This window comes from Anoplopoma fimbria, chromosome 1 (assembly GCF_027596085.1).
Source record: "Anoplopoma fimbria isolate UVic2021 breed Golden Eagle Sablefish chromosome 1, Afim_UVic_2022, whole genome shotgun sequence".
Classification (NCBI taxonomy): domain Eukaryota; kingdom Metazoa; phylum Chordata; class Actinopteri; order Perciformes; family Anoplopomatidae; genus Anoplopoma; species Anoplopoma fimbria.
The window spans coordinates 23,739,790-23,810,753 of NC_072449.1; the positions used below are offsets into that span (position 1 = coordinate 23,739,790).

A 70,964-nucleotide genomic window follows, 5' to 3' on the forward strand; every position below is an offset into this window, starting at 1 on the left:
AGCCAAGCTGACGCTGTCACCGACACCCTTGCATGCTTCAAAGGAGCTTGCTCAGACACTAAAGAGTTGAGTCTCTAAGTTTACATTTGAAGATGTCTCCTTGGGGAGGCTGTTCCAACACCTTGAAGCACAAAATCCAAAACGATTTCATGTTAAAACCCTTGTTTTACTTCATTCCAGCTTGTTTTCCAAACCAGCGGATTGAACATTGTGCTCTGAAATAAGAGACCTCTCCAACCAGATGGTCTGTCCTCTCTCTGTGCTGCAGACCACACATGTCTCTTTCAAACGTGAGTGGTATTAAACTGTTTTTTAAGATTAGGCCCTGAGAGAGGTGCATGCTGATGGTAGTGATTTAGGCCTATCTACCTTTTATCTATTTATTTCCCTTTGTACACAAATGCCAGCTGTGTCACACGCCAAAACTTTGATGTGATTCACATTAATAGTGGCAAATCAATCTATCTTTGCATCACTGTGGAATAAACTCAAGCGCCTTTATGTCTGTGTGTGGGGGGTTAAGGTGCAGGAGTGTTTAGTGATAATTCAGCTGTAAATGAATAACAGCAGGAAGAGATGGTGCAGATGATCGGTGAGTTTCCTCCTCTGAATAAAGGGATGATAAGGTTCCACAGAGTTAAGTAGGTTACCACGCAGCCCTTCACAGGCAGCTTCGCCGGTGCTTTCCTGCACACATGATATTACTGGCTGATCACCAACTACCTTTTTTCCAGCAGAAGTTCTGCATGTGTGTCCAAAGAGAAAGCCAGCAAGGTGAAAAGGATGCCAGTTGTACATCTGTGAAATCTATAAGTACCTTGTCTATGAAATATTAACAAGTCATTGTCAGTAAAACGCATTAGCTCGCAGACAGTAGGGCACACCCGGAAAAGACTGAAGGTTTCCAGACTCTTTCTCCAAACTCCACTCCACCTCCACCTTCAGGGAATGACCACTTCAAGTGATTTGATTAGCTGGAAAATGACCACCAGCTCCGTGTTCATATGACTATTTTAGAGACAGATTCGACTCTGTGTCAAGTGTTTGCCCCCCAGTCAGATGCTGCGTGCAGCTTCGGTAATAGACTGAACTTTTTACCTTCCAGAGATACAATCATCCACAGTCAGTACACATTCAGGGCGCAAGACTGGAAGTAATAAGAGCTCTAATCTTGCTTATCATGCCGACAAAACCTTATGAATCTGTGCGGTTCGGAAGCTGATTTCTATGTTTTTTTACAAATATATATTAGGAAAAAAATTGCTTCTCATCTTCTTTTCAATCTGTTTTATTTTACAAAATAACTCAAGAAAAACCTAACAAGGAAGCAGGATGTGATTAACACATTGATACAAATTTCATAAAACCCTTTGAAGGACTTTCAAATGGAGGTTAGAGTGATCCAGGTATCTCACTCATGAATTAAGGGTGTAAGTAAGGGCATTGGCCTTTTACCATGCACAGAAAAATTCAACCCTGCAGCATTTTAAGGGAGTTGTGTGGATGATAAAGCATTTTAAGGGATATTTGTGTTATGCAGTGTGGGCCTTACTGAAGAATCCATCTGCTGTAGTGTGTGTGTGTGTGTGTGTGTGTGTGTGTGAGGTAGAGGGAGAATGAGAGTATGCAACAAATATTTTCTTTGTTGTAAAACACACTTTCACAGGCTGCACAATGTCACTACGGCTGCCAATTTCAAACCAGAGATTCAAAAAGCCGTTACAAACCACACAAAATCAAAATGTGTTGGCAGCAAGAAGTTTTAGATTTTTTTGTCAGCTCATTTCATTCACCGTCATCCTCCTGTGGTCTCGATGACTCAACACTAAAGTTGAACCCCTCTCTCATAAACCGGCTTGAACTGCTGTGCAATGCTGAGCCCCATGCAAAACATCTTTATCTTTCTCACCCACATTTGTTTCTGTTTGCAGTTTTCCTCGCAGGGTGACAAATTGTACTCCGCCAATAAGTCTTGACTGAGGAAGTAAGAAAAACCCCCGCACCGCCTCAAAGTGAATTAGAGGAGCATTATGCCACAAAACAATACCCAGAAGTGAGTGATTTCCCAAACTGCAGGGCATGAGAAGCCGTAGCGAGCTGTCTCGTATACGTGCAGTCTACCAGTGCCCCAGCAGGGACGGGACGGTATGAATGATGCATGTCTTTACCACTTCCCATGGCGCCCTGCTATATGAGGTGGCCGTCTAACTGAACAGACACAGTGCATGGCGACTTGTGAAGACTGTGAAGGAAACAGACTGTGAAGAGGAAAACCGTGAGAGACATGCAAATCTGCAGCAACTCTGATACACAGAAGCCCATTTATTGTTTCAGAAAGCAAAAAGGGAGAAGCGGTTTTACAAACAGCTTTCATACTGTGTGTCTGTGTGTGTGTGTGTGTGTGTGTGTGTGTGTGTGTGTGTGTGTGTGTGTGTGTGTGTGTGTGTGTGTGTGTGTGTGTGTGTGTGTGTGTGTGTGTGTGTGTGTGTGTGTGCGTGTGGACCTGTATACCTATGGGTGTACCAATGGCAGCAAACATGCACCCAAGAAGGCAAAAACATGAGCCTCAGCTGTAGAGGGTGTGTACATCTAACCATAAACCACAGAACACACACACACACACACACACACTTTAAATACCCTTATGCCCTACATACTGTCAGATGATCCAACTCCGTTTCACTCAATGACACCATCATGGGATGCTCTGGGCTGTTTATTTTGGGTTTGGTCCTAAATGTTGCTCACTGCTTGGAAATCCTGGGTAAGTCTGCAGGGTTAATCTGGGTCTAATCTGTCTGTGACTGTCAGCTATTTATGGCCTTATTTTACTAACCCTCAAGGTCTTGTTTAACCTGTGGCATTTGCACTAAACAGTGCTGCTATGGTTTTCTTAAGTGATTAGTCCAATTTATAAATGCATACAGGCAATAAAGCCACATGCTGGATGCATCTTGAATGCACTAAATAATAACTGTTTCTGCAGTATATTGCTGATGATTGGTATTGTCACTCCAGCAGTCAGTTCGTTATTATTGACCAGTGGTGTCACCTAAAACCACATTAGTTTCCTTTACAGCCTTTAAAAGTTAATATATGAGGGCCGTTAAGGTTTTTCTTTGTGTGAGGGAGAAACCCTCTGCAGCCTACAGTTCAGATTTTCTACTGTATGTCTTTTTTGGTTTCAGTCTAAAGTCTTTGTTTCTGCTGTCACTGGGACTTCCAGCTGGAGATGAAAGTTTGAACATGTGAAAAAGCTCTGTCCCTCAAAGTCGAAAGTCTTATTTGTTTACCACATCCCCAGTCTGTAAAGGAAGAGTTGCTGTGCATCACTGGTGAATGGTTGCTGTTTGGTGAGAAAAAGAAGCCCCTGGGGCTCAGGAAATATGGTGCAGCGCATGAATAACTGATTTTTTCCCCCCTTCTCTCAGTTATTACTTAGTTTGTATCCTTAAGGTGTGCCTTTTCCATGCTTGGCTGACATTTATTTTGGCAATAACCTGCAAGGGCAAATCAATTATAAACCCACAAGGCGTAATTGAACTGATGCAGCATATTTATTTCTCTCCCTCTGTGTCCTTTCCTCCTAAAAGGCTTTGGAGGCTCTCTACATTGTTTCCATTTGCTGTGATGTATAGTAAGACCAACAGCGTTTCAGCTTTTACGTTGTTTGATGCAAACAGTTTGGTTTAGACTGCAGCAGCTGGCTGTAAGTTCTGTGGTTTTCCATATTGCAGTGCAGTACCATTATTTTACTCATCATGTATCTAAAGCTGAATACAGGTTCTTGGCTCCAGCTGGCTGATGGGGCAAACTATGTCCTCAGGTGCACTTTGATAAAGTCAGCAGAGGAAGCAGCATTATTGGAACTTTGTATGCATTGGAGCCAGCACACTGTCCTTTCTGCAAGTGTTAAAACCTGTCATTCTCTAATAAATGTCCTTTCCTCTGAAACCTCCCCTAACTGTGGCTGATTTCTGAGCAGTGTGGAGGGAAGTGGTCGTCGGTGTTGGTGGATGGATCAGGGCGTAACTTTTGGACTGTTTTCATTTCATTAACATAATGGAGTCCTCCACTAAATATAAACTGTGGGGACAAGGTTGCATTTGTCAAGTGCCATTGTGTGAACAAAGTCCAATTCCTGTTCTCATCCCTTTGACTATTAGAGGGCTACTCCATCTTTAACCTATACTTTCATATCAGTTTGGGTTGAAGAGCCATGTTTGTAAGCCATTCTAGCAGCACAAATGGCATCATTGGTCTGGCCTGTGGTCAGTGTGACATTTTGTACCGACATTACTGTATCTTACTGAATTTGTCTAAATATGTGCAAAACTAATGATATGCCAATCAGCCTCGGCTGTACTTTATATTAAGGGCTAATCAGTAAACACGCTAAACTAAGAGAGTGAACGTGGTTAACATTACCCGCTAAACATCAGCATGTTAACATTGTCAGTGTGAGCGTGTTAGCATGGCTGTAGACTCTTACTCTTGTTTTTATTGATTAGTCATTGACACATTCTAATAATGATAAAATGACTGAGAGCCACATCACCGCTGAGCCGGTTAGTCATTCTCATCCATCACAGTTTCACTCAGCTAGTGAGAGACAATAGGATGTGCAGAAAGCACTTTCATAAGCACAACAGTGGACATCTGTCAACCTGCTGTCGGTCAGGAACAATCACATTTTGCCCCTCAAACATTTCTGCTTTGCTGCTGTTTGCGGTTTCAGGGCTGTTCAGCTGAATTTATGACATCTTGTTGTTACTGAACATTATGCTGTTTTGTGTCACAGATCCGGCTGGAGAGACGGTTATTGATTTCACTCCCAACATCACAGCATTCCTGGGAGAGGACGTCTACCTGAGCTGTAGATATCAGGGCGAGGACAAAATCGAGAGCGCCGAGTGGAAACGCCAGATCAACAACAAAATGAAATCCAAGCGACTGGCCGGGTTTGTAAATGGCAAAGCCTTTAGCCGCGATAACATCTCACAGCCTGAGTCTCTCTCCAACCTCACAGTTAGGATGAAGGTGTCCAGTGTGGAAGCAGAGGGAGAATACATCTGTGAGTTTAGAACAGAGGATGAACAGTATCTTGGAAGCCTATATCTCACTGTTGTAGGTAAGCAAACCCAATAATATATGATTTTCTTTCTTTCACCACTATGATAAGAAATTTGCCCAATGGGGTTGCCATAATTTAAAATAAATCTAAAAGGTAATAACTGATGCACCACCAATCTGATTTGAATTTAACTTAATGATAATGTATGTTCGACTCAAGTCATGCATATGTCATGTCTAGGAAGATTGACATGTTTACTATCTTTGTTCACAGCTCGGCCTGATGTACAGATGCTGGTGAATGCAGAGACCATAAACGGCTCTCACTACCAGTCGGTTTCATGCTCTGCGGTCGGTGGTAGGCCTAGGCCTCAGATCAGCTGGTTGGTCGCAGGCCGTCCTCCTTCATATGACACTTTTGCTGTGGACGTGAGTGAAACCGTTCACTCAAACGGCACCTCCACCCTGAGCAGCATCCTCCGGTTCCCCACCCACCTGCAGGACGAGGAAAGCGTGACTTGTGTGGTTGTACACCCAACCTTCCCAGACCCCAAACTCACCACAGTCAGGGTGGAAACTTACAGTAAGCTCACACTCACAACTGAGCGTGTCGGTGTTGTTGTATTTGTTCATTTGTGTTACCAGGAGGGGACATATTGTGTTGCACTCACCAGTCTGAGTTTTGTGATCGTGCATCATGACTCAGCATCTCAAAACACAATAACATTTTCTTGCTGATTTTTCATGCTGGCCGTTCCTTCCCACTCTGCTCCACATACACAGTGACAGACCATAAATCACACTGCACAATGCAATGCATTCGTGTGGGGATGCACTCTTTTCACTGACGTCGAGCATTTGGAACGCCACAATGCAGCAACACGCCAGTAAATAATTAATAACAGCAGTGTACAATTTGGTGACTACATTTCTTCTGTTCAAATTTTTTTTTTATCAAAAACTTTTACTCACGAACTGCCTTTATGTAAGTAAAATCATTTGGTTGAGTGGTGAAGCCAATTTCTCCAATCTTCCAACTTTCAACTTCCACAAAGTTCTAATACACTATGAAATGGAAATGTTTATGCAAAGAATCTTGAGTGACAAGGAACTAGAAATCCTGGATACTCACTTCAATTAGTCAACATTTTGTCCAACGTTTAGACTTTTTATGGGGTAAAAAGCAGCTACAATCTATATTCACAAACAAAGTTAACAACCTGCCAAATATTTTCCCTATGTGGTTGGTAGGGACCAAAACAGACAAAATCAGTTTGTCAAGGGAACTTTCAACTGTGCAGATCATCTATTGCAGTCTGCACGATGTAAAGATCCATTAGCACCAGCCATGCCAGCCAGCTCATTTGTCCGTGATACATTCACACCCCGCTGAGAAACTGCAGTTTAGTTAATTTTCCAGCTGCAGTGGTTGAATCCACACTGAACTATAGGTGTCAACAGATGAACATTTTAAAGCCAAAGTGCTTTAACTCACTTTAATCGCTCATACCCTTCCCCAACACCCTGGCTCACTTCTCTTACTCGTTAGGGATGGCTAGATATTGTACGACACCACAACTTTTATGTATTTGATAATAGACTCTGATCTCTGCTGATTCCCTGCATTAAAGCCTGTGGTTCTCTCAGCTTCGGTTGGACAGCAGCTGGGCCAGACATCTGCTCTCAGCTGCAGCCCGGCCAACAGATGGGACAGGTGATAAGCCTAAGTCAGCACTCTCCAAAAACCCGAGCAGCAGCCCCTTACGGCTTGTGTTTAGCTCATCCGGCCCCAGCTTCCTATTCAACAAAAACACCCTGAGCCTCAACTTGATATCTGACTTTTAGATTTGCTGGAAAAAACATCAGACCTCGAGAAAGAATAACTCTTCTCGCCTTTCTTCCTGCTCCTTTAGCGAGGCCAAATGTGAGCATTAAAGCAGAGATGGTACAACGCGGAGGAAGTGAGTTCTGGGTGGTCTCGTGCATTTCATCCGGAGGGAGACCTGACACTGACATCGCCTTGGCTTTGAACAGCAACGAAGAGCTGCAGAGAGAGGACAACACAGACTCAGACATGCAGACAAGCTCAGTCGTCCTCAGTGCAACAGTTTATGAGGGGCACAATGTCACCTGTGTGTTTGATCACCCCAAATTTACACATCAAGTGTCACGAGTCATAACACTGCCGTCTCTTTGTGAGTATTAGCAATGGTTCACCTTTAAAATAACTCTGCTGATGGTCATGGTGTAGAAGTTGCAGAAAACAGAGATGTGCTTTATTATTCTGCAGATTTTTCTGAAGTTCAGTTGTTACTGTACTCGGAGCTTGGAAGCAACAGTGATCACCTCCAAGGCACTGAAACCTTAGAGGTGCAGGAAGGAGAGAGAGACACCGTCATCAGCCTACAGGTGACTGGAAATGTGCCACATTACAACGTCACCTGCAAAAAGTAAGAACAATTAAGTTTAGTAAAAAATCGACTTGAATAAATACAATCTGTAATTGTATTTATTCTTTTGTTTTCTTAATTTAGTGTCTTGTTTTCTTTTCCTCTTGCAAAAAGTTGAAAATATGGGGAAACACATTGACAGAAACAGTTAACATCAATAGTACTGACTGAAACAATACGTACCCTGTGGAGGATGTGGTAAGACGGTTGGTGGCACAAAACCACAAGTGATAGACGGCAGGAACCAGATGTAGACTTGTTTCCTGATTGAAATAACAGTCATATTTTGATAGTGGTTAAAAACATTATAACGCAAACATGGATTCCTCTTTGTATTCCTGCTTGTGTTTCCCTCTAGAGATGACGGGCCCTTGCCTGACGGTGTGGAGCTGGTTGGCAGCAGCCTCTCAGTTCAGGGTCCAGCGGAGAACCATCATGCCGGACTGTATGAATGCTTCTTCTCCTATCACCATCTTAATGCGACGCTGAAGTTTAATGTCACGGTTAAACCTAAAGTTATACAGCCTGGTAGGTGAAGCTCTCTGCATTTACCTCCTAAAAGACTTTCCCGGCTACATTTAGAATTTTCTACATTGTGTGAAACCGTCTCTCCTCTTAGTTCCACCAACAATTCGAGTCGATTTGCAGACCGAAGATGGACACGGGGTGATTGAGTGCTCAGCAGCTGATGCTGTTCCTGCAGCCAACATGTCCTGGCTTCTACCAGAGGGTGTGTCTGGAGTCTCTTGGTTCAATTTCACTTCTCATAATGGAAGCCACTCTGTCAGGGGAGTTTTACTCCTCCCAGCCTGCTCGCCTTGGGAGCTCACTGCAGAGTGTGTGATAAATCACCCTGCGTTTGAGGAGCCAGAGAACAGAAGCATTACCCTCCCTCTTTGCGGTATGTTCTACAAATCAAGCGGTGGATAATTTTATCTGAGTAGCGGACGTTTTTGGCCGTACAAGCGTCATAGATTTTTATATTTTTCTCAAAAGAAACCCCTCGCTTCCTGTAGTTTTTTCATCTTCTCTTTCCCACGCAGCTCGCCCTAAAATCACCATCAACTCCAGCACTGAGTGGAGAGACGGTCACGAGTTCACAAAGGTGGACTGCTCTGTGGACAGCGTTGCCCCTGCAGCAACCATAAGCTGGCATGTTGGAAACGGTGACAGCAGCATCAGTTATCTGTCTGAGACTGAAGTCCAGGCCGATGGTTTGGTATCGGTCCGGAGCTCTGCGCATGTCCTGTCATCTCTGTATTCTGGTCAGAATTTGACCTGCACAGTGGAGCATCCAAGCCTGGAGGCACCAGAGAAAAGGACAATACACATTCTTGTGCACAGTACGTTATTTCTTTCTTTGCAACATTTCTCTCTGTGACTCACACAAACTCACGCAGCTGCTTATCCTCTTCCTGTCACCCCTTGTTTTCTTTCTTCAGAAGCCCCTCTCCTGAGTGTGTCTCTGGTGAGGCAGCAGGATTCTCTTCTCTGGCTGGCAGTGTGTGACTGCAGAGAGAAGGGGGTCGGGACTAACCTCGCCTGGGTCCTTCCCGAAAATGCCAAAGGCCAAACATCCCTGCACTCAGAGTACGAGGGGCGCGTCATTAAAGCCAGGCTGACTTACCAGTTTCCTCTGGCCCTTCATGAGGGACAGGACCTGACCTGTGTGTATCGTTTTGACCATGGAGCCACAGATCAAAAGACCATTCATGTCCCCAGATACCGTGAGTTTAACAGAAACAATACTCAGACGAGCACCTGCACACTTCAGTTGCTCCAAATGCAGTAATTCGCATTAATGCATTCAGCGATCCAAAGATACGAGATTCAGCTTCAACTGATTTTTCTGCAGATATATCCTCTGTGAGAGTCTTAAACCACACGACTCCTCTGCAAAGCCGCTACGGTGGTGAAACCATCACACACAGACTAGCTCTCCAAGAATATCAGCACAACCAGAGAGTACTGCTCCGAGTCGAAGGCAACGTGCCAGAGTACAACCTCATCTGTAAAAGGTGATGTATCCTCCGTTATCTACCACCTAATGAGGATGCACCTGTACAGCACAAGTTAAATGGTCGCCCAATTTAAAGGAGCTATTACACCCAGAGTTAACAATTATCAGCCTGGAAATGTTAAGTTGATTGTTTGCACAACATGGATATCATCCAGCTAACTTTGACATTAAAGTATGAGTTTAGAGAGATTCTATAATCCAATGAACTCATCGTGGGCACTGTAGTTTATTTTAGGTCAACTCCACACATACATCCTGCTGTAAATACTCACTAGAGCACCAAATGTGTGTAAATCCACAGCTGAAGATAGCCACCAACTAATGTGCAAGGACTCCTATTATGTATTTGAGTACTTTTTGCGAAAAACTACAGTGCCCAGCTGAGAGAGGAAATGACTGAGCCTCTTAACAAACAAATTAAACTTCATATTTTGGTGCAATCTTGAACATTTATGTCTCGAGTGTAGGAACAGGTGAGGTGTGAACAGAGTAGAAAGTCAGAAACATTTGAGAGATGGACTAACACATTGTTGGTTTCTGTTTATTTGAGTGACTTGTTCACAATAAGAAAAATGTATAAAAATACTCCTTCAGAGACAAATTCAGTTAAAAGTCATTCGTGTTTCAGGAGTGATGGCTCATTTGTCCAAATGGACGGAGATGCAATGGTCTTCCAATCAGAACTCACAGAGCAGGATGAAGGCCTGTACAGCTGCCGGGCGTCCTTCTATCACCACACAGCCACAGTCAACATTCAAGTGGAGGTCACGAGTGAGAACAAGCTGTTCGGTGAGTATGGACCACATTGTTTTTTTCATCTACAATCAGAGTGGAATGTTTACTCAAGACATTCTGATCATATCAACATGCTGAGATATGTTTACAGTGTGGAGTTTGCTGGGACTTCTTTTTTATATTTGTGGCTTAGACAACTGTGTCCATCCATGTGTTTCAGCACTTGTTGCCATTATCTGCATTTCTTCGGCGTTGGTCATCCTACTCATCCTCATCATCATCCTCTGGGTTTGCTGGTGAGTTAAATGCCTGCACATGTAACCTTGGTTGCAACTCTACAGGTGATGTGTTGACGGGCATGTGAGGGCAACGCTGGCAGTGTAATATGATACGAGACAAACAGGATGCGTGGATTGTTAACCCAACTCACCAAAAACCTCAGTATCATGCTGATATTCATAAACAGGAAGCAGTGTTGTCAGAAGCAGACAGGTGCCTCTGCCACCGCAGCCCTGTTTGCAGACAGGTAGAACATGGGAAATAAACAGATTTATCGTCCAGTTTCCTGCTCTGGCTTTTAGCAGTGTTACTTCTGGCACTCTCTGCAGTAGACTGCTGTTCGTTGGCCTATTATCATCAATGCCACATTGCAAAAGCGAAGGTAAAAGGTTCAAAGTCCACGATTTCTAAAGTTATTAGGGTAATGAAATTCGTGCTGCCATTCACCATGAGAAAAAAATCCACAAATCCATCTCTTAATCTTACTGCAGTTGGAAAAAATTAGCGAGCCACTTGTCATTTACGACTGATGTGGGATATCTGTCACAATCCTAGAACTGTTTAATGGCTTCTGCCTGCAGAACTTTCCACATTTTTCACATTCACTGCCACATCTAACTTCTCTCAAGAATGTTTGTCTGGATCGGATCAGGCCTCGCTGTGACTAAAGCTGCACCGCGCAGCACAACAGCAGTTCAGAAGCAGTATCAATAGGCCCGGCTCTCTGGTCAGAACATTTGGTCAAGGTGCCATTGGTTGACAGAGCCTCAGTCCCATTATCCCCGGCTCCAGTGGGAGGTTCCCGTCAGGCTAATTTGGGAAGGTCAGTCACACAGCGTACAACAAGCGTACACAAGAAAACATGACTCCCCGGGAGAAAAGCTATTTTGGAAACCAGTGTCAACCCCCCTCACACCCTACCCCCCCAGTACCCGGGACACTTCTTGACGGCTGCATGTCTTCATTGCGTTGATGTCTCTGAGGTCATAATGTACAAAGTGAGATGCTTCTTCTGACATGAGAGATCAATTATGAGGACTCAGGTCACCGCTTGCCTTCTCCATTGATACTCCTGTAGCACAATGCATTCACACCTGCAACTTCCCCATTTGAACTGAACTCTGTGTGTCAGATTAAGTCACAGTGCCATCTAGTGGTGATGTTCAGCCCTACAAGAAAAAAACGAGATCATTCACATGATTCACACAATCTTTTTTTTGTTTTACAGCAAAGGAAATAGCAAGGCACAATATAAGGTAAGACAACATTTTGTTAACATACAAGTTCATTTTTCTTTAGAAATCCAGTTTTTCTTTGTGAATCATTATTTTTATTATACAAATCTGAAATCAGTAGAGTCTCTCAACCCGTTTCCTTCTTTTCTCTTGCTCCTGCACTCTCCCTATATATATAATTCAGGAAAAGGAGTCTCTCTCGACTTTAACATCTCTGATGCAAGAGCCCGGGTCTCCTGAGGTGAACAAACCAGCAATGATGGAAAATAACAATAAGGACTACGCTCAGCTGGTCAGTTACTCCATAGTGATTGACATCAAGACTAACGTGTGAAGAAAAAAAGGCTTTGGATTCAAACATTCTGCTTTGCATTGTGCACAAACAAGATGTGAAGGCTTGCTGGAACTGTAGCATTTATTATTTTTGTGCAATTTCATATGAGTTCAGGATTAGAAGTGAAATAATCCTTTGTATGGTCTGAAATGTGAATTATTAAGGTTTTTAATTTTGACTGATTGGCATTAATGATTTAAAAGCATTATCTTTGCACTTCATCATACTTGAATTTTGATTTTTTTTTTAATGTACATTGTTGTCAATAAAATCGTCCAAATAAATTCTTATTTTATAATTTGCTGTTTTTATCAAGTTCCTACCACATGACTGAACTAAAACAAGCGCATATCCAGATATAGCAGAGATAACTTTGACTCCCCACCACCTGCCCTTGTGATATCTTTGGTCGACTAAATCAGTGAGGACCATCTGCTGTGACAACCGGAGTAAACTCTATAAATAAATTCTCATACAGTTCAGGAACCAGATGCAGACACACTCATCCTCATCTCATCTGACCACATTGGGTTGCAGTGCTGTTACACCCTCTTGTGGCAAATGATCACACACACACACACACACACAACTGAGTGAATAAGTTTTAGTCACAACCACTAATTCAATGGTCGCTATGAAATCAAAACTTTGTTTCCTTTTAAGTTTTTGCAAAGGTTCTCTTAGATTTATTATACACTTAATAAATCTAAGAGAACCTTTGCAAAAACTTAAAAGGAAACAAAGTTTTGATTTCATAGCGACCATTGAATTAGTGGTTGAGAGCAATACAAACGTGGCACTTAGAAAAAACAAAACACTCCAATCAGTTCTCCTGCTCTGTAGGTCATAAAGTCACAAGACAGATTCATTTTATTTTTTTAATGTATATTTAATTTTTCCCTTTCCAGAATTGTCAGTATTTTTCAACGGGACAAGCTTAACTTTAAAGTGTTTTCTTGTAAAAAATTACTAAAATGGTGGCCTGTATACAATATGGTGTATTGATGTAGGTTTTCATTCCAACAAAAGAACACTCAGGGTTATTTTACTGATCAGCACATATCTATATTGATGTATTACATGAAAAACCATGTACAATTAATGTAGATAACTCAGCTCTGTTCAAATCTGTGAGTTACAGAGGCTTCAAAATGTAGCAATCAAATACGATACATTTAGATACAAATGTACAACTGCTGCTTTGAAAAACATTAGAACCAAGCTGAACAAACTTTCTGCTTCTGAAACGACAGTATCCCTGTATAACAAAACCATTGTTTGCATAAAGTCCTCCCACATTCATTCATCTTTTCTTGTAGACACAGGGCCTCAACTCGAGTCCAAATTTCTTTATATTTTCTGGAGCATCTCCCGTCTTCATTAATTCAAAGGAGTAGAAATGAGTGCTCTCTGTGTCCTATAGGAAGAAAAAAAAAGAATCAAAATACAAATCACATACATGCAGATGCCATTGTTTGGTTAAAATCTTCAGATTGAACAGTTTAAATGATGTACATCTACCTTTTAATACAGTCTGTTTGTTGCCAACAATAAACCAGTTTACTGAATATATTTTCCTGCCCAGAGCACCACAACCTCGAACTAAAAATTATGAAAGATGCAGCTGCCAGCTACTTACTCCCTCTTTGAGCAAACTGCCTTTTTAAAAAGGAAAAAAAAAATCTGGATACCTGTCATGACAATAAATACTACTGCCTATATTTCTGTTTATGATTAAACACCTGGAAACAAAAGTGTGAAATTAAGGTGTTTACATGCGAGACTGACCGTTTGCGTCATTTGGTTTCTCATAATTAGAGTATGAGCTTACCATTTTATTTAATCTATATATAGAACAAAAACTCCCGCACACTGGCTTCTTCACTTGCGTATAAATGTATTTTAGTCACGACGTTTCGGTGCGTAGACCTTCATCAGGTTATTTTTTTGATCTATATTGTCTACTTAAGGTATTCTCCTACGCACCTGTCGTCCTACTGGAGTGCAAAAGTTTTGCTCTTTTTATTTAATCTATATATAAAAAAATGTGAGAAAGTGGACAAATAAGGCTTTTGTCCGTCCCTGATGTCACCTCGTTTGTTGTCTCACCTTGGACACAATCTTGAAACCCAGACTTGCCAGTGCAGCGATAAAGTTCCGCACGTTCTCGAACCTGCTCGCCACCTCTGCTATCTTCAGGACACCCCTACAATGATTGTGCAAATCAGTTATCCAGACATGTAGTATACATACACAAAAAAAAAATGCTTTGCCTGAACTAAATCAGTGTGACATATTTTACCCCTTCTTTAACACACGGTTGGCCTCGACTAGAAAATCTGCCAGGTTGGTTCCCATGAGAGAAAGGCAGAACACAGCGATGTCCACAGAGCCGTCACGGAGCGGGACCTGCATAGGAGAGAATGAGTTTTATTTTCTAACAATCACAGACTCTAAGTGGATTGGCATGCAGAAAAACACAAACACACTCACGTCGGCCATGTCGCAGACTGTGACAAGTTCGCAGGCAGCTGCCAAGTCGAAGCTGTGCACTTTGTTCTTCACGCTGCGCGCTATCTTACAGTCACCACAACCAAAGTCTGCAACCACCATAGAGGGAGGTCTGAAATAAATGGAACAATTGATGTTTTAACAATAATAGCATATACAATTTAAACTAGTGGCTCACCTTTAAATAAAACAACACAGAACCAATGTAGATCTATAGTTAATAGGACCATAAACAGTTGATCTCCCAAAACTGCTGACATTAACAAAGCCGTCTTCCCACAGCAGCCAAATTAAGCATCAATTCAACACCCACAGTGCAGCATTATCGCCTACATTATTCTTCGCTGACACAACGTCTTCAGCAAAGTAATGGAAGGTATTTACTGTGTGCAGCAGATAAATGATGTAGATAATGGGAGTTTTGGACCCCCAACAAGAAATGTGAAGGATATTAAAATATTTTTACTGTTTTGGCTGCGCAGAGAGATGGCCTTGTTAATGTTTTATGAAAAGGCTGAACTAAAGAGGTGTGTCTGTACCAATGCATTTTATGATGCCGTATTGATCAATGCAAGGATCTAAATTTAGTAAACGTGGTGAACAAAATGAAACACCACACTTACTGTTCAAGATGTGTTAAATGGTGCAGATGTTGAGCTGAAATTATACAGAATCACCTTTCTTTGTAAAGTACTGTGAATTTTTTTATAAATGTATAATCCTTATAATTTTGTTGTGTTAAGTTGTCCAACATACTTCAATTGAAGTGAATTTTCAAGAAAGGGCTGAACTACGATGTAAAATCACAATCGGATATACGTGTTTGCAAGGTGTGAAACAAAATAAGCTCAGCTCATAGGCCCACTTGCAATCTCTTTGTAGCTTCAAGCCGCATCCTATGGTCGTCTTCAGCAAATGGAGCTGGCTCAAGTGTCCCCACGTGAGGAGTGTGAGACTTAAATTGAATTTGTTTAGTAGGAAATGGATCATACTTGTTATCCTGTGACCCAAATTCTACATTTTAGGACGCCTGAGCCAGCTTCAGTTGCTGAAGAAGGCTTCAAGGTGCAGTTGAAAGCAACAAAAAGCTAATAAAAGTACTTTTGATCTTAGGTTATTTTACTATTACACTGTTCTCAAAGGCCAAGAATGAATTTCAATGTGCAAATTACGAAACATTTGTGAACTGAAATGAAGAATTTCAACAAAAAACAAAATGCTGAATTACAGGCAAATTAATACATTGATTTGTAATATCTCACTTATGTCGGATGTAAGAGATGATGGCGTCCACTGGATTGGCGGGCCATCTCTGAACCTGCGCCGTGTATCCTCTGTGGTAGATCCCGAAGGACTGTGGGTCCTGGTTGAACATACGCTTTGCCTCGCCGCTGGACGTGCTGTACAAAACTTCATTGATGTATCGGAAACGAGCCGATTCCAGTCGCTGCTCCATGCGGGACCTCAGGGAGGCAGAGCGGTCCGGTTTCACCTCTTCTTCTGGGACCGCAGGCTCGTCTTTTGTCTCTGCGGGACTCTCCTGTTGGACTGGTTCCTGTCTGTTGAGCAATTTCCTTAGCTTCTCTCTTTTGAAAAGCTGTTCTTTGCTCAGTTCAGGTTTCAGTCTTTTAATGGGTGACTGGTGCGGCTCCCCTGAGATCTCCACTTTAGGTCCATGCGCTTTTTGTTTTGGTCCATCAGCAGAAGATTCAGTTGCACCTTTTTCAACTTTGCCACCAATTTGCTGCTTTTCATCTCTGAGCATCTGTGCGTTTGTTGCACCAGATATGTCTGTGTCCTCTTCTGTCTTTTTCATTTTCTGTGGTTTACGTTGCTTTTCTTTTTTCTTGGCTGGTGTCTGACTGTTGTTGTTGTTGCTATATGAATCTATTTTGACTTCCTCCTTTGGCTCAAGCTGCTCTGCAGATTCTGCTTTATTGATTTCCTTCTCAGGTTTATTCTGACTGAATTTATTTTTACATTTCCTCTTGTTCTTCATTTTGTTTTTCCACTGTTGTCTGTTCAGTAGCTCCGTGTTCTCTGGCTGCGATTTGATAATTTGGGTATCTGGTGTTTTGCCCAAAGGTGTGGTTTTTAGCTTCAGGGCCACTTGAGGGAGGAAAAAAACAAACAATTGGATATTATCATAATACTTGTTTTTTTATTTCATTTTTTATTTTTATCTTGTCTTTCTTTTACTATGTCTCTTGTGTGCACTTTACTCTATGCTGCTGTAAGCCTGCAAATTTCCCCGCTGCGGGACTAAGAAAGGATTATCTTATCTTATCTCATAGTTAAATACTGTGAACATCAACATTGTTGTTTATCAATCCAATGAATACTTCTCAACACTCTAAAATGTAAATACATATATAAAATGTAAGCCTTTAACCAGTTAATTACTCACCAAATTTGTTGTCTTTCTTCCTCTTTTTTGTTGCAAGTTCCTCCTCATTAACAGTCTGATCCAAGTCTCCATTCTCTTGCTGTTCTCCTGTTGTCTCTGCTTGCTTTCGCCTCTTACTCCTTTTCTTCTTTCTCTTGCTTTTTGCTGGGACCACGTCTGCCTCACTGTCACTGTCCTGTTGATGGTCGTCATTCTTCCACTCCGGTACTGACCCCAGGGTCTGCAGGGTCCGCAGCAGGCTCTTCTTTCCAACCACCTTGGACTGATCCAGGAATAAAATCAGATAATATAATTAGTCCTTTAACTGAAACCTGCAGCTTAATGTTGAAGACTGTCCAATATATCTTTGTAACTGTGGAAAATCACAATTTTAAAAAGGCTTCTTCTGCTACCAATTGCATTTCTTTCTTTTTTTTTTTTTTAAAGAAGAGCAAAGAAGTTATATAAAACTTGTATGATGTATTTATGCATTTGTTACTTACAAGCTACTGTGTTTTTGTTAGCTTTTTGTTCAATTTTTCTATCCATTACTTCGTATCCAACATAACTTCAGCATATTAAATGCTTCCCTGCTTGACTGTCTGCCAGAGAACAGGAATCATCATCTTCTGCTATGTATGCTGTACTTGCACAACTCAGGATACTCAATAAAGCCATATATAATTATAGATGGTATGGAATACTGGTTACCCCTCATTTTAATACAACTTGCACATTTACCTTGACATTTGTTCTGCCGTTCGTCTTCTGGGTGTTTCTTGGGACAGGTTTGCTCAGGACCTGAGCGTCTTGTTCGTCGCTCCAGTCTTCATCCTCATTAAACATGTTTCCAGGAGGACTTTAAGAAACACACATACGAATGTAAACCACTGCTGAAGACGAGAAAACGACTCTGCCAATGTCACTGCTTCTCTATCAACGCGGCTAACTCGGCTAATTCAACAACTCACCAGTTTGTCTCAAGGCAGAAGCTATGTTACTTGTCAAACGGCTCGTTTCGTTGATGGCGTTGTTTGTATAAAAAGTATTTCTTAAATAAACATGTACATTTATTGAATAGCTGCAAAAACTTCTTGTCAAAAGCAAAAGCCACGTTGGTTTGTCTCATGTGCGTGAAGGAAGCAAAACAGAAGCACAGGCGCATGTGGATGACGTAAGCACACCAAAGGCTTGTGGGACGTGAAGTTCTTAGAAACCACAACTACAGATGAACCTTCATTTTCTGCTCAAATTCAGGATTTGTAGAATTCAAATTCAACTAGGCTACTTGTATCACTAATACAAATGATTATTATTTTTTTAATAATAATCATCATCATTTTCATCATCATCTCAAGCACTCTGAACTGTAATGAATGAATATATGTGTTTATAAAGTCTTGTTTTATAAAGTCTTGTTTTATATTTAAACATACTTATATATTTACAATTTGTACTATTTACATGCAATTTACTTTGTAAATTTTAGTGCATACTTATAAATATATAATTACTAAATATGAAATTGTTTCATAAGAAATATGAAAAGTTTATGTTTTAAAACAAAATAACTTTACAGCTAAAAAGGGGGCAACTGGAAATGTGCAATTATTCACAGTACAATTTGCCAGTTTTTAAACCTTGGTATTTAAGAAATACTATTTTATTTCAGCTGTTTCTGTTCTATTACAGCCTGAAAGTGAAACTAGAAACATATTTCCAGTCTATGGGGAGATCATTTTGTGTTTGTACATATTCACTTTACAATTCAAAATGATAAGCATCATATCACATCATTGGACATAATACCAAAATAAGAAATATTATTTGTTTGAACATGCACACAAAGTATTGATTTACTTTACCTTACTTTACTTGAGTAAATCCATTTTATGCTATTTTATACAATTCAGAAGGGACATATTGTGCATTTAACTCCACCTCATTATGTTATACCTCTAGTTACTCTGCAGATTCTTCTTCTAACATAACTATGACCCGAGGCTGTGGATAGTGTGGCTCCATGCAGTGCTCCCTGCGGCCTGTAGGGGGCGGGGCGCCGTCTTCCTCCTCTGAACGAAACCCACGTCCGTACGGCGGCGCTGAGGGTGTGGACGTCCCACAGCATTCAATCTACCGGAGACAACATCACGCTGCTAATCACTACTAACCCACCCAATCACTCTGCGACAGGCGTTTATCCACGGTAAGTGTATCGACACATTTAACATCGGGTTGGGCTTTTTGAGCCACCAAATGATGCTGTTTACTGTGCATGAAGTGAAGCCAGCGTGAAATAAGAGGACAGGGCTTCATGATAGTCGGTTAGCTTGTTAGCCAGGTCTCGTTTTGTCAACCAGAGGATGCGTGCTAATGCGTGGAGCTAACCTGTAGTTTGATCCACTGTACTAGAAGTACACGGTGGGAATGACAGGAGCTGGAGGGATAAGCAGCTAACGTGAACGAGCTATTCTTCTACGTGAACGAGCTATTCTTCTACGTGAACGAGCTATTCTTCTACGTGAACTATAGCTCTGCTGTGAGTGGGCTGATAACAGTGAGACTCACTACTGTGACACAAGACTGTAGCTGTGTTTATGTTAACTACATGAACAAATCCCACTAAAACACAAAGCCAACATCAGTGGATTGAAGCCATGTTAAATTGCCCTTCAATACAACGTTAGTAGTAGGAGTCATCTACCATAGATGTAGTTTAAGTTTGAGTGATTGGCTTAATCAACAGTTTTATATGTATTTCTTAATTCATAGTGTTTTTGAATAAAAGTCAAAAATTTTGATAACAATATCAATAATATATACAATATCTTCAGTGATGTCTTTCAATTATGTATTTCATGTAGACAACACATACTTCCATCATAGTCCAGACTGTGGGAAATTTACTTTTTTTTATTGTTATTATAATTTTTTGAATGACATGTTTCCTATTAGAAATTAAGACGGTTCAATCGGACATCTTCAAATAGCTTGTTTTGTCCCCAAAATGGCCCCGAACTCCTAAATTAATTTCAGCTAAGCATGACATTAGAGAGAGAAAAAGCATTAAATCATCAAAACTGAGAAGCTGTAATAAGGTAATGTTTGCCTTATTTTTATTTATTAATGTCTTCAACAACTGATCCATTATCAAAATAGTTGCAGATACACTTTCTGTCGATGAATCAACTTGCCTAACTGATTAATCAAATATTCAAACATTAATACAGTACACAATAGTACAGAATTAAGCATGACACTGGACAACGATATTTGTCTATGCTTGTGTACAGGGTGCTAGTCACAACCAAGTGTTGTGAGTCACTCAGTATTCTGGGCGGATACGATTGCTCAACACTAGATTTCTTGGTTGCTTGTCTTACTTCTTCTTAGGTTTTCACTACAGGGTCATACCAGTGAGGGTTTATCGTCTAGGATAGAGATCAAATAGATGGAAAAATGTGTTAACAAACCAACTTCACTATTTTGTCTCGCCTTTTTAAGGTTTGCTGGAGTGCTGTTCAGCTTCTCTGAAGGTGTCCCTCATTACCCCAGATGAGGGACTGATGCTGGCCAGGACCCTGCTGAACCCCTCGGGTCACCTCTCTCATCTGTCCCAATACAGTTCTGCATCTGCTCCCACGGGTGTACCTTAAGAGAAGGAGAATTCACAAGCCAAAATGGATGATATCTTCACGCAGTGCCGGGAAGGCAATGCAGTGGCAGTTCGCTTATGGTTGGACAATACAGAGAATGACCTCAATCAAGGGTGAGTCAAATTTTTCTTTTGCCTTTACTTGCCAGGGTAAAGGTGAAAGAATTTCACCTCATGTTGCAATTCTTCAACAATCATGTCACAATAACCAGGGCCAAACTTTTCTTTTATTTGAAACAACATATCTATACATGCTGGCCCTAACAGACACTGGCATGTGTTTTGAGATTATTTATCTTCATTTTTAAACCAATGATTACTTTTGCAAGTTGTGCTTAATCTGCATGATACTTGCCACAATATTAATTTGTCATGCTAAATAATGTTAATCAGAATCTCAATTAGTTAGGAGGTGCACTGTAGATTCATTGCTTGTTTAAATGTGTCATTCTCAAACCCAGTTGCCTAGGCAGGCGGAGAGCCCGCCTCTCCAGTCTTTAGAGAGATCTTGGCCTGTGATTGAACCCATTTCCTTGTGGGCACATGTTTATGTCAAGAATGCCAGTGGAGTAATTCAAAAGGGTGATGTTGGACAGGAAACCTGCTGTGATTGTAGAGTTAGACATGCATTCAGTTGCTGCAACTGAATTTAGGCCTTATGGAAATTAAAATAAAGAATGGACTGGAAATAACTGCAAATAATACTGCAGGCTTCTGTAGGATTGCACGTTTATTATACAAAATATCTGTTTGATAGCTACAGATCTGAGCGGCTTCGGTATCCTCCGCTGACTTTGTAAAGAAGAACTTGGCCGAGCTTGCCGGTCAAGTAGTGTTGGCCACCCGGGAAGCTTCCCTTTTTTACTCCTCTGTCCAAGATTTAGACTACTGGTATTTATTTTCGGAGCAAACTGAGTCTATTTATTTTTTATGATTGTTTACTTTGGAGCTTCTCTCTTTTTGTCGGTTGAGCACATTACTAACTAGTTGGGTTCCTTTTTTTTTTATACAGCATTTCATACAAATTACTTTTCAGGACATGGTGTCAACAATCGGTGGCTTCCTAGAAAGCAGTATTTTCATTTTCTTTGAATACTGTCGCAAAGATTACCAAAAAAATTTTGTTGGAGAGAAGTGACTGAAAGCGGCAAGAAGTAAAGTACTTTGTCTGACCTAGTAATTATGTGATTAATAATACGTCAGTGTGTGAAAAGATGGGATTGTTGTGTTGCCTTCTGAGGCACAAAGATGCCTTTATGTTAGAAATAGTAAATTGTTTTTGGTCAGTGTCTTCTTGTTTGAGGCCCTTTTGCTGTTAAGATAAAAGAAGGATTCATACCTTTTTTATTTTAATATTTTAATATTGAAGAATAGTTTTTAAATTATAATAATATGCAAGAAATTAATAAGCAAGTAAGTCAGCATGCGTAAGATGCCAAATACTATTTTTATGTTGCAGCTTTGTGGTGTTTTTTCCTTTTTAAGCTTCATTATTTGTGCAGAAAAAAAGAGAGATTTGTTCTGCGCTGAATTTCTGTCTATTTCAACTTTACCCAAGTTTTCCCATTGTTGTAAGACAGTATGATTGCATCGAGCCAGTGTGGATGCATGATGCATTCCCAACATGTGGCTCGTCCATTAGCTGATTGCATGTCAAGATCCCTTTTCCGGTTGATGTATCTCTCCCTGTGGGGGAAAAACTGTTATTCTTCCCTTTTTTATTTCCCTACAGAACTTGTAGTTCTTCCCCTCCTATATTTCAGTTATCGCACTACATCTCAGCCTAACAGATCCTCACTGTAATATTTGCCATGTTCCTCGATGGTCGTGTGTTTACACTGATGTAACTCCCAGAGAGTCGTAGTGGAATGCTGAATCTCCTTACAAGGAATAACACCCAGGCCTCGAGGGAACCGTCTACCACCTACCAAAACCGGGAGAGAGGGGGAGGAGATTATTGTAGTGGGGCAGGACTGGAGTTATGTGTGACGAGACAGAGGATCTTTGTGTGTGCATGTATGGGGGGGGGGGGGGGGGGTATAGTGAATTTTTCACCAGAGAAATGCACAGTAAGCCATAGCAGGGCACATCACCATCTCCTCCTCCACTCATGTTTCCTGTTTGTCTCCCAGTGGTATTAGATAGCTCCAATCATTTCCTTTCAACATTTCCTCAAAGTTTACAAGAGTTAATTACAAAGTTTAAAACAAATTTGTCTACAGTCTACTCTCTGGTCCACTCTGAATATGTTTTAGACTGCTTCTTTTCTAGTTGGTGCATAATGTTAGTACGGGTCATAACTCTGTGTTGAAATTAACATGTCATTTTTAAATTAAAGTTATATGTAGAGCTGAAACAATAAGTCAGTTAATCGATTAGGCTGCAACTGATTATTATGTTCTTGAATAATTGTGAAATTGTGTTTTATTTTTTTTAATATTTTGTATTATCTGCTGGTGAATTTTCTCACGATCGACTCATCGATTTATTGGCTAGTCGTTTCATCTCTAAATTAATAAATTGGCTGAAAATTCAACTGTTAAACTTAATAGTTTATATTGCCTGTTCCAGCCTCGTAAATGTGCAGACTTGCTGCTCTTCCATGTCCTACTTTATAATAAATTGAATACAGTATCTTTGGGTTTTAGACTGTTAGTCCGACAATAGTTCAAATTCTGCAAAACAATCTTGGGCTTGAAAGGGTTATGAGACCCTGTGCTCTACCTCCATTCCCCAGTGCCCCATTTATGTTGTGTTTGGCCTCAGTTGACTGAGGTTGATGCTCCTATGATTTCTTTGGCCTTTGAGTGTGTAAGCGTGGCTTTGATGGTTATCTGTATTTTAGTCTCTTGTCTAAATGTGCATCAAAAAGAAGTCCTGTCCATGTGTGAATAACAGTTCGAGCAAAACGCTTTCCCTTTCACTCATGATTGATATGAACAGTAGGACAGCACACATTTTAATGGAGTTGTTTACCATGTTGTTAAGATTGCGGCTCCTTGTTAGGGAAGGAGCTAGATTTACAGTGTGAATACTGATTTTATATATAACCTATTTTGGTGGGAGCAGCAGTTGCTGCTGTTGCTCTGCATTGCAAGCAGACAGTGGTCTTGAGGCTTGTTGCAGCAGGTAGAAACTGTCTCAGAAGAATCAGTGTGAGCAGTTTATGTGAATGAGGCAACACAGATTTTCAGGTATGCTTCCCCAATTAACTTTAACAATACTCATTCAACCCATTTAGGATCAGTACATTTGCATAACGGATTTTGTGTGACATCTCTATTCTGCAGCTATTGCAGAAAGGCTCAGTTATCAACTGAAGTGATCAGAACATTAACAATTGTTTTCTTAATCTGAGATTAATGTATTGGCCCTTAAAGCATTGTGTAGGGATGTCCTGATCAGGTTTATTTTTGGCCCTGATCTGCCTTTTCATATTGGGTGTCTGCTGATATTGACTGTTGAAACTGACTTGATGCCATCTGCATCAAGGGAGAAGAAGTATCACTCTGTTGGAGTTTTTGGAAAACAGTCAGTCTACTCTAAGTTGTAACACAGTTTTACAGATTGAAAGGATTTACCTCAGAAATGATCTTCGGCTAAGGTAGAGGAGAGCAGAGATGCAACACCAGCAGGCTGAGGTGGACAAAACGCAGTCAAGTAAGATAAAGGGAGGATACGGACTCTGATTGGCTTAGCATCAACTCAGGACGTCTCGAACACTGTATATTCCTAAGGGTGTTAGTAGTTGTAGTTAACGTAGAGTGCCATAAATGCTGCTTTTCTCACGCACTGTATGCTCAACAGTATTTTATAGAGCAGAAACTATCTATTTGACTTTTCAGGTGACAGAATAAAGAATACAAATTCTACAAAAGTAATTCTCTCCAATGTAGAGACATTGTCGTTCCTTTCATTTGTTAAATGTTTCTGTGAATTTGGTCCTGTGGCTCGTTCTATGACCTGGTGGGGATGTGGGGGCACAGACACACAAGGGCTCTTCCTCTGGCTTTTCCGTCTGCCAAACTGAGCACTGTTGGCAGGTGGAAGTGCCTGAAATAAATTCCTGCAACCAGTGTGGAGGGGCTGAGCAGGAGAAAACCCTGGCACTCAAGTGCCTTTGGGTTATGGGGATGAAGCTAGCTTAAAGGGAAAATCTATCCTATAAAAAGGCCCCCGAATAGAAATACACACACAGAAAGCAGAGGCCTGAACCTCACTTGATGTGTAAGTACATTTCTAGCAGTTACATGTGGATTGGAGCCCGTTTGTTGATAATACATAATCATTAGTCTATTACCAAGTGGTGATGAATGATATTTAAAAAATATAATGCATTATTTTAGACATTTGGGATAAACATTGTAATATTAGAAAAAAAAAGGTTACGTGATTTCTCAAGAATCACAGGAAGAAACAATGAGAGAAAGAAAGTGATGTGTTTTTGGTCCATATTTTCTAACTAAAATGTATTTTTATGTCTGCCTCTCTTTTGATTCTCTCTTTAACCGTACATCCAAATGTCTGATTGTGAATAAATTAATTCCCCAAATTCCAAGATGACATCTTCAAAACTAGTTTCAGTATATAAGGTAGTAAGTTAAAAAAATGATATTAAACAAAGAAATACATCAAATTGGCACACTGAAAGAGCGGAAACCAGAGAATTACTTTATTTATTTTTATATTTAAACTTTAAGTCAACTATCAAAATAGTAGCAGATAGCTTTTATGTAGATTGACTAATAAATGCAGCGACTAATCGTTTCAGCTCTAGTTATTTGCAAATTGTGAATCTAAATAGTTAAATAAGCAGGATGCTAATTTTGTTAATGCTTGCTTATAAATAATAGAGCAATAAACTTCACAACCCTACTTCCTTCCCTAAACAGACTCGAGCTTGAAACAGAAAACTTGTAAAAATCAGTGAAGTGGGTCTGCGGGGAGTTTTTCTCTCATAAACTTAGTCTAATTAGTTTTTAGGATTTGGCCTTTTAGTCTGAGAGGAAATTGCCCGCAGAGCATATCTGGTGTGGCTGCTGCAGGTCACCCAGATGCACAGATAGATGTGTGTTTTGGTACTGAGGGTCTCTGTGGGGTTGTTTTGAGCAGAGCATTGCAGGATGTGTGAATACAAGCCAGCGAATTGATGGCGGGGGGGCAGAGGGTTCAGATTCCTGCAGATTCATAATACTCCCTCAGTTCTCGGATCACATTATTATGCTGTCTGCCTACTCATAATTTCTGAGCAAGTGCATAACTTTATTATCTGGAGGACTGTGCTGTGTCTTGGCACAAACAATAAAGACCTTGATGGAAAAGGAGTGTGTGTGAAAAGTAGAATATGGGGTCAGTGCACTCCAGCTGTTTCAGTGGAGGAGAGAGGGAGAGGAGGGATCTGGATGAGAGGATGGGGGAGTTGTGAGACTCGGATGAGGGAGGAAACTTGGTTTGAGATAAAGAGGAGGAGGTGACAACAGCCATGGGGAGAGGGTAAAGAAATGAAGAATGACAGCTGAAGGGAGTCTCACTGGGCCTTATAAGGACTGCAGCAAATGCTCGGCATACAGTTTTGTTTTTTTCCGCCAGTCTTTTCCTGATTGACTCTCTGTCACTCAGCTCTTACTGGGTCTTAATCTCTCAGTCTTTATCTCTTTTTCTCTGAGGAGGCACGCCATCAGACACTCTGTCAAGGCCACTGTCCTAACATGTGTCACTGCCAGTGTCACTGAGACAAAGAGGAATGATGAGCACCATACGGTCTATTAGCTGTTGCCTGAGTCTGAATTGCGTCAACTTCCTTCTTCTGAGGAAGATGACAGAAGTGTCAAAGTACTGAAAAGCCATTCCAAACTTTCTATTATTTATTCTACCCATATAAGTTTAATTGGGGACAGAGACCTAATGAAGGGAAGATTTATTGCCTGTCTGTTAATTGGCAGTTTAACATATTGCAATGTGAATGTTTAGTTTTTTTTGTCTTTTGAACTGAGCAATTCTTACAGGCACTCAGGGTGTGTGTGCAATGCAATTAGCTTGTTATATTGATAATTTTGATGTTGACAGCCCATTTTTCTCTCTGGAATGCACACTGTCCCTTTTTGAAAAGTGATATTGTCAAAGCAAAACACACACTCCAAAATACAGTACCAGTTTGTTACACTTGGCAATGTGCCAATTATACCGCAGAGTTGTTTGGAGGGAAAAACCTAATGGGGATAACCAAGGGGCTAAAGTTGCTGCTGTATTTATTTTTTTTTTCTCTCCCTCAAGTGATACAAAGAATAACTGCAAGACAGGCAGGAAAAGTAGCTTTGTCCTTGCTTTGCTGAAGGTTTTGGCAAAGCCTGTGCTGAATATGAATTCTCCTCTCCCCCCGTAGAGATGACCACGGCTTCAGCCCTCTCCACTGGGCATGCAGGGAGGGCCGCTCCAACGTGGTGGACATGCTCATCATGAGAGGGGCTCGCATTAACGTCATGAATCGCGGCGACGACACGCCTCTGCACCTGGCCTCCAGCCATGGACATCGCGACATCGTTGGAAAGGTACGGTTTATGTAAACACCGGGGCATAAACAAAGGGATGCTGGAAAAGGTCACTTCCTGATTCGTTTGGTCATCCTCCTCTGTAAAAAGTTATATATATATGTCTATATATGTCTTCAAATTTGATTCATGAACACAGGATATTACGAAACCTAAATGTTGTCATCTGAAGAGCAGTCATAGATACAAAGGTCTTGTCTGTTCTTGCAGTTTCATCACAAGCAATTCTAACTAAAAGGAGGAAAACATTTGTCAGTGTTGAGGGAAAGTTTCAATTGCTGCAAGTATGATAATAAAACCTGCTTACTACTATACTTGTTAACAAGCTATTTATGATTATGAGATATGTTTATTAAGTTATTAAGTATATTTTTCAAATATATCTTAGGGCGTATAGGACAAATACATCAGCTGCAGGCTGAATCTATGGCTGATGGACATTTTGTGGCTTATTTTATTCATCCAAAAAAATAAACATTTAAAAAAAAAGAAATTTGCAGCTGCAATTCAGCCGGCAATGCAGGGATCCATTCACAGACCAGTCTGTGTCTGCAAAGGCGCCTGTGCAACATACAAATTGGGTGTAGCTACTGTATGTCCTGTTTAAAGGCTTTGTTATCCACTAGTTTGCTATTGGAGATGCATCATGCAGTGCTGTGTTTGAAACTCCATGTGGCTGCAGAATTTTTCTAATAGGGTTTGTAATACAGCATATCTGGTTTGTGAATTAAAACCATAAATGAATTGCCATTATATTGTATTTGTTTCATGAAAGTTTTACAAAAATATGAGGCTATTTTGTAAATGTATCACATGCCATAATGTGAGGCCTCTGCTCCAGAGTGTCTGATTTAGAGCTGCTGCCAGGCAGCTATTGAGTTTAATGTTAGGCATGTCTCAATACCTCTGGTATGTGTTCACGGGCAAGAAAAAACTTCCATGATTTTTGTTGGCAGCATTAACACTCATCCCTGTGTACAGCCCAAACAAGATCTGACCAGCCTGGTTTTTTTATATAATCCTTTGTTTCTGCTTCTCTTTCAGCTGATCCAGTGCAAAGCAGACACTAATGCAGCTAATGAACACGGGAACACACCACTGCATTACGCCTGCTTCTGGGGCCAAGACCTTGTGGCTGAGGTTAGTGCTCCCCCTGGTGGTGCTGAAGCTGAGACTTATCTGATTTTAAGTGCAAGTCCCATCACAATGAACCATTAAAGTAGTGCTGACATAAATCTATCCTTTCACTCAGGACCTTGTGACTAACGGGGCTCAGGTGAGCATCTGTAACAAATATGGGGAAACTCCTCTGGACAAAGCCAAACCTCACCTGCGTGAACTCCTCAGAGGTATCCTGACTCACTGTCACCTCTTCCCTCATTCCAACAGGATTAAATGGATGTCTTTGTTTTCAATAGTCTTTGTTTTCAATATTCTCATTGCAAACTATCCCTCCACCACACAGAAAAAGCTGAGAAAATGGGACAGAACTTGGCTAAAATTCCCTTCAAGGACACGTTCTGGAAAGGCACCACCAGAACTCGACCCCGTGAGTCCCACACACACATAAACCAGTTTATTAGCTGACCAGGTTCCATCACTTGGTTTGGTCACAGTGCTGCATGCAAGGGACGATGTTCCTTGCTGGCCAGGCAACCAATTTTAATGTTTGAAGTTTCACATGAATAGCAGGGCTTTTGTCTCAACCCCATCTTCTGTTTACAGGCAATGGCACATTGAACAAACATGCAGGCATTGACTTCAAACAGCTCTCTCTCCTGGCCAAAATAAATGAGAACCAGTCTGGAGAGGTACTACTGCTCTTGTTCTTCTATCCTTTCCATTTATTACTCAATGGTCATGCAGAGTTACATGTCATTAATTTCACTTTTTTTTTTATCTGATTCTTGTCCGTAGCTGTGGCAAGGGCGCTGGCAAGGAAATGAGGTTGTTGTTAAGGTGCTTAAAGTTCGTGACTGGACCACTAGGAAAAGCCGAGACTTCAATGAGGAATATCCCAAACTCAGGTTATTATTTAATCCTTTTTTACAGTATCTATGTTCCGTGGTTACTCATTTGTCTGTTTGCATTGTTTTGAACCAAACTTTATTTATTATTTCCTTTATGGGGTATTGCATCTCACACAAGCCATCTGTTTATGTCAAATTCTCTGTGGGTTTCCCTTTTTGTCTGTCTGTCTGTCTGTCTGTCTGTCTGTCTGTCTGTCTGTCTGTCTGTCTGTCTGTCTTTCATTTTGTCTGTCTGTCTGTCTGTCTATCTCTCTCCCCTGTCCCTCCCTCTTGGGCTCTATCCCAGGATATTCTCCCACCCGAATGTCCTACCCATGTTGGGAGCATGTCAGTCTCCTCCCGCCCCTCACCCCATCATCATCACACACTGGATGCCTTATGGCTCCCTCTACAACGTGCTGCATGAAGGCACCAGTGAGTACTACAACTCCAGTCACAAAAGTCTGTAGGGCAGGGATTTGTGATTTATTGCACTTTCACATTTTTCATTATGTTGCCATCATGTTTTGTACAGTAGCAATTCCACTGTCATCCTGTAATGTGGTGAAGGAAAGGGTGGCTGAAACCTGTTTATGATTTGTCTCTCTTCCTGATGTCAGACTTTGTGGTGGACCAGACGCAGGCGGTGAAGTTTGCGCTGGACATTGCTTGTGGAATGGCGTTCTTACACACACTTGAACCCATGATCCCTCGCCACTATGTCAACAGCAAGAGTGTTATGGTAAGAAGAAGTCGTGGTTTCAGCATAGCTTTGAATATACAGTACCAGTCAAAAGTTTGGACACACCTTCTCAATCAATGGTTTTTCTTTATTATTATTTAAAATTCTACATTGTAGATTAATATTGAAGACATCCAAACTATGAAGGAACACATATGGAATTATGTGGTAAACAAACAAATGCTCAACAAACCAGAATATGTTTTATATTTTAGATTCTTCAAAGTAGTTGAATGAGAAGGTGTGTCCAAACTTTTGACTGGTACTGTATGAAACAAACTATAAAACATTCAGAGAAATCTGCAGAAGAAGGAGGTGTTGTCTGTTGCACTTAAAAGTGACATCTCAGTCAGTGTTGCTTGTTTCCACAGATAGATGAAGACATGACAGCCAGGATCAGCATGGCAGATGTCAAGTTCTCCTTCCAGTGTCCTGGCAGGATGTACTCGCCTGCATGGGTAGCCCCCGAGGGTAGGCATCACTCATACAGCACCGATCCAAAGTGACAGCTGAAGCCACAAAAGCTCGAGCGTGAATGATGGATGCAGGGAACTCTAGACTGTCTCAGAACTAAATGTAATCTACAGCTGATTTCCCCTGGAGATACAGTGAAATCCAAGCAAGTTGGAAACATAAACTGATTAACAAAATAACCAGGGAACATCTGCAGCAGTGATACAAACAATAATAGCAATCCAAAGAGAAGGGTTTTACGTTTACAGAGCAGTGTATGGCGCATGATGGCAGTGACTGCATGTGATACAGGAGACTTGTTACCATAGAAACAACCTCCACTGAGTCTACGTATAGTGGGTAGTGAGCCCTGAAATTGAGAGCACAGAGAGCGTTGCTATTGATAAGGCAAAAATGTACACATTTGGCTAAGGTGAAGAATTTCCATACGACTTATATTCAGCCAGGACGTCTTTTGTGACATTTAAACCCTGTTACATAACAGATGGATGGAGCAATGAGTGTCTAATAAGTAAAGCAACACGGATAAAATCTAGCCTTTCACGTTTCAGTAATACATGTAAAAAAACGTTAATCCTGAATATATTGTATATTTTCACATTAGTAGGTGTCCATCAGGATTTATGGAGAAAAAAATGCATTTTTTATTGTATCACTGACTGGAACAGATGGTTAAAAATAGCTTCAGGAAAAGGAGCTTGAGATTTAATTTGGATACAGAAACACTGAGGTCTACAAGTCACTGATATTGCCGGGGCAATATAAGGATATTTCTCTTTCAAAGTCAATGGTTTTGGGTGTATTATGGGAATTTAAAAAAATAATCTTCATCACAGAATAAATATTTCTAAACTACTTGTGTATGCCAGCTATAAATGTTTTACTACAAAACATACTAGTTTTACTTCATTGTGTTGATTTGTAATGTGAAAGAAGGCCCTAGTAAAAACATTTTTGACATGAAATTTCAGGAGATAAACAGAAAAAACATTTCTTCTCTTCAACTGTGATTTGTACTTTTTAAACAGCATTGACCTGAATTTTTCATTTCTCTCACCTGCCATCTGTAATTATTTATCTCTGCCAAGTTATAATGAGATTTGTGGTGTGAGTGAGTGGATGTGTGCATGAATGAGTATGTGTGTGCATCTTTGTGTCAGTCCAAGGCTAACTTCACATACTGCTGCACCTAAAATTTTGGGTGCTCATTAATGGCTCCATGCTCAACGACATCTCATGTTTGCAATGACATACTCTTTCTCAAAACAACTTTTATTGCCTGTTTGATACTGCAATTATTACAGAACTAGCAGATCACAAACAGTTAAATGAATCATGGCTGCTAAGCCGCTGCTCTGCGGCTAGAGACAGTTATTCTGTGCCTTTTTTATTGGGCATCAACCTTACATTTACACACATACTTAATTGACTGTGGCCGATAAGGTTATCAAGCACTTCTTTGATCATCTCCTGCCTAACCAAGTGTTGCATAGTTTACCACAGCAAATGCAAAATATAAACACACTTTAAAATGACCACAGATAGAGAATGGATGATTAATTGTGCATGGTGTTAACCGTAGAGATAAAGCACAAATGTGTGTGTGGCTTATTGTCTTTAATAAATGGATGGATATTTGACCACTCGCATATAATAACTGCATAATTTAATGCTTTCTGTGTTCAGATCATATAAGCATTGAAACATGTGCGCAAAAAGCTCTAGTTCCAGCTGTTCATCCAGTGGTGGTGCATGTATTTAAGTAAAGAATCACATTCATGTACGAATTCAAGCTGTGCTTGATTGGTTTTTGTTTTTGTGTTTTTTGTTGAAGGAAGCAATTTCTGCGTTTGCTCTACATAACCTTCACTCATTGTTTTTTTTGTGTGATTTCCAGCCCTGCAGAAGAAGCCAGAAGAGATCAACCGTCGGTCAGCAGACATGTGGAGCTTTGCTATCCTGCTGTGGGAGCTGGTGACAAGAGAAGTGCCGTATGCTGACCTCTCAAACATGGAAATTGGCATGAAGGTTAGCAAAAAATATCTTTCCTTCATTAGATTTACCAGCTGAGTTACACGACTCAGAGCTGTATCGTATTCAAGGATATCTTTTCTACAATACCAAACCTCTGTCTGTTTTGGCCCTCAGGTTGCCTTGGAAGGTTTGAGGCCCACCATCCCCCCTGGCATTTCGCCCCACATTTGCAAGCTCATGAAGATATGCATGAACGAGGACCCAGCAAAGAGGCCTAAATTTGACATGATTGTGCCAATTCTGGAAAAAATGCAGGACAAGTGAAAGTCCTCATCTGCCCTCCTGTTCTAAAAACCGTTGACTCCGGGAACTCCAACCCCAAATATCCCTTTGATATGGTGGTGTGGTGCTTACCAGTATTGCCTTAAACTCTTGCTCTACCGCTGCATTCAATGCCACTGTAGCTTCTGAGATGAATTCAGCAGCTGTCACGTCTTTTTACGTTGTTTTTTCTTTTTTCAAAGTGTTTAAAGTTTTTATTATTGTCTTCATCTTTGTCACTGATCCGCTGATGCTGTTCATCTTTTTAATTATAATCATGTGGACTGAGTACAATCATCTTCAATCTTCTAGACTGAATAACCTGTGGAGGTCAGCATGACAGTCTGCTGCTTTGCTTCAGTGGATTTAAGGCCTTATATTTCTTAAGTGGAGTTGACTGGCTATTGAAAAGTCACCCTGCAAGGAAAGTGCTCCTCTATAATGTTGGCTCTTTATAAAACAAATAACATATTAACTCAGAGCTTGTCTTGTGGGGAAAAACAGTTTGTAACTGGGCTAGCATGAATTGTCTGAAAACCAAGCATTTAAACAACATTTAAGATTAAGAAAAAATGAGAATGAGTGTTGCCTGTGAGAGTACTATGCAGTGTTGTACCTTGAAGCATTTCAAAAAGCATTGCAAGATTGCTAATTACTAAAATAAATGACTGTAATTTAGTTTATTTTCATTATTTTCCCTTCACAATCTCAAATGTAACAGTTTTATTATGATCAAATTATGTACTTTTCTACAAAGAGTATATAGTCTTTTTTTCAAGATGTCTAAAAGTGTTTGCGTCAAAATCAAGTGTTGTTTTCATGTTGAATACTGGCAACATATGTAATCTGACATGCAATACCTTGTTTTCCTTGTAACACTGCAACCCAGACTGTAATTTATTCATGGATATCATAGGTACAGTTATAATTTGATTTGTTGTTGTTGTTTTGTTGAGCATGAGGGCTGCCTTTCCTCCCACTTTTATGGCTACATCAGAAGCAGCTGCCAACAGAAGGTGACTGGGACATTAAGGGGTGGTGTTAACATCCTGCAAATGTCATATTGTTTTCTCCCTTGTTTTGATTGTTTTGGTCCTCTAGATTACTTCTGACTTTGTATCAATCTCATGGGTTGTTTCTTCTACCTGCATCGTCTCTGTGCCTCCACCAGCTTGCTTGTTTGTGCTGAATCACAGGTTGAAGCCAAAATCAAGAATGACTTAAACAAATGTATGTATTTATATATAAGTATATTAAAAAGGAATCATATGGGCAACTTGAATGTGTGAATTTATAGTGGGAGATGGATGCTTTTGGCAAAATTGTAGACATTGGTTTAGTTTATTATCTTGGCCTTAATATTTCTTCCACATAATTTGTGTTTTCAATCTCTTCTCAGTGTATTTATAAGTGAGTTACTTTTCAAAGTCAGTGTGAAACAAATTAATTCCAGACAAACTTTTGACACCTTGGTCCTTTTAATATAATTTTCCTTTAATTCATGTCTCTAAAAAATATATTTATGTGGAATATTTTGGTTCCACTCTCTGATAAGTCTCCCTTTAGAAAAGCGTCTAGAGATTAAAAGCAATGATAAAATATAAAAATAAATAATACGATATTGCTTTATCGATCATAAATTTGTCAATTATTAAGCTGCCAGGTTATGAAAAATCTTTAGCTGGTGAGTAACTGGTAATTTTCTTACTTTCTAATAAAGTAGTTTATATATGCCTAATTCTTATTATTATACATTTTGATGAAGTTGCTAAATAAGAGTGACTGGTTTCTAACATACTAATAAGCCACCAGCTAAAGTTAGTAATTCTATTAAACCTAAAGTAAGCAAATGTTAGTGCAAGTCATTAATAAAAGGTCCTTTTATAAATCAATCAAGCCTGCAGTTTTAAATGTAAATTAATAACTAAAAGGGGTTCTGGTCAGAGGGTCAGAGGTCAAATGATCCATTCGAGTTGTCTAATGAGACCACCAGGACTAAAACAGAGCCAGTCACACAACTTGTCACCAGTATTTGGGCATTTAATATTTTGTTGGGCACGGAAGCCATGCATTATGCTTTACAGATGATGGAATATGCAGCACCGGATCAATATGTCCATAAACGGTGGGGAAAAGTCCACTTTTATCTGATCACGCTCCCCTCCTCCTCTCCTCCTCTCCTCCTGAGTGGCTGCAGTGAGCTCCGGCCGTGACGTAGACCAGTGACGTAGGCTCGCCCTCCATCACCAGCCGAGCCCACTGACAGAAAACACCATCTACAAACCAAGCGAGTACTCACGATCTACGGAAATATGTAGTTAGCTCGCACAGTTCAGCACATTTCGACAACAGGAGATCAAGTGGAGTAGGTAAGTGGACCGTCCTCACATGACATGGCAGGCCGCTGTGGTTGCTCTGAGCTGTGATGGTCCTGTGTGTGTGAACGCGAGCTAGCCGAGGAGCTAACAGTAGCCTAGCCAAGATGACTCCGGTGATGGAGGCGGGTGGATCCCGTTATATCCAGCTGCGGCCATGGCTTCCTTTTTTAATATTGGTGTGTTTCAGGACGCAGACTGCTTGTAGAACTGGATTTGAGCTATGAAGCAGCAGATTACATGTACACGATGCTCTGAGCTCTGGACTGGCTTCACATTGAGCTCCGTGTGAAGCAGAAAAAGGTCGTGTTGGCAAATGGAAGGTGAAGCGGCTGAAGTACGTTTCGCATTAGTCGGGCCAATCCAACAGTGAAAGTAACGCGGTAATGGCCAACCCGGAACAGACGAACAAGAAACGTACTTCAGTCTCCAGATTGTAATGTGACTAGCTAGCTTAGTTGCTTTAGCTTACAGCCAACGTAGCTAGTTTGTTTTTTTAAAGACAGTGATGTGGTTTAAACTTCGAAATGTGTCCGTAACCTGCAGTCACTGCACATGTCTCGTAACTTTGATGATAACATCTGTCTTAATCTCCCCATTTGTATCGCTAGCCTGCCAGCTAGCATGCTAACGGTGAAGCTAACACATCTCAACCTCTTGCTCCTTCAGCGCTGTTAACATGGGTGGCCGTGATGATGAAGACATGCCATATGTTGTGAACAAACAAAAACAAGACGAAGAGCTGAAGAACAAGCTGAATGACAGCAGCCACTGGTGTGAGCAGGAGTCCACTGGCAACAATGCCAAGTGGGTCAAAGAGGGCCAGAACCAGCTGCGGAAAGTAGCTGAGAACCAGCAGGACCAGGACCACAACTGCAACATCAGTCAGAATGGGAACAAGGAGGACTTCCCTCTCCAGAACACCACTCAGGAAGAACAACAGGGAACCCAGGAGCAGAACAAGTCTCCAAAGATAGCAATGACCCCTGGTCTCAGTCAGGAGGAGTCCAAGAACATCCTCAATCAGCCACTACTCATCGATACTCTGGAGTCCACAGAAGAGAAGGAGAGAGAAGAAGATGTTAAAGAGAAGGACAAGACATCCGAGGAAGAGGAAGAGACATCAGGTGATATCGGGGAAGAGCCGGTGACAGAAGAACCCATTGATGGGGAGTCTCAGAGAGAGGGCGGTGTTGTTGGGAGAAATGCCTGCCTCCTGTTCTCCAACATGAATGGGACACCAAATGAGGAGGAACCCAGCTGGCCTGCACTGTCTCAGGACAACCCGGCTGACAGCTCTCCTAATGGCAACAGAGGTAAATAGAAGTTCATGGAGATGTTGTCTAGGCTTCACATATATGCGTTAACACAACATTTGACATGCCGAAAAGAGCAGTTGGGTGTCGCAGCCTGCACAGACGACAAGATGTAGAAAACAACACACCATTACAGATGGAGGAGACGTGGTGAAAGCTCTGGGAGACGGTATCATTAAACATAATTATACATTGAGCATCGAGGAGATTGGATAAAAGGGCACGACTTTATTTTCGGTTACCCTTTTTAGCATTTACAAGCAGTATGTATATTTGTATTCAAATATTTTATAACGCACTATTATTTTAGGTGTAACAACAACTTTAACTTTTGTGGTGATGCACCGATAAGTGGAGGCTGGTGTATAAACAGACAACAACGGTGAACAAGAAGTTATAATCACTGTCAAATTGCTTACAACTACATTATAGTGTGCTAGAAACCAGTTATTTAATGTTTGTATACTGCTTATAAATGCTGTTTAGCAGGCATTTTTGGAACTTTTCTTCTGCCGATCATCACCCTTTTCCTTCAGATTAAATACTTTTAATTTGTTTTGGACTTGAAGTAAGGTTCTTTATTACAATAAGAGCTAAAGGCCCTCTGTTTCACTATAACAATCTTCGAACTAATTTAAGATAAATTTATAATGTCTTCCAACTAATTATTATACTACTCTGTGTGGTCTATGCATCGGAGACAATTTTAATACTCTGTTTTAGTGCAATGTGGAGGTGGTGAGTCAGGTCCAACATTTTGGTTGGTGATGCCAGTGCAGTCTCATTTTACCAGTACAAGTATTCATTAATATTTTAGTAGTATATAATAACATATAGTAGTTTAATACAGCAACTAATAGAAGTAGTATAGTAATAATTTAATCTCATGAGATTTATATTTTAGTATTCAGTAATTCTGCAACAAAAGAGTGCTCTGGTTATTGGTTGTTAAGTTTGTGAAGAATATTGCATTCCAGTTTATCCGATTGTCCAACACCATACTTTACTACTTTTTAAGAATCAACTATTCCAATGTTGTCTGTATACATTCAACAAAACCTTTGTTTTGTCCTTGCAATATTTCTTGTCCTTTTCAACCAGACATTTAACAATGTCCATTTCCTGTGTTTCTCCTTTGCTCCCTGCCCTTTAGAGTCCTTTTGGGATTCCAGTGCCTTTGAGACTGACACGGACCTGCCTTCAGGATGGATGAGGGTTCGCGATACATCAGGCACATACTACTGGCACATCCCCACAGGCACCACCCAGTGGGAGCCTCCTTCACCCCTGGGTAAAGTTGGCGACTCCATGATGTCTTCGACTATGTCCCTGGAGACTACGCCCTGTGAGGAGACCGAGGTGCGATCTCACGCACATTTGCTTGGATAGAGGCAAATGCCATGTGAGTCTGTAGACACTAATACTTTCTATTCAATTTGCCAGGAATCCTGGGCTCATCTTTCCAGCACAGATGAAGGAGTCGGTGAAGGGGAACTTTGGAATGTAAGTATTGGCATGAATGTAATTTAGTGTGCTCAAAGTACATAAAAGATGGGTTAGCAGCTTTGAAAAAGTGAAAAATTCCATTGGTTACATTTTGTTATTCTCGTCTGTATTTAGGAGGAGGCTGAAGTTGCATCTGATCAAAGTCTGAAGGAGTTTGAAGGGGCAACTCTACGCTATGCATCCATAAACCTGAAGTATGTTCTGTGAAAGCTTTTAGATTAGTTAATAGTAAGTGTATTATCACCGGTTCTTACTCTCTGTTTGTTACTTATCCTTATATTTCTCTCTCTCTCTCATTGTAGTTACAATTGCTCCCAGTCTGAGGAAGAGGAGAAGCTTGCTCCTCTCTGCACAGATTTAGAAACTAAGGTAATTCAGTGTTGAAATATTGCATTAAATTATAGAGGATCCAACAAACTGCCAATTTCCACCCTGTCCTAACTTAATAGTTCTTCACCTTCCCGGTGCTGTCCTGTTGTGTGCTAATGTGCTGCATATTTTGTTTCGTCAGTGTTTTGCAGTGCGTTCCCTGGGCTGGGTAGAGATGTCTGAGGAGGACATGGTACCCGGCAAGAGCAGTGTTGCCGTCAACAACTGCATCAGGCAGCTTTCTTATCACAAACACAACCTTCATGACACTGCCGGAATCTGGGGAGAGGTGAGGGGATTTTAATGAGTCGCACAGACAACGGAAAATTCCTTTTACGTCTACTTTGATGTAGATACATTTGACAAGATACGAGTTCACACATAGATTTTTAAAACTGTACGCTGTCTACACAAAAAAACATTGTATTTGGTGGTTATTGTTAAACAAAATGATTGATGATGTTACTTCATCCATTGAGAAAATGAATATAGTTCCAGGTATTTTTAAGCTGTTAATAGAAGTTTTTATGAATTAATTCATATTTGAATTGAAGCAAAATTCTTAAAATAGTAAAAGTTTAAATGTATACTAATGCATACATAGATATATCTTAACTTAATAGCAGCCCACATTACCCTGATAGTTGAAATGTTTTTAAGGCAGGCTGCTCATACTGAGTGTGTGTGTGTGTGTGTGTGTGTGTGTGTGTGTGTGTGTGTGTGTGTGTGTGTGTGTGTGTGTGTGTGTGTGTGTGTGTGTGTGTGTGTGTGTGTGTGTGTGTGTGTGTGTGTGTGTGTGTGTCGTGACAGGGTAAGGACATGCTGATGGTTTTGGAGAATGACACCATGAACTTGATCGACCCACTGGGTCAGACTCTGCTCCATGCTCAGCCCATTGGCAGCATCCGTGTGTGGGGTGTTGGCAGAGACAATGGCAGGTCAGTAACCACAGAATATCATTACAATGAAAATGGCAGAACTACACATGATTTATTTATCTAACTTTTTAAATTCGCTTTTAAATTCCCATGCTTAGAAAGGCTTCTTTTGATCATAGGCCAGTGCTATTTCCTATATGACTGTAGTTTATTTTTTGTCATACGCTTTACATTTAGTTCTTTTTCAGCAAAAATCTTTTCAGTAAACTGGCTTAAATTAGAAAAAAAAGCACAGCTAACTCTTGAGTGTTCTGCCATTACCCTGTTGCATTTGATTCCCGTACCTCGTCCTGTACTCATGTTTCATGGTGGCTCAGATGCTTGGCATTCCTGAAGAAATCTTTCTTGTCAGTCGCATTGTACTCTTGTATATAAACCTTTTTTATTGCACACTGCTGCCCTCTGCTGGATTGTTAAGAGCATTGCAAACAAAGACAACCCAGACTGTTTCTGCCTGCTTCTTGTCTCACAGTACACTAACAATGGTGTTTTTTCTTTCATGCTGCATTTCCCATCAACAGGGAAAGGTATACATTAACAATTACTATCTTTTAAAGCTGTCAAAATGTATATATTATTTTGTGCTGTTGCATGTGCTTTGTTCAAACTGGCTCGCACATAATGCTGTATTAATGATTCAATATGTAAATGTGACCTTTCTAGGGATTTTGCCTATGTGGCTCGAGACAACCTGACTCAAGTTCTGAAGTGTCATGTTTTCCGCTGTGACTCACCTGCCAAGAACATAGCCACCAGCCTACATGAGATGTGTTCAAAGGTCGGCTACTAATAGATTTAATTTTGTTTCATTATGAATTCAGTGCAATATCTAGATTCTCAATGAGCAATGTGTTTCTTACTTGGAATTCACACATTTTCTACCCGTTAATTTCACTTAAGATAATGATGGAGAGAAAGGCGAGCAGGCCAGGGGTGAGCAGGCTCAGCTCTGACCCCAATAACCCTGTGGTCATCCCTATCGAAGGTAAAGCAAAGTACCTTTAGTGCCTATTACACTTTGAATACCCTTTTAATTCAAACTGTGGATACAGATCTCTTTATTCTCCCTCCTTCCTTAACAGAGTTTCCTGTTCCGAAAAATGAACTCTTCCAGCGCTTCCAAGTTTATTACCTTGGTTGTGAGGCTGTGGCTAAGCCAGTTGGTAAGAAAACACCTTCACTATATAGTGGCTTATGTAATTATTTAAGCTGTTTGTGCCTTGAACTCCTTAAATGTATATATTTTTACTTCTTGTTGCTGGATCACAACTATAATTTTGGTGAGGTGAATGGGTTGTACAATGTGCTTTATGTATATCTCTTGTACGCCTTTCTCAGGTATGGATGTAATCAACGACACACTCGCGGCAGCAGTTAACAGCAAAGATAGAAGTGACTGGACTCCTGTCTCAGTGAATATCGCACCAGCCACCCTCACAATACTTTCAAAACAGGTAACAGACAACTAACTGAACATTAATGACGTGAATCCAGGGAGGAAATTGAATCATGATGTGCTTTTATAGGGATGTAAGCAATATGTTTCAGTGTAAAATATTCATGCATTACTAGTATTTACTGTGACGTTACCTACTGTCATTTCGTGTTGACCACATAGCTTTAGAACTCCCAAATCAGAGTGATATAAATGTCTCAAAATAAGTAAAGCTTTTAAAATGTTGTTTGACCGCATTAATTCATTCTGTTTAATATTTTGTAATATATAATTAAATAAGGTCTGGGAATGACACGGAACATTGCCAACTGTGAAAATGCTAAGCATATACCACCTTAAGTATTAAAAGTAAACTTTGTGAATTATTTTACTGACGCGTCTATTTCTAACCACAGAGTGAGGAGGTGCTGTCAGAGTGCAGGGTGCGTTTCCTGTCTTTCATGGGTGTGGGAAAGGACGTCCACACTTTTGCTTTCATCATGGCAGAGGGTCCCCAAGATTACACCTGTCACATGTTTTGGTGTGAACCCAACGCAGCTAGTCTGAGTGAGGCTGTACAGGCCGCCTGCATGGTGAGTCATAAACAAATCCATAAGATGTAAACCGTTCAGGTGGAGAGATCAGATGGAGAAGTGAATGGCCTCAAAATTATTTCTGAACAAGCAAAGACTTCACTTTATTGTGTCCCAAAGTTGAAAGCTTATTTTGCAGTAATGTGACTCACTGTTGTTTATATGCACAAGACAGTGTTTGTGTTTAGTCTAGTGTCTGTAAAACACCATTTACTCTGTTTGTGTTTTGTTTTCATAGCTTCGTTATCAGAAATGTCTGGATGCACGTCCGCCCAGCCTGGCCTCCTGTCTGCCGACTCCTCCTGCTGACTCTGTGGCTCGACGGGTCAAGAAGGGGGTGCAGAGTCTGCTGGGCAGCTTTAAGAGCTACAGGTCAGGCTCTCAATCCCCTTGAGTCGGAGTGAGGATGGTCCGCAGTCCATTAAACACAAGGTCCATCACCACATCGCCCCTTCCCCCTCCCCTCATCTTTCTGCCACAGTTTCGCCTTACGACCGTTTCACTTGTCTAGTCACTAGTCTAGTGTGTGGAGTAGTTTGTGAGGAAAACGTGTGTGAAAAGATTGCATTTATTTCCTATTTTGGCTTTTTACTTTATACACCAGTTTTAAACTCCCATCTCCAAACAGATGAAGCCCTGGCATCTATATTTTCTTTGCTGGGATTCTTTCTGCGACTCTTAACTATTTTTGTGTTTTAACAGAAACAATTCTATGAATGTTGGACATGGATGTAATATATATTTACATGCAGATGCTAGTTTTTGCTTTAAAAAAAAGAGGTTGCTAGATTCTCTCACAGAAATAATCTCGTTCCTTTTTCCTCCTCGGTGCAATTATCATCTCTAACAATCCTCCTTTTCTACTTTCAAACAAGGTACTGCAACACAGCTGTTGTCAGTTGGTGTCAAGTATCCCAATATTGATTTTGTAAAACATCATTGCACCAATCTCCTCACCACCTTAGATTGTAACACAAGTGGAGTAGTGTACCACGTAGTTCTATTCCCCAGACCCTCCTGAACCACGTATTTTAGTCTTCCAAAGAGCTGTATGGTCATCTGTCACGTAGTGAGCAACCACTGATTTGAGTGTAGTGTTTCTCATACATTCTGCATGAACATTTGCAAGTTCAGTGCTAGTGTGCAATAATCAGATGTTCCTGTATGGTGTGGTGATGCGATGGCTGCCTTGTGATTTATTTGTTCACTTTAAAGAGAGAGTCTGGCTAGATTGGATGCGAGGCTAATGGAACAACAGAGCCATGTGGAAAATCATTATCTTGTGATAGAAATAATTGTAATAAAAAATACAAACTCTGGGTTTTCACACAGCCGTTTATCACCAACAACTACTGAATAGTACTGTAGAAACTCACCACAAGCTGCATGCTTTGATAGCTTAGAGTTCTTGCTGCTTGCAGCAGCGTAGTGCTTAAGGCCCATCAATGTATCCTGTAAATTCTTTCTGTGTTTCTGTATGGTAAGAGGAGGCCGGAGTTGATGTGTTGTTTCGTGTTTCATAGGCATGTCACTCTAGTTAGTGTCAGTGTTTATCATAAGCTAGCAGTAGAACGTTAGACTTCCTGTGTTCCTTCAGACTGAAAAGATGAGAGCAGGTTAATGTTTGTATTTACAGTTTGTGTATGTGGGAAACCTAGAGATGATGTCTCCAGTGGTTTACATTTTTACTTTTACCTTGGCCACATTTTGACATGTGTGGGCCCTGGCCACTCCAGTTAATGTATTTTTTATTGTTTCCGCACATTACAATGTACACAATTAAGATGATATTCACGGTAGTTCGTTAGATTTACTTTTTATAAAGAAAACACTAATTAGCCAAGTTGTATTTTATCTTTGTGTGTCTGTCAGTGATAAATACTGTATGTAGCACAATAGTAATAGTCATCTCTAAGGTTAAAGATGCAGTTTGTAAGATTTTTTTGGTAACGTTGACCTCTGCAGGGCATTTGTTTGGCCACGTTGAGACATTGGTAGCTTCTTACTAGATATCCTCAGGCTAACTGATTCCACTACACAAGAGATAAAAATAAGACAAACCCACATCATTCAAATAAATTACTACAAATATTGTGAAAATGAATGTATAGACCTGCATTACAAATACAACTTTGTATTTAAAAGACTGAAATGCATCAATGAAACAGTGGTTTCTTAATGATAACATTGTGTCCAATATATCATGCTGATGGTAAAAAGTGAGAGTTTGTGTCAGTCTAACTGGTCTAATGATACATCTATGGCCATTTGCAAGCCATTTTTAGATCATTTTGATTAAGTGTCATTTACCTGCTACCAACGTTGAACTGTACACAACTTTTAAACTTTCTAGATATTTTTTTTTTTTTTTTTCAAAAAAACACTCATATTTTTTACATTTAAGATAATTTGAAATCAGAAGTTTCCTTAAAGAGCTCTGTACCGTACGAGTCATTCCATATTTGAAACATATGGGTTGCAAATAAATCCCCCCCCGGGCTATAAAGCTGTCATGCAGTCTGCACTGTTGACTGACCTTATTGTTCCTGCGTGTCAACCAATTTTGAAAGCAATACAATGCTTTGTGATGACTGGCCTTCCTAAAAAAAAAACTTCATTCATAGATTCCTATAGTTGTTTTTAACATTTTAGAAGTTATCACTAACACTAAAACTCTTACCAACTGCTTCTTTATATGTGTAAAATATAACACTAAAGAAAATTAGTCTACATTGACTCATATTACTGCCATGTCATGTGTCACTTGGAGTTATGTTGCTGTTTCAGAGTAACAGTAAAGCCTGATGAGTTAAAGAACATTAGCAGATTAATTTATTTCTGTTCATGTAAATTAGGTGTATAAAATGTATGTATATAAAAGTCACTGCACAATAAATGTGAACATATCATAACTGTTTAGCTTGTGGTCTTTTAATATCTTTGCAGTTTTTTGTTTGTGTGAAGCCAAGTGAGTCTGACGAGATGCTCTTCCATAGGGCAGGTGTGGATCCTATAGCCTGAAGATGTCTCCTTGGGTTTCTGGTTGTGGAAGCATACATTGTTTATTTTTTATTAATGGCTTTCTCCGTCATTCCTAGCTTTACCATTAAAATGTTAAAGAAGCCACACACAATCCGTCTGGCTCTTTTGCATATGCATTAAACCTGCTGACACTGGTTTACCATGTGTATGGACAGACCAGCATTGCAGAGAATGAAAATAATAAATGTTCATATCAGCACTGCTGCCCCCACCTGGTGAGTTAAAAAGGATGGATGGGGCTGCTTATTGTTTCCCTAAGAGATGGCTTTTGGAGATGAAAGGTGCACATCAATTGAAATCCGCAGCGGCTGCAGACTGGTTATAATTTGCTCCACACAAATATCAGGACTGCCCTGCCAGCAGGATCCCGGAGCAGCGGGGCAGATCAAGGCTCGGGCTATAATCGCTTCCTTTTGAAGAGAGAGACTGGGACCTCTGTGCTATTTTACTTATTGACTTGGATGAAACATATCGAAGTCCACTGACATAGTCTGTCCTGTTGCATCATGTGTGTTAAACACATCAGTGGTGCATTTTAAAACAAAAGGTACTGCTTCTTTAATAAGCTTCACTGCAAACATTTCTCAGGTTTACACCACAAGAGTGTGAATCTTTACCATCTCTTGACAGATTAAAGCTCACATTTACACTCAGTGGTTAGTTTATTAGGTACATATCACTAAAATCAATGCAGTCTGACGAAAACCTTTATGACGTTATTGTGATTTTTTTTAACTGATTTGTTACTTGTAACATTTGAATCAATTTTCCAGGAAAATTTCAGTGAGCAACACGTGGCCTATACCACCAGACTTTAAAATATCTGTCAATTCTCTCGACTGTGGAATCACCATCATAAAGCAACATAATCTACATCTCGCTCTACTTTTACATTCACTGTACAGCTTAACTGAAGAGCCTATTTCCTTACCTGCCGTCTTTTCTAGCATTTGAATGCCACATAAGTGTGTATCTTGTGTTTATTTTTTAATCCAATTTTATTTCCATATTTTTTCTTTTCCTCAATGGTAAGGTTTTAAATGTTCATGGCATAGCTCTAGGAATGACAATTTTGGTCCAACACTTGGGTCCAAAATAAAATATCTTAACATTTACAGATTAGATTGGCCCCAGATATTTTGCAGACATTCATGGTCCCCAGAGGAGGAGGCCCACAGACCCTTGCGATTCCCTGGATTTTCCTGTAGCTCCATGAAAACGTTGACATTTGTGGGTTTTAATTTTTTTTAACAGAAATTTCTCAACAACTATTGGATAGACTAATGTGAAATTAGGTACGGACTTTCATGTCCCCCTCGTGATACATTTCATTAGTGTGTTTAGTGCTAATTAGCAAATGTTAGTATGCTAACACCCTAAACCAAGATGATAAACATGGAAGACATCTTACCTGCTAAACAACAAAGTCATTGTTTGCACTTAGTATAGTACAGCCTCAGATAACTAGTATGTAGTGTGTTTACACTGGAAACTGCCTTAAACCAATTGTTGATGGTGATGAAACAGTAACACCTGAGGAGAGAAAATAAAATAAGCTTTGGAGGAATTTTGGAAAAACATTTTGATATCCCTTTGTTCTTCTATCCGATAAAAAAAGTTGAGTCTGTTTATTTCTTAAATACTAACTGCAAAAATATCATACTAAGAAATGTAGTATGTGCTGTTTATGTGGTATGGAATTGGGACACAGGTTGACTATTATTTGAATCCAATTATCCAATTTATGCATCTTGCTTTTGTGTTTCTTTACCAGTTTCATAGAGGTGTTTATATATTTTGTCCACCACAATTATACCTAAAGGAAGAGACAAATGGCACAAGACTGAAGTTCACAACCTTGATGAATGTAGAATTTATTGCACGACTGTTTTAGTTGGTGAACCTGCTACCGAGTGCAAATAATATTCTGTGTAATGTAATGCATTCTTTGACTATTTATTCCTTGTACAAAAATCATACAGTAGTTGTGTATAGTCTTGTATGCATTGATATCTAATGTGCATTGTTGTTGTTGATATCTAATGTGCACCCATGCCCTAAATCCTTTTGTCTGCTCTGTATTCGGATGCTTGTTATTGTGCTGCAGTGCTTGTCTGTGTATCTCTGAAGCCTGATTTATGCACTCCGTTTTTGCCGGGTGTCAATCACGATTTACATAGGTCGGCCCATGGAGAAACTAATCACAATTATAATTATTCCTATAGCCTAATTATGCTTATGGCATTTGTTTAATGGAGATTTATTTTGAGTAATGAATGTGTAGTCTTGTGGAACATTGCTTTTCCTCTCGTTGTGGAGGAGAGGAGTTGCGTCTCCTCTGCCGGGCTCTTCAATCAAATCACCAATCTCAGGCTAGATAAAAAGAGCGGGTGCAAGCTCCGTCTGTAACCTGGCATCAAGGTCTGAGAGAGATGATGGGAATCCCTGTAGGGCACAACCTTTTCCGACTGATTCAGATTGCAACAATACACCTCTTTGAACAAGGAATCTCATATCCTCTACAGCCTCTATTTCAACACTGCTTACACATAACAATTCTTTGCCTTCTTTATTTTGTTTTGTTTTTCCCACTTCTGAAGAGGTCTGTGCCTCTTGGTAATTGGTGACGACACCACCGAGTGCTGAGCTGTGGTCAGGACCACAGCAAATCAAACACAGCCCCAGGACATGTGTGCAGGCAAGGAGTTGGATGAGCTACAAAGAAAAACAAAAGGAGAGGATAATACTTTTTATGCTATCACTATAGGGAGTTTAATAAAAAAAACAAGTCCTGCTTCGACAGGCCAATAAAATCCAGAATAATATAGGATACATTAAAAAACATGACGTGACGTGAGGTGTGAGAGGATAAACGGCAAGACAATTGCAAGACTCAAATTTTGGTACAATCTCTATCAACGCCCTGGGCCGTTCATTTGGGGATTAAGTGGTCTAATCTTAAAATGTTCAGCAATTCATTCTCTCCCAAATAACACAGTGATTGCTTTGCCAGTGGGAGCAGCCAGCAGCCCACTGGTGTCTGGATAATCATTTCTCCAGTGGTCCTCCAGCGATTCCTGCAGCTCAGGGACAGTTAAGTAGCAGCTCGGTGCACACAGCAATATGAGAGGAAGCACTGTCTTTACTGACTCTGCTGTCCTGTAGCATGCAGCATGCGGTGATGCTTGGCAATGTTAACCTAAACCATACACACAACCAAAACACATCATAATCTTGTATTTTAAGAATTCACTCACACAGACGTGCCCAGCAAGACAATTATTACCAGAAAAGAATAAAGCTATAGTATTTAGCTCCTTTGCTTAAGTGAGAGTACGAATACCAGATAGAAGGTCAAAATCCTTAAAAAAATACGTAAAAGTACAGAGCTGGGGTCTAATAGAACACAAGAGTTTTAGAAAGAGGTTATTGATATGATCTCAACAATCTTATTTAGAAATGTACATTTGGGACATTTTTACACTTTTTCATCTACTGGATCTTACCTTGCAATCAAAAGAGTATACATTTATAGATATGTCTATATTGCTACTACTGAACTGGCAAAATGTGACTAGCCAAGTATTGTATTGATGTCTGGGTTGAAATATGAGACAGTGAAAGGGAAGTGTTTATGAAGAAATCTGGACACTATCAATCTTTTTACATCATAATAGACATGGTGATCATGAATTAGTATTGAGTCATGTTTGAATGTAAATGTTATGGTATACATTATAAGATATAACTTATAAGGGGTAAGTTGGCTCTGTTATTTATTCAGTGTAACAGTGTTATTGACAATGTTTTTTTCATATTAATTATTTAGGTGCATGAATTACAGATTATATTTGTATAGTGTCTACCCCATCTCCTTATTCATATAGCACTTACACATGAGTTACTAAGTGCTGCACTGAATGACAAAAGGAAAAATACGAGACAGAAAATCATCTATAAAACGAAAACAGAATGTGTATGGAAAACAAAACATGATTATAAAATCCTTTAAGGAAAAGAAACTGTGGAGCAACAACAACAACAACAACAACAACAACAACAACAGTGTGATCATCTTGATTTACTTTTTAGGAGGTCCTAATTTTATAGAATCTCAAGAAATGTTGCTAGTGGGGACGCTTATTACTCAACACATGCTAACTTTATCTATGAACAATCTTTCAGCAGTTTTATTATATTTTATTAGTTTTATTTTTGACAAATGTGCCTGTTTGACAAATATTCCCTGATCATCCCACCAGTTACCTCTAAACAAATATTTTTTAGAGTTTCTACTAGACCTGTTTGCATGAATGGAAATGCCTTCAAGTTGTCAATATGTCTCACTGACAAGTCCTTTTGTTTCCAAGACAGATCCACTTCTCATGCGCGCCTTGCCCCCCTCTATCCCTCCTCCAATCAGTCATTTCTATTAAAGTTTGTCAAATTCAATAATAGAATAATTGCTATGAAAAAAAGCAACTGCCATGCTGAAATGAATGGTCTTTATGTTTGGTGCAATACCATGTCAGTGGAATCATTAAACCTGAAATGACAGACAGCCAATTTATGTTTTCATACTGTGCGATGATTGGGGTTTGTCACGCTGTAATGTTCAATGATCGGAGATAGTCGAAAATGACATGTCTCAATTTACTTAAAGATAAAGCACTCAATGTTGCAGATGTTGTTTCAGGCACAACGTTGTAAATGTTTCCTCATTTCTATAAACCATTAAATATGAATCTTTTGTGCTTTAAATGAGTAGTTAAACATTTTGGGAAATTTGCTTTCTGGAGTAAGATTAGAAGATGGATATCACTCGCTTGTTTGTACGATAAATATGAAGCCACAGAGCAGGAAAAATACCAGGAAAACCGCTAGCATGGCTCTGGCTGAAGATAACAAAGTCCACCAACCAGCACCTCTAAAGCTCTTTAATAAACACATTGTATAGTGTTTAATTCATACAAAAAACAAAACACTGGCCAAGAAATAGTATGGCACATAGTGATATAGCACAGTAAACCTAAAACACATACTTGTTAATTAGTGAACAGATGCTTGGTGGATTTTGTCACCTTGGGACAGAGCCAAGATATGAGAGTGGTATCCATCTTCTCATCTAACTCTTGGTAATGAGGCAAAAAAAAAGTGTGTTTTCCAAAATGTCAAAAACGTCCCTCAGCAGGAGTGTTGCTGCAGTCAAACCGAGCCATTGCAGATATAAAACAGTTCTTCTTACAGGTGTAAAGATTAAGAGTGAGAATAATTCACTTGCAGAGAAGTCTCTCTAAGAAGACAACAACTTCCCAGCCTGGTCTCTTGCGAGTCTCTCCACAGACCCCACCAATCTGACGGGCCGAACCCTCCAAAGGCATACTGCAGCAAATTGCATCGTTACTTTGCAAATTTGTTCAAGCAATCAACTCAATCTCACTTGGGGTACCAATCTGACAACAGGAATGATTAGAATCCAGGGCGGCTCGCCGCTTGTCACTTGGGACCGAGATGAGAGCGGAATTACAATGAAGCCTGAAATTGCGTGCTATTGTTACCTCCCTGTGTCCCTGTCCTCTTTTTCCATCCACCCTATTCAGCATGCCCACGTCTGTCTCCTCTATTCTATCCTTTGGAGATGTGGTAACAAGCTGTGACTGTTACAGACAAAGCCAAAGGGCAATCAAGTGGGATGGTAGACTAGAAATAGCTCCTGTCCCCTGATTTAGGAGACGAAAAATGAAAACTTTGTGTGGAAATAAAATGGATGATAAGACTTGATAGCGTTTAATGGGGTAGGGCTGGACAGGAAGTGCTTTAAAAGAGGAATGAATACTTTGCTGTACAATACATTCATATTTTGCAAGGAATTTCGCGAGAGGCATCTTAGTTGAGTTGCCTTTAGGTTTGGACAAAATACATTTAAACGACCTCAGGAAACGTGGCGAAATGCAAAGGGCAGAGGCAGTCGGCTCTCAACTCGCTTTATATTTATCAGTTTCTCCTCACATGTTGCCTTCCAGAGAAGGGTTGGTGGGGTGAAATTACCTGACGGGGAGATGAGGGGAGGAGAAACAGGCTGTTGATTCCCATTTCACCGTTCCCATCTCCCAGCAGGATTGTCTGAGACATAGATAAATACTGCCAGCACTGCGATTTATAAGCTGTGCAGCAGACACAATTTCACCCATTACCCGACTGACTCAAAAGTCCAACACGCTTGAGTCCCCTGCATACAGAGTGCTGTGATTTCGGCGCCTTGTGCCATTCTTCTGTCCTCCCTTTGCCTTTCCTCTAGCTCGCTCTTGTCAACACTGCAGGGGGACAAGGGAACTCAGAAACCATGAATACTTATTTCTTTAGACTACAATATTGATGTGATTTGTGTTCAAATGTTTATCAGTTGTTGTCAGCCTGGCCAAGTCTTCTATTTGTTGTGGCTTTTCTTCTTGTAATTGTAGTATTTGTGTGACTTTGATTATCCAGTCAATGCCAAAGGGTCTGAAAGTCGGCCTACAAAAACATGCACTGTATCATCAACCAAAATGTTTTTCCTATGTTGTATTACTTTCAATTTTTCAAAATGAGATTGCAAACGGTAATGACTCATGCTCACATATTACATTTTGTGTAATCTGAAAGCAATCTGACCAGGGAAAAGGTCTTGCAGACATAGATTTAGTTATTTCCAAGGATAGACGGATATTGTTGTAAACCAGGTCTAAACAAATTAATTGAAATGATTTGAATTTGACTTCATTCAATCTCAATCTCGAACAATTTATGTCACCATCACTAACTATATTCATAGTTGATTTAATTTGCCAAAACTATTAATTTGATAACTCATTTTAATGATTGTTTTGGTTTTACCTGGCCAGGTTGTGAGATATCTCTCTATGTTGGTTGCCACCCCAATAAAATGGAAGTGAATGAAATAGTTTTTTTATTATTATTATAATTTGAACTGACCTTTTATTATGGAGATAGCCATGTTCCACTTCTGCCATTTGTAAAACATCTCACCATATAGGCAAAATTAGGATGTGATGAGCTCTGTAGCCTCTATGTATTAAACTTCTCTTTTAATCTATACATGCTTCTTGAATGCTCTATTTTAGAGCCATCATGAACAATTATTACTGGCCAATGATAGCCTAACATCGGCCAGCTCTGTCTAAGGTCCTTCAAGTGTACTTTACTAGTCATGGTTAAACGATGTGTAATGATACTTGTTACCTGGAGAAGTTGTAAAGAATTACATGTTTCAAAAACTTTACTTGAACACATGATTAACTAGCATTAGGATTTCCATGCTATGTTATTTACTGAAGGTATACTGACTGTATACTCTGCTTTCATTTTTTAAAGATTGTAACAGTGAATAAAAACCTACCCTGCTTTACAGGAAAAGTTTTGTTTCTAAATGTCATTGTCTTCTGTCTCGATCTCCAGGTGATGAGGTGGTTCACATTTACATTGTGATATGTGGCTTTAGAGTATTTCTTTATCTTTTAACTTGTTTTATCTGCTGAATCAGTTTGACATCCTGGATACATCTCTCAAACATATATTTCAGACCTTGCCTTCTGCTACTTTTTGTTTTTCCCAAACTTAGATAATATTTATTCAGTGAGTGAAGTTAGTGACCGTGTGGGCTCCATGGTAACGTAGCCCTGACAGCCTGACGGAGTAGCAGCGGCGGGCGAGGCTTGGCGAAGGGTCAATTTTCTTGACCACCAAATGTGTTTTCATCGGCAGCTGAAAATAGTCTCCTGTGTGCTCTGTTTACTCCTGATTGATATAAGATATTTATGATACGACAGTTGCTAAAAATTAAAGTAGTCAGCTGTTTAAGGAAATAACTTGAAAGTATATATTTGCGACCTGTTTTTCAAACATTTACCTCTTTATTCAGTTTGGAGAAGATGAAAAATTCTAAGAAACTGACTAATAGATTTTTCGTCTTTTAACATGGCTTGTTGACAATAAAAAAATATACTGTTTATACTGACACTAGCTTTACCCTTTGTGCCCTGGTTGCTTCTAATACCAGTTGTAATTTTAGAATAGTTAGTGATTGTAGAAAGTGCTGTATTAGTGACTTCTGTATATAAGTATGTTAGGCTCCCATTCATTTAGCATAGCAGTTATAGAAACCACTTTATCAGTGCTTAAGTTTCATTATTTTTTATAGTTTTATTATTACCCAAATGAAATAGTTGATGAAAAATAAACATTATCATTCCTTTAAATCCTATTTGTGTCATGGGCTTTGTTTTTTTAAAATTTTGTTTCCTGTTTTATTTTGAAGATCCCTGCTTCTTGTGTCCTGTGTTTGGTGTTACTTCCTGTCTTTGTCTTTTTCCAAGCAGTTTTCTTTCTCACCTGTGTTTCAACCTTAGTTGATTAGCCCCTTGTGCATTTAGTCTGTGTGTTTCCATTTGTCAGTGTCAGGTTGTCTGCCTTATTAAGTGTTTTCCCAAGTGTTTTGCATTTTTGATTATCCTATTACGTGGATGTGTTTGAACTTGCTGTTGTAAGTAATACTCTTGGTTAAACCATTGTTCTCTGCTGCCACCACAACTCATTATTTGAATTTCGGTCTGAGTCTGCTACCTGAGATTGTGACAATTTGGTGGAGTATTTTTATTTCAACAATGTATTACTGTTGCATCATATTAAATATGTAAAAAAGGATTTAGATGCCATGTTTGACATTAAATCTTTGGTACCAAAAGCGGCAGACAAGCTCTTTTCTGATCTTGAGGCTATTTTGTTTCCAGTTGTATTAAATACCACCGGCTTTCCTCCCCATTCAAAGTCAAATTACTCCTTCCAGGCCTGCCAGTAATATGGGTTAATTGTTCTGGATGGCTGGATCACTTCCAAGCAGTTCATCCAATTTCCATTTAAATTGAGCTATTGGAGCGTGACATGGGCAACGCTTGGCTTGCCACTGTTGCAGACAGGCGACACCGGTGCACCACTGGCTGGGAAGCAGAGAAACCCGTTTACAGGTCATAGTGGAGACTCTCAAGTGGCTCGCAACAAATGAAATGCAAGCACACACCTTGCTGGTTCTCTCAAAAGGGCTTTAAGAGGGAGCAGAGAAAAAAAACTCATAGTCAAACTGGTCAAGTGTATATACATTGCTTCATTGTCAGTCTCCTGTTGGCTGTGGGTCCTCTTGTGACCCGACAGTCTGAACAATAGAGGACGACATGGTGCTTCTGATTTCTTACTTTGCCTTCTGCTCCCAGGGGTTCATTTGCCTTTTGAATAAGAGCTGCACTCTTGTTCCTCCTGCTCTGTTTTGGCTCTTAAAGATTGAAAAAAAGTTTTTGTTGCTGCCCCTGCAGGATTCATGTCACAACATTTCTCATTGGACAGGTTCATAGTCAACAGCAAACTCCACTGTTTTTAATTTCAGCTGTCGATTTAAGGCTTCAGTTTCCTTTTCTCTCTTAACATGTGGACTCTAATGAGCCCTGATTATTTCCACCCACTGCTATTGTCTTACACATTTTTGTGGTTATAAAATCAAGGCTGTGCATTTCATTTCAACAATGTGAATAAATCCTCTTTCATCATACGAGTCATGCTGATTTTGAAAAACTAGGTTTCTTTAGAATATAGGAGGCAGTATTCATCAAATACACCACATGCCTCTGTTGTTGCTTCACTTTTTTTCCCTTTGGAACTTGAAGTCAAGACTCTCCCTTCTGATTGCTCATTTACAAGACAGGTTTCTCAAAACACAAATGTAACCCTCCTTTTAATAGACAAAGAAAAAAATGAACAGTAGAGGGTGGTAATGCAACATTTAATTGGATGCAATATGCAGCTAAACCACACAGGAAAAATAAGTATTTAAATGATGATCCATGCAATAGAGGAGCTATTGTTGCTCTCTTTTTAGAGAGCCACACCAAAACAAGAGAAGAGAAGGAAGAAGGACTAAATGCTGTCAATCCGAAACTGTAACAACTCGATGGTAATCTGTTTTTTATGAAAAAGAAGAAAGGCCTGAATACGCCTCTGCCAACCCAGCTGCCAGAAATGGACGTTTCTGCAAACCATATGTTAAATAGGTTTTTATATCAGCCTTGCATTGGGTTTGCAGAATTGCACAATGCCACCTAAAACAAATCGGTTAGGCAACAAAAATACTTGGTTAAGGATAAAAAAACCTTGTTTGGCTCAAACAAATAAACGCCCTTAGCAGCCTTTCTTGTGTAACGAGTATCTTTCAATAACGGTCACATGGCCGTTGGCATTGCTCCTTATATTACGCTATTATTGCAGAAACGTACAATACCAACATAGTTTTACTGGCGACCGGGATACATCTGCACACATTCACCAAACACTGTTCTGGCTGTTTGATCAGAATCCTCAAACACTTGTCTAACTATCTGAATGAAAGATTCTGTCTATTGCACAATGAACAATCATTTTAACCATTTGCTCCAATTATCCCCTTTTTCCTAATCCAAACAAAGATGTTGGAGGTAAATAACATCTTCTTGCCTAATTTGTACAGCGTGAATCAAAATTTATCTGCAGCTATGTTAGTATACATAGATGTTGCTTTCCAATGTTTAATATTTTAATACAAAATAACAAAAATATATATTGTCTTTATCTTTATTGTGGGGTTTTTTCTGCCAGATGTTTGATGAGTCTTTAAGAATCCTGGAAAAACCTTATCAAAGGCAGTTAGTGTTGATGATGATCTGGGTTTTTTAAAGATTGCCAAGTATTTATAAATTGTTTGCTTAGTTCTGTCTCTTTGAATCTTTTTCAAAAAGAAAAAAAAGAGGGTTTAAAGTCTCACTATAAAAAAAGTTCCAAATAGAAGTGCCCCTCTTTGTCCCAGTGCATAGCTTTTTGACTTAAATGTTAATGTAATACATGAGAGGCACAGACTGGCTCTGTCCAGCCCAGCCTTCACACTTCACACAGACAGCCTCCTGTGCTCAGTGGAGCAGCTTGAATGGCTTGCATCAGTCAAACCCCCACAGCCGATCCAGCCCAACTTCTCATAAAATCCACACCATTCTGTATCATCGATTTGTTCCCTTCCAAAAATGGGCCCCATGTCACACATATTGTTTCTAGATTGAAAAGGAGTTGGCCAACATCTGCAGTAAATCATAAACTCCCATTAAACCAGAGGGATCCATTCTGCCACCCGACATCAGCTCTCCCTCTTTGTCCTGGGTCAAACCATTGTCTTGGTTTTATTTTTGCAACCCGCAGCAGGCCCGACCCTCCATCACTGTCCGCTCCATCAGAGGGAGGACTGTGGTTTGTGAACACAATGATGTTGAGTACAACATCAGAACGTTTAACCAAGTGGAGGGGCAACACGACTCCACGCGCTCACATAACCAGTCAGGTCAAGATGAGAAAATGGAGGTCACATAAAACACAAACACATATTATTCTAACACACTAAATGACACTGGAAGGGAGGGAGTGTCGAATATACTCAGGGTGATGTTTGACCTGATTCATCTCTGTATGGTTTTCCATTAATTGAGGGTCAGTTCAAACCAAACCAAATAAAAATACATTTTTCTCACTTATCCCCTAGTGGTATCTAACCATGAAGATGGTTTTGGTTTTATTTGCTGAGGTTCTGAGATATGTCTCTGTATCAGGAACAGAATGATAAATTACTGGACTTATTTCCATTGGTTTCCCTGGTGTGTACACAGTTTTCAAACTTCATCGAGACAGAAATAAGCATTCTGACTTAAATATATTTTACAAACTAAAAACTCCAAAGCTAGTAAACAAATAGTTTGGGTAACTGGCCTTTAAAAAAAAAAAAAGAAGCATTTGGATTCAGAGAGGAAACAAGTAAAATATCTACATTTTTGTTTGATTTGTCTGTTGTAAAAAATGCTTTTGTAATTGTGTGAAAATACCTTAAAATCGGACACACACATAAAACAAATGTTTGGTATCCTCTACACACTATAATGAATGTTTGTCTAGGATTTCATGCACCACGAGTCCGCCTGTGGAAGGCTAATTTTAAACCAGACTCCGGTCTCCCACATTAGCAGTTCCCCTTGAGCTGCCCTTGACTTGAACGCACTGAGCCTGAGGCGCTGGGTTGAGGGCTGTGCTCCCCCCAGGCTCCCCACCCCCAAGGACACTCTGCAGGTTGCCTGCCTGTCTGCCTGCAAAAAAGAAAAAACATGTCCAGATACTTCTATTGTTCGGCGCTCTGATCTTCACACAGGTTGCTAAAACAAAGCCCTCTTATTAATATTTATAGCCTCTCTGATGGGACGGGATCAATGGAGAGAGGAGAAAGAGAAGAGAGAGTGTGCCTGAATAATCATCATCCATCTACATCCAGCCTTCTCTCTCTCTCTTCTCTCCATCCCTGTGAAGTGGAAGTGATGTTTTAAAGAGGAATTCAGTGTGGGAGCGAGAGATGGAAATTTGACAAAAAAGGAGAGAGGAATGGCTGTACTCGGGTTCGCAAATGTGTGCATGTTTTATGAGTGTTATCGAGTTGTTTTTACAGTTTTTTATTACATTAATAGCTAAATAAAGCAACACAGCACATACTGTTTGCCTTCACAAATACAAGGATATCCTCCCTGACATCTGTTTAATGCCAACTTGTATTCTGCATGTTTCTGTTGACTTTCGCTTGCCTTAATTTCTTCTCTTTTTCCCAGCTGAAGATGTGTGGGGGAGTGTTAAGGGTGGATTTGTAACAGACTCCTGGTGTCTTCATTGGCAGGCCCAGCATGGTGGATCTCCAAGATGAAAGTCTGACAGCCTGAGACTGTCTACTCTGCGTCTCCAGCAGGTGGGCATGCTGCCCAGTGCTCAGTAAGCGAATTAGGTGGGCAGTGCGCCCAACGTGGCCCCTCCTGACTGACAGCGGCCCTGCCGAGCGGTCTTTAACTGCACAAGGAGAAAGTTATTAATCAGATGTGTTTGCGTTTTCCAGCCTTTCCTGAAGAGGAGGCGGAGGCGGAGGAGGAGGAGGAGGAGGAGGAGGAGGAGGAGGAGGAGGAGGAGGGGGAGACCTGCATGGCTTGGTGATGAATGCCCTCACTTCTCTGCGTTTCAAAAGTACAGTTTATCCATGAGGAATGGAGCAGCGTGTACATGGGCTGAGGGGAAATTGCCTTTTCCTTTGACCTGCAGCCAAGGGTGAGGAAGTGAATGGAAAGCGATATGAGAGTGTCTGCCCTCTGCGGTGATGAATACGGTGTAAATTAGAGGAAGAGGCCTTTCAATCTCGAGTGCTCGGGCTTTTTCCATTCTTACCACTTTAAATTGTTTTCTGTCTTTTGCTCCACAGCCCATTCCGGCCGCCCTCATTTTTTTCTTAATCTTTCTTTCCTTTTTTTCCCTTTATATCCACCTCCACCCCCCTCCCTCGCTCCACTGCAGCAGGGGTCTGGGGGTGTGCGGGTTGACAGGTTGAGCTCCGGGAGGTCGAGAGGGCGAGGGCAGCATTTGCAGATTGTTGGACAGAAAGCTGAGACAGCACGGTCTTCAGTCGGAACGCAGTGTGCAGCAGGAATCTCGAAGCCATGCGGAGTCATAAGGAAGCGTGACCTTGAGCTGTGAGCAGAGAGAAAATCAACACAAATCCATCGAGTCTGGACGTGGACTCGCAGGCCCCTGTGTCCTGCCTATGTGTGCGCTCATTGGCACATGATGTTCTTCTCAAAATGGATTAAAAAGAACACCTAATGAATTATTGTGAAAGCCCAGGATATTGCAGCACCACTGAGAGATAAACAAATTAGTGCTTTCATCATCCTCTGCCTTTAATTGATATTCATGAATTCAGTATTTCATAACAAAAGATTTGGTCCAACGCTAAACATTTAAATTCAATTTAAGTATTAAGTATTGCAACCATCTAGTGGATTAGTACTGTTGTTTGTTTGTGATCAATTTAAGCACGGTGCATTCTTCTGTTTAAGCCTGCAGCAATGATGTGTGTGTGTGTGTGTGTGTGTGTGTGTGTGTGTGTGTGTGTGTGTGTGTGTGTGTGTGTGTGTGTGTGTGTGTGTGTGTGTGTGTGTGTGTGTGTGTGTGTGTGTGTGTGTGTGGAGCTTACATACATGCTCAGAATGATACTGCAAATCGCAAAACTATACACAAAGTACTAACCACAATACCTGTGGGACATGAATCTTTGAATCCTACGTGAGTGGAATAACAACACAGTCTCTGAGGACACTGATGGACTGTATTAAAAATACAAGTGATTCCAACTGGACTCAATCTTTATTTGGAAACAGTCCTGCTGGATTGACACTAATACAAACCTGAGAAAAAGAGTTGGCTCTGTCGTGCTCACATGGAACTAGACTGTAGATGTTTTTGAGCTTTTTGAACTTCTCAAACTGTGTTTATTCAGTGTGTGCATATATTAAACGTTATCCTTCGCTAATGTGTGAAATTTAGCAAAAGCTTCTGGCACATACACAAACTTAACATTTTCAATCCCTGCAGAGACTTTGGCAGGTAAAACTTTACATAGGCTGACGCCCACAGAACTCCATTTAAATTCTAGTCCGAATGCCAGGTTTCATACCGTATATAACAAGTTAAATTATGCATTAATAATAAATCATGAAAAAGACATTTCTCAAAGACATTTTAAAAATCTGTATCTAGAGAAGGATCATTTTAATACATGCAATGTTGACAATTTAACTTTTTGTTGTTCCCACGTAAAATTAACCCTAAACACAGAACACACACAAACTTGTGTAAAGATAATAAAATACATCAAACATCAAACATATAATAAAAATACACAACTGATGATAAAACATTTTATTGGGGAATAAATACAAAACATTTTTCCTACTTGCAGTCGGGCTCTAACCATTTTGAGCGGGATTGTCACCAGTATCCCAGAGCTGGATGTCATGGAAGAGTGATTTGTCGTTGATTGAAGTCTTTTTATCCTTTCTCCTATAGAAGGGGAGGGATAAAGGGTCTTTTTTTACCTGTGTACAACCCTTGCAGCTAGTTGCTTATCATTTCCTCCCAGTCTACAATCTGGAAAGTTTGCATCAAAAATATGAGATTTATTTCCATTAGGCTCTGTTGTTTACTGCAGACATCACTGACTTAAATAGCAGAAACTTTTAAACACATCCGCAGCATTTCACTACTCAGGATTATTATGGCTGCTGATTTGAGCTCCAACCCAGCAGCTGTGATATAAAGATAGTGATGGAAATCTGAAATCTGTTTCTTTTCTAATTTAGTGGGAGGAATGTTTTTTTTTAATTGTCACATTTAACGTCACATTTATGCAAATCTCTTTAGCTCAGCAGCTGTAGCATGAACTAAAAGTTAAAAGAAAGAGTATGTGATTTGGAATGCAGCATCTATTTTGCTCTGTTCTGGATTCTGCTCCCCTACTCAGGTGTTGTAAAACCCAATTAGGAAATCAGGAGACTGAGTCTGTTTGACCCTCACCAGCCACCATACATTACAGTAAGCTAGTAGCTGCCAATGTGCTCAGTGTGTGGCTGCAATACTGCTCTTGTTTGAGTGGTTTCTCACTTTTAGTGATGAACACAGTCTTGTTTAGATACGACGAGGTGCTTAGAAAAGACAAAGCAAACTTAATTTGAAGGATCAATGCTCGGAAAAACATCAATGAGCACCTAAGTATGGAAGAGATGTTTATCCCTCTACAAAGGAGAAGCTTGCCTGCAGATTGTCCTCCAAAAGTAAGTTTACCTTCAACTCTGCATGCCTTGTTACCTGCTGTTTTCATATCAGTAGTGGTGTTAAGTGGAATATTAAAAAAAAAGACTCTTCTCTGGACTTTTAATAAGGCCTTTTTGTTTAATTTCTACTTCAATTGTATCTTCTTTGTTCAGGTCTTCAAATGGATGTTGAACTCGCTCTTGAACTCACCCTGAATAACAGCTGTATGCTTGCAACGCCTCTCACACACACCAACTAGTTGTCCTCTCAAGTCCAAAAGAAGCGATTGGAGAGATCCATCTTTACAATAAAACACCACCTCATATCATGTTTCTTTTGCAACTATTTATTAAATTCCCCACCTTGATTATTATAGGAAATTGATCACTTAAAGCAGCTGCTGAGTGAATGCGCTTTTCCCAGGTAGTGCAACCATAATGCTCAAGCTAAGTGATACCACCACCACACTGTGCCTATTTAAATATGTGTCTTTTGTGGCAGCTGGCCCGAGCTCTGGTACTTGGAGCAAAGTCCCTGCGGTATGTTTTAATACAAGAGAGCAGATACCACGCAGCCTGTAGCTGCTCGCTTATGGATAGGCCATGCTGGGGTTGTACAATCATCAGTCTGGGGCCTGAACTAGGGTTGAACCAACGGTAAAGATGGATTTATTGTCTTGTAGAGCTGCTTCCAGTCACCACAGAATGAGTGTTTTTCATGCTGGGATATTGTGTGGGACAGTGTTTTTTTTTCTTATTCTCTACCCTGGTAGCAGTGAGAAATGATGTAAATTCAGGCTCTCTGCTGGGCGATTACTTCCCTGGGAAACGTTGCTCATTTTCTGAATTGCATATGAATATGTGCAGGGAGAGATTGGAGGCTGATTATGATTTATGGTGAACTGGGAAGCCGCAGCTGTGATTTTCCATACACATACAGTATGTGTAAGATGCAGCACATTTCCACTTTTTGTGTTAGAGCTTTCTTTGATTTTTGCCACTTTCTTAATAATAATGTCGCTCTTACAAATGGACGTTATGCACTGTTTATAGTTTTTTTTTTCTGCTCTGTGATCCTTAAAGAAACAGTTTGACATTTTTAGAGATAAGCTTATTTGTGATTGTTAGATTAGGAGATCCATACCGCACTGCATCTGTGTGATAAGGCTACAGATAGCACCAAGACAGCGTTAATGTTAATTAGTAAGCTTGAGAGGTTCCTGGAGGTTTATTTCTTAATCTTTGGACAGAGCCAGGATAGCTGTTTTCCAATTTCTAGTCTTTATGCTAAGCTACGCTAACTAACTACAGCCTGTAGGTTCATATGCACCAAACAAATATGAGATGTATTGTTTTTTTCTACTAAGTCACAACAAGAAAGCTCATAAAATGTAATGCAATAAAATGTCAAACTATTCCTTTAAGTACATCACAGTCATAAGTAGTTGATTCTTTGATCTCTAGAGGGGAAAAAAAGACAAAACAAAGGAAACGGTGGACATTCATTTGTGCTGACACATGTACAAATAATACTGCCTGTAGAAGCGTTCCATACATCACCAAAATGAATTTAGTCTCATCATTTGATGAGATTTCTGACCATTCATCTATGTGAGTTATGGACCCTCTTTCCGTGCTACCTCAACCTTCACCTCACTTATGTCTTAAACCCGCTGTGCAGGGCTTTTGGTTTTGCCTGTCTGAGCGTGTAGTGTAGTTACACATCCACTGGGACAGCAGACATGAGGTTAAAGCAATTCACCATGGAAGAAACTGGAGCCTGCTTTGGCACCACTGACGAATGGGCAGAGACAAGCATGGATACCAGATGGCAGTGAATCTGTAATTACAATTCTCTGGTGCAAAATGAGACACTGGTGGAATGAAATCTCTCTGCGGCTTCACATATCTTGCATGCAGAAGTCTTTGTTTACTTGGCAGAAGGTTCCGCCGTCATCCTGGTTTCTTTGAGGTGCACGTCTCTTGTTTTCAGTGTTTGCTGAAGAGTTCAAATGTTGAGCAAAAAGGCCACTCTGCGCCAACGGACTGCAGCAATGTTGGTGTTGGTGTCCGCCAGTGTCTTCGTAGAATGGTAATTACCAGCCTAATCAAAAACAGAATGAAGATGGACAAAGATGGGTTGAACTGAATTTAAATAGGATGAGCCTATAATGGCTCCCAAATGGAGAGCCAGGTCTGTGCTCGCCCCAGAGGGACTCACCTGTGATTTACCCTCCTTACTTCTGTATGTGACAGGGTGGCATTGTGGCATCGCCTGCCCCCTCCCCTGTGACCTCCGATGCTCCTTCTTCCGTAGGAGGCTGCATAATTGTCTAATTAAATGGAGAGACAACAGCCCCAGCATACCTCATTAAAGACATCGCTCCATCAGCTCCCGCCTTTCCATTTCTTTTAAAGGACCCTCCTCATCATGGCAGGAAAGGTCAAACAAAGAAAAGTACTGGAGAAGGTTGCCTGTCTCTCTGGCATCCATAGATTATTCTTTTATAACAATTTGTACTACTATATAACATAAAGGTCTTCTCCACATTTCTACCTATCATTTATGAGTGCCCAGAAAGAATTTTGATAACTTGTTGGATCAGCTTGATTGATAATGTGACCCATAAACAAGCAGACAAATAATGGCAGTACAGAAAAGGATAAAAGGAATGATAAAAAACATTATGGTATCTCTGTGTTAAGTGTGCAGCCACCCTGCAAATAAAGTGAAGGCAGTCATCTTTTTTAGTATTAATGAGGCATGCACCATTGAATAATTTCAACAGATAAATGAGCCAGGTTTGAGCTGCTTATAAATGAGACTAGTTGAGCAAAAGGTTCCCATGTGAATTCTCTCAGTGCTCAGAATGAAGGGAAATAATTAACTCAGAGATATTATATCTCAGATGCATTAGAAAATAGTTCAGGCACGTCCGTATTTATATTAGGTTGGTTTTTGAAATACTTTTTTTTAGCATTTTATATATGTATTTTAGTATTTATTTCATCAGTGTACATTCTAATTTTGTTCATACTTAGAATAAAGTGCAATTGCTTTATCGCCACTGAAATAAAATGTTGTATGGTATAATTTTGTATAAGAAAGATCCCATCTAGAAAATTACAGTAAAAACATTAAGCATTTGCTAGGTTTGGCATAATCAGAAATCATACACTCCTGTCTTAAACCACATGTGAAACTATGTGGTCGTTCTGTTGAGCAAGCATGTGAGAGAGAATAATCATGCATCAGTATAAATGTGGTTGGTGTCTTCATGGTTGTGGTTACAAAGGTGCCCCCTGCCAATTTTGTAGCCAAATGTATCCGTCTTTATCCATCCAGCTGATGCTAAATGTAACCTTTCCAAGTCCAATTATTTATGAAGTCTCCAAACACGTCTGCCTGCTTCCTTTCCCTCTGGTTCCCCCCACATACATATACCATAAATATTTGAGAGGAGGGATATTGGAGGTTAACATATGTCCCATATGAAATGTCAGTGGCTCCTCCAGTAGCCAGCACGCTGTTGACAGAGCACCAAACCACTTTGTTTGGGATAAGAGACTCTATCACCGGTGTTGTTTAATCTGCTGGCTCGACATGAACATGACTGCCCTGAATATACTCACACAGGATCAGTTTGTTCCTCCAGGTGTTTCGCACGCTTGAAAGAACAAAAGACATTTTTTTTTTTTATGTCTGTCAGTTTGCAAAGTGGCAATGTTACCTGTCATAAGAGTTGAATAATCATGCTGACATCCATTCTACTCATAATCTGGACCCTATAGATTTTGTGTCAAGGTCTTAAAGAAGCCACTTTGATTTAGTTTTTTGGTCTTCAGGGGGCGCAAATAATCAGTCGTTTGAAGTGACTGCTTGAGACAGTGGACTGTGTTAACCACACTTGAGTAGTGTTGCTTTATAAAGTCTGTTTGCAGTTTGGAGCGATGTGGCTGTGTCCAAAGACAGTTTTAAAATTGACAAAAATATTCAGGTGTCTCTCACGGGGCATCACTTAGATGGACATGCAGCACAAGCTAGCTTCATGCAGTGTTATTATTAGTTCAACCTTTGCTTCACTTTCCTACTTAGAAAGGTAGATTCTGCTGCTACAGCAAAGTACATTTTCTGCAGCGAGTTCTTCCATGACAGACTTTATAAGTGACATCCGATAAAAGCTTTATTCAATACTGCCACTTCTCTACCATTCATGTACTTTACCGGAAAATGAATTGAGTTCCTTGAGCCCGAGTTAAATCTATATTAGTTTCCCCACAAGCTCTTTGAAACGAGAATAATAAGCATCCTGTGTTACAGTCTGCACACTAAACGACTAAATTTAAGATTTAAGGCTGACTTATGTTAATAACTTTGTTTATGTATTTACCCCGGATGTTGATGGATGATTGGGGCTTTGCTGCTTTAGTCTATGAATAATTCATCACAGGGAGAATACTTTTCAGAAGTTGGCTCCTTGGCAACAATAATTACTTAGGAAATTGTTGGGGATACTGTTATCTAATTAAAACAGGACGCAGCGACCAGTTCAGGTGGTACGACGATGCTAATCAGCAGAGCGTGTTACCTGTTCAGCACAAAGACCAGCTTGTGTCAAACAAACAATAGTTTATAAGATTTAAGGGGTTGTACCCTGCATGTCTTAACATTTTCATTATTACACTGGGGGGGAAAAAGGCCATTTATATGAAGCGTATAATGTGACAGCTTTTTGGCTTGATCTTATAATCCACTGACAGGAGGATAATAACGTCTCTGAAGCAATGAATTTTCTGGTTCCAGCTCCTCAGGCGTAAAGATTTGCTGCTTGTCTCTTTCTCATATGATTGTCCATTGAATATCTTTGGGTTTTGGACTTTTGTTCGGACAATGCAAGACATTTGCAGAAGTCATCTTTGGTTGTGTTTTTGTATTAGCTGACATTTCATAGCAATTAATAGAATTACTGAAAGTAATTGTCAATATCATCCCAAATCTTCCGGCATGAACTCACTTATTTAAAACATACTCTCTTTGTTTTTAACGTAAAAGTCAGATACTGTAACAGCTAAAAGGGAGACCTGTGGGAGATAGTTAATAAGTTATCACTATTGCTTCATAGAAAGTCTGGGACATACCTGAAAATGCGTTCACTGGCCCTTTTACCCTTTGAACCTGCTGCTGGACATAATGCAGATAGATGCATAAAGGCCAATAGAGGGAGCCCAATAGCTATTTGTCCCCGAGCAGAGAAAGGGCAAATGGGGAACCACTGCAGTTTTGCTTACATGCAAAATGATTTAACGACTTAATAAAAGCCAAATTAGGTTCACAAAGTTAGATGCAGGTCGGTAGTCACAGACGGCTAAGTTTCACTTCTCATGGTACATCTCAGGCTTTCTGACGTCTGTTAACGAGAAGCTATTATGCTGGACTTTGTTGGGACGAACTGAAAGCAAGGTGGAGGGCTTTGAAATGCAGGGTCTGTCCCAGGCAGCAGACGGGTGGTGTTGGTGGTGTTGGTGGTGGTGGTGGTGGAGGGGTGTGGAGTCAGAGACAGCTGTCGTCCGTCATTTTTTTCCAGAGGTTTCCAGGCAGCTATCGGAACCTGTCAGCTGGTTTGCTTCAGCTCCCGAAAAAGAGACGAAGGGTCTCAGGGGGACAGCAGGCTTTTCTGTTACTGCGGTTTACCCCACTGTCACACTCTGCTAGCGTCCCAGACTCCAGCACACAATAGTCATAAGGTGGCTTTACACATCCTTTTAAAGATTAATGACATTGTACAAGCGTTTGATGACAAAGTATGATCGTTCAATGTAAAATATGATTTGGAGATGATGGGACTCAAATATTGTCTCCATATCAAGGGAAACAGGATTTTAAAACAGACCGCTATAATGTTTATTTCACTGTTAAAGGAAACCATATTGGTTTTGTAGTGATTTGATCTCCCTGGCCCTGGGATGATCGATGGACTTAATACATTTCATTAAGTCAAGGATTTATATTGTTATATTGTAATGAGTTGCTGTGTGCAGCCCGGATCTGAGGCTGCAAAGGTCTGCTGTTAAACAGCACACAGCGCAGTTGTTTGAGTTTGAAGCGCTCAGAAATATTACTTACAATAAATATTTGATGAAAGAAGAAGTTCTATCGATTCATTACAATGTTAGTAATATGTGCACGTGTTCATTAAGCTGCCGCCGAGTACCCATCTTTAATATGCTTTGTTTACAGTGGAGGGTCACATATGGGGAAACACATGAATATGGAGCAGGTAGCCTCCGCCCGTCTCCGAGCTTTGCACAGATGCTCGTCCTGTATTCTGCAACACACCTACTGTACATGCAGATCAGGCCCATGTATACACACACACACACACACACACACACACACACACACACACACACACACACACACACACACACACACACACACACACACACACACACACACACACACACACACGCTCCCTTTCTTTAATTAAAGCAATTAAAGTAGGTTTTGAAACATGCATATATTTCCATGATTGACAGAGAGATTTCACTGTTATCTTTTATTGCTTCTTGGTAAAAATAAAAACCTTATTGTGTCTCTTACAGGACGCAAGCCTGGATACAATCTCAGACATCACCTCCCTGACTCATAGAAAGGCATCTTCCTGGGGGGAAAACGGCAAAGAGCAACATGAAGGAGGTGTTGAACACAGGGGAGGTGAGTGTCTTTCCGTGTGTGCTTTTCTGCATCCCTGAGTGTCTGCATATTTGTTTGTACAGCTGTGGCTTGAAAGTGGAAAAAAAGGGGGTTGGTCTGCTCCAGGAGAGAGGTACTGGCTCTGCCCCGCAGCATTTGGCACAAAGGGCCCAGTCCTATTATGCATGCTGGCGGTATCTGAGCGAGATAAGGTTTGGTCCTGGGAGATAAGGTCAGGTCCTGCTTATGAAACATGCTAAAGGTTTGCACGGAAACCTCCCCTCTCAACTCCTCTTTTTTTATTATTTAGAAGTAGTTCATTCTCTCTATGATATTAATTCAATATCAACCTCCTCCCCTGTCCGCATTAATATGAACAGACGGATTCGAAACCGTTTCATCATATCAGATTGTTCACCTGCAACTGTAACCTTCAACATGTGCATGAAAGAAAGTTCAAATAATCCAAACGCATATAACAGTGATACTGTTAATTAGGACTGATATTGTGAAATATTGCGGCGGTGCCAGGAAGGTACCCTGCTGGAGCATAGCTGGTTTCTTTGTTTATATCCCTGTGCTCTGAGTGTGGCTGGGAGGCATGGCAAGTGGAATTCACTCAGGTGATGGGTTTACTACAAGCGGATGCAGAGGGGGGGCTGTCTCCTCCCCGCTGACTCTCCTTGCCGGCTCTGGCATTAAGTCAGCCCAGCTCTGTACCAGCCGACAGCACGACAGCTGTTTCCTATGACTCGGGGAAAAACGCATTGATTCACTTCCTCGGTTGGCCTCATTTGGGAAGAGATGGAGTGTGTCCAAAATACTCTCCACCTGCGCTCAGACGTGGACAGTAGAAAAAGGTCAGCCGAAGAGAGGAGAATGGAGGGGAAGCACATCTTTAAATGACACAAGCAATATTTCAGCTATAAATGGATTTTAACCTTTTACCATTGTGGGAGATGAATCTTGATGTCTTTTTAGTAATTCTTCTGCCGTGCAAGGGCAAAAACCTTTTAAGTATGTGGTCAAAATTGAGATTTGCCCTAAATCTGACTTGTTTTATCAGACTATATACTCATTGACAGTTTATTAGGCACAGCTAAGCAAACCTAATGCAGTGACAACAATCCTGCAATAATGTTTTATCGATCTGTTGATTCAACTTTATGGCCATTTTGGAGGTTGAAGTTTGCGGTTCTGTCGAATTGTATTCCGTTGTATTGACAGGTTTTACTGTTATTTACTCCATCCTCATTTGTATAAATTAGTTGGATGTTAAAATATTACAAACAACATCATTTAATAGTTCATGACTACAGCCTTTGAAACACCTTTTAAGTTAAAGAAACACCTCTCTTGAACATTGAGTGTATGTCTTACTTTATAAAATAAACTGCTTTTAAATTTGAAGTAACTACAAAATGAGCTAAAAACCAAGCTAAATTGTAGTAACTGCCCTTTTGAGTGTGTAATATGAACATTTTATCATGATAAGAGGAAGTTGAACCAGTAAGCAGAAAAAAACTCACAATGACTGTGTTTTGGGAAGAAAATGTCCTTGCATCCAGACATTAGCATTTATCCTGCTGTCCTTGGTATTGATTCGCCAAGTGAACTCTCATCTGACAGCCACCCTCCTTTTGTAAGTGCTGTGAAAGCTTTTAAAAAGCCTCGGCGCTTTATTCAATACCTGTCCAGTACCTAAACACAGCCATATGCAATCATAGTTAATACAAGTTATGTGACAAGTCATTGTAAGGATGCAATAGATGTAAAATATATTTTATTTTCCCCCAAGGGCAAATTTGTTTTCACAGCTTGTACATGCAGGCAGTAATAGCACTGATACGATAATAACCTGATAGCACACACACGTGCTAACACATTGTCACTAGAAATACAGACGTATGTATCCTAGAATTATTAGATTTACTTTTTTATTCCTGCTGATGTGGTCTCTATCTGCTATCTAAATATTATTTTCTGGAGATTATGAAACACATTTATCAAAATAAATACTTGCATCATATCATGCAGTTTAAATCACGGGTAAAAGAGATGGCGCTTGTACGATCAATAGTTCTCTCATGCTACTTCAAACATTGATCGTCTCCTTTGAGATTTAATTAGTTCCTGAATATGCTCAGTGTAACATGAATATTGTGGTATAGCTATTGAACGCGCGGGATGATCTATACTGCATTTGTTCAGGGATCAATTATGAATGTTGTAATTTGCTATTGATGTAATTGATCGATTTGTCCAATTATGGAGACAGTTGTCAGCCCTTTTTACAGTGCAGCTCAATGAGCGGCTCATCAGTGGGGTGTCGTCAGGAGTAACATATGCAGACTCCTCTCGGTCTACTGCCGGGTGGGCTGGCCTCTCATTTACAGTACACCCAATATCCATCCATCCATCCATCCATCCCTTCCGCTTATCCGGGGCCGGGTCGCGGGGGCAGCAAGCCAAGGAGGGTCCTCCAGACGTCCTTCTCCCCAGCAACACTTTCCAGCTCCTCCTGGGGGACCCCGAGGCGTTCCCAGGCCAGACGAGATATATAATCTCTCCAGCGTGTTCTGGGTCTACCCCGGGGCCTCTTACCAGTTGGACGTGCCTGGAAAACCTCTAAAGGGAGGCGTCCAGGAGGCATCCTGATCAGATGCCCGAGCCACCTCAGCTGGCCCCTTTCGACGCGAAGGAGCAGCAGCTCTACTCCGAGCTCCCTCCGGATGTCTGAGCTCCTCACCCTATCTCTAAGGCTGAGCCCAGCCACCCTACGAAGGACACCCAATATACATTTATTTAATTCCGTTTCTTTCACAGGCTTTTTTACGTTTTAAGAAAACGTATGTTTTTGTAATAGATTACCACCATTTTCTATGGGTCCAAAATGACTTGCATGGATGGAAATGAATGGGGATCATAAAGTTTACCATGTGAACTACATTCTATTCACATCACCACCCAACTACACACAGCAAGTCAATGTGTTATGTATCATTTTTTACCTCAGAGAACATGGCATCACTGAATTAAAAGCTGTTTTCTGTTTATGCCTTGATAATATGATGTGGCAGAGTATATGCTAATATAATCAAGTGACGCTACTCTCAAACAATACTACATAACTATAGTTGTTGATATGTAGCAATACACAAATTTCTTATAATATATATTTTTTTAACCCGCCTATGGACAAGGGTTGATTCCAATGACGTACGCTTCTTATAGTTACTGGCAATATCAGCAAAAATGGCAATTTATAATATCCTTTTTGAAGTCCTTCTAGCAGCAAACGTGTGAATTGCATATTAAATCTACTTTTCTCTCTTGATATTTCCTGAAATAGGTAGATATTTTGCTATTGTTTTTTTACAACAAAAGCAGAAAACTGTAGTTCCAACCATTTTCACAGCATAGATTCATTACATTTGAGCAACTACAGTAACGTCTCCAAACTTTTCTTTAACTCAGATTTTTCAAAAATATGGTTTCAAATCATTTTATATCTTTCATGTATGTATCATGAGATAATCTGGTGACTTTTTTGCAGTGTTCTGATTTACCAGGTTATAAATTATTTGGGTTTATCACAAACAACAGTGCATTGATTCAGCTCATACCTACCATCTAAAACATCCCTTAATTTGTTTTAAGGTTCTCCCTGTCTTCATCAGCATCCATCCCCCAATACCCACAAATTCCCTCCAGCATCAGTTTTCTCAGTATGCTCTAATGTAAATTGTGAAAAAAAAATCAGCTGAATAAATCAGTACCTTTTTTATATTTATTGGCAGAAACTGTATGTGGTAGTGGTTAACAATGCAGCGAGTGCCAACAAAGATGAAAAATATTAACACAATTTAAATTTGAATTTAGTTGAATTGCCACCAGAGGACTGTAAAATGAAATGCAAATTTACTAGTTTAATTACATCTAGTGAAACTACTCCCCCAACACTTCCAGTACACCAGCCGCTCACTGAGTGAACCAGCTTCCTGTTCTCCCACAGCTAATTAAATCACACTGATGGGAAAACAATGCAGAATTACAAACAAATTGAACAGAACCAACCAAATAGATTAAATAGAACATGGCAGATAAGATTCAGATAGAACCCGCACCTTTGTTATCGGCTCAGTGATCATGCTAATCACATGTAATGGCTGCTGAGATGCTAACATTTTTTTTAATGAAAACAAACTGTATTCTCAAGAAT

At 40.2% G+C, this 70,964-nt stretch overlaps 4 protein-coding genes across 7 annotated transcripts; 3 read left to right on the forward strand and 1 right to left on the reverse strand.

Annotated features, from left to right (window-relative positions):
* Positions 1-2,678: 2,678 nt before the first annotated feature.
* si:ch211-149e23.4 (uncharacterized) lies at positions 2,679-12,398 on the forward strand. 3 transcript variants are annotated; one of them, XM_054599505.1, is made up of 14 exons: positions 2,679-2,764; positions 4,802-5,131; positions 5,348-5,656; positions 6,987-7,268; positions 7,364-7,523; positions 7,882-8,051; positions 8,143-8,424; positions 8,540-8,866; positions 8,966-9,250; positions 9,379-9,541; positions 10,172-10,332; positions 10,499-10,574; positions 11,786-11,813; positions 11,977-12,398. In XM_054599505.1, the coding sequence occupies exons 1-14, from the start codon at positions 2,698-2,700 to the stop codon at positions 12,124-12,126; spliced, it is 2,790 nt and encodes a 929-aa protein (XP_054455480.1). In that variant the 5' UTR covers positions 2,679-2,697; the 3' UTR covers positions 12,127-12,398. The 3 variants fall into 3 exon arrangements, 2 of the variants coding, with proteins under 2 accessions (XP_054455480.1, XP_054455488.1); XM_054599513.1 differs by having other exon boundaries at positions 8,567-8,866; positions 11,977-12,392; XR_008531234.1 differs by lacking the exon at positions 11,977-12,398 and having other exon boundaries at positions 10,499-11,380; positions 11,786-11,814.
* Positions 12,399-13,010: 612 nt separating this feature from the next.
* rrp8 (ribosomal RNA processing 8) lies at positions 13,011-18,169 on the reverse strand. 2 transcript variants are annotated; one of them, XM_054596682.1, is made up of 8 exons: positions 17,995-18,169; positions 17,765-17,882; positions 17,045-17,306; positions 15,900-16,746; positions 14,620-14,749; positions 14,429-14,535; positions 14,236-14,332; positions 13,011-13,543 (listed from the first exon to the last, which is right to left on the reverse strand). In XM_054596682.1, exons 2-8 carry the CDS (start codon positions 17,867-17,869, stop codon positions 13,430-13,432), a joined length of 1,662 nt encoding a protein of 553 aa, XP_054452657.1. In that variant the 5' UTR covers positions 17,870-17,882; positions 17,995-18,169; the 3' UTR covers positions 13,011-13,429. The 2 variants fall into 2 exon arrangements, with proteins under 2 accessions (XP_054452657.1, XP_054452649.1); XM_054596674.1 differs by having other exon boundaries at positions 17,765-18,169.
* Positions 18,170-19,121: 952 nt separating this feature from the next.
* On the forward strand, positions 19,122-34,040 carry LOC129089284 (integrin-linked protein kinase). Its single transcript, XM_054596695.1, has 13 exons — positions 19,122-19,229; positions 20,528-20,792; positions 27,061-27,226; positions 28,271-28,366; positions 28,479-28,575; positions 28,692-28,775; positions 28,952-29,037; positions 29,144-29,253; positions 29,543-29,670; positions 29,856-29,977; positions 30,349-30,448; positions 32,349-32,479; positions 32,600-34,040. Exons 2-13 carry the CDS (start codon positions 20,704-20,706, stop codon positions 32,747-32,749), a joined length of 1,359 nt encoding a protein of 452 aa, XP_054452670.1. The 5' UTR covers positions 19,122-19,229; positions 20,528-20,703; the 3' UTR covers positions 32,750-34,040.
* Positions 34,041-34,786: 746 nt separating this feature from the next.
* apbb1 (amyloid beta (A4) precursor protein-binding, family B, member 1 (Fe65)) lies at positions 34,787-44,176 on the forward strand. The gene is made up of 14 exons (XM_054600432.1): positions 34,787-35,115; positions 35,791-36,437; positions 37,591-37,796; positions 37,881-37,940; positions 38,058-38,137; positions 38,246-38,312; positions 38,455-38,601; positions 39,123-39,250; positions 39,914-40,028; positions 40,151-40,235; positions 40,333-40,413; positions 40,589-40,704; positions 41,102-41,278; positions 41,517-44,176. Exons 2-14 carry the CDS (start codon positions 35,801-35,803, stop codon positions 41,670-41,672), a joined length of 2,055 nt encoding a protein of 684 aa, XP_054456407.1. The 5' UTR covers positions 34,787-35,115; positions 35,791-35,800; the 3' UTR covers positions 41,673-44,176.
* Positions 44,177-70,964: the final 26,788 nt, after the last annotated feature.

What these genes read in the sequence shown, in the direction of transcription:
- si:ch211-149e23.4 (XM_054599505.1), top strand. Translation starts at nt 2,698, where the DNA reads ATGGGATGCTCTGGGCTGTTTATTTTGGGTTTGGTCCTAAATGTTGCT. An exon ending in CCTATATCTCACTGTTGTAG is followed by an intron (nt 5,132 to 5,347) that starts GTAAGCAAACCC and finishes CTTTGTTCACAG; the next exon opens with CTCGGCCTGATGTACAGATG. An exon ending in ATAGCAAGGCACAATATAAG is followed by an intron (nt 11,814 to 11,976) that starts GTAAGACAACAT and finishes TATATAATTCAG; the next exon opens with GAAAAGGAGTCTCTCTCGAC.
- rrp8 (XM_054596682.1), bottom strand. Translation starts at nt 17,869, where the DNA reads ATGTTTAATGAGGATGAAGACTGGAGCGACGAACAAGACGCTCAGGTC. An exon ending in ATCTCTTACATCCGACATAA is followed by an intron (nt 14,750 to 15,899) that starts GTGAGATATTAC and finishes CATTTATTTCAG; the next exon opens with ACCTCCCTCTATGGTGGTTG. An exon ending in AACCGTGTGTTAAAGAAGGG is followed by an intron (nt 14,333 to 14,428) that starts GTAAAATATGTC and finishes CAATCATTGTAG; the next exon opens with GGGTGTCCTGAAGATAGCAG.
- apbb1 (XM_054600432.1), top strand. Translation starts at nt 35,801, where the DNA reads ATGGGTGGCCGTGATGATGAAGACATGCCATATGTTGTGAACAAACAA. An exon ending in CTCTCCTAATGGCAACAGAG is followed by an intron (nt 36,438 to 37,590) that starts GTAAATAGAAGT and finishes CCTGCCCTTTAG; the next exon opens with AGTCCTTTTGGGATTCCAGT. An exon ending in CTGTACAGGCCGCCTGCATG is followed by an intron (nt 41,279 to 41,516) that starts GTGAGTCATAAA and finishes TTGTTTTCATAG; the next exon opens with CTTCGTTATCAGAAATGTCT.
- LOC129089284 (XM_054596695.1), top strand. Translation starts at nt 20,704, where the DNA reads ATGGATGATATCTTCACGCAGTGCCGGGAAGGCAATGCAGTGGCAGTT. An exon ending in CCTGCGTGAACTCCTCAGAG is followed by an intron (nt 28,576 to 28,691) that starts GTATCCTGACTC and finishes TCCACCACACAG; the next exon opens with AAAAAGCTGAGAAAATGGGA. An exon ending in ATGAGAACCAGTCTGGAGAG is followed by an intron (nt 29,038 to 29,143) that starts GTACTACTGCTC and finishes TCTTGTCCGTAG; the next exon opens with CTGTGGCAAGGGCGCTGGCA.